The following is a 54,563-nucleotide window of genomic DNA, read 5'->3' as shown; positions in this document are numbered from 1 at the left end:
AGAGCACGTGCATAGAGGGGTGGGATGGACGGGGGGGAGCGGGGGGGTCGCGTTGGATTTGCAAGTCACAACTGGCGTTTACTGGCCTTTTTATCTTTCCACTGTGTCATGTAAGTAGCTGCTTTCCTGTCCTGCCTGTCCCTCAGGCTTCCCCGAGTTCATTCTGAAGAGAAGTTAGCAAAATCCTCACGCTTTAGTCGGTGCCGACATCGACGTGAAGGCAAATGTCAGATGTTTGTTTGAGCGCTGTTAGAGGTTGCAATTGGAGAGAACAGTTCCCAGGCTGTAGGAGTTAACTGAAGCTATTGACACAATTAAAACAAAATCGGTAAAGGAATGTATATAATACTGCTCTGTGTTTTACAGTAAGATTTGTTGCTCTCAGACTGTGTAAAACAAAATTTATTCATGTTTTCTGCATATTAAAAAAATCTTATTGTACCAATTGGTAAACTATTAAATGCATATAAAACTAGATGTGGTTTTGTTTCCTTGGATGCAAGAATTAAAACTATTTTGAAAAAAGCTATTGGTGTTTCACCCTCAGATTTTGCTCCCACCTGCTTTGCCCTTGCTCTGAATTTAATTTGTGCTCACCTGAGGCTGCAGGAAGTGGTTTTGAGCTGGTTCATGGCAGCTGGACTAGTGAGAGGTTTTGTTGGTTGATCCTTGGTGCAAGGAGGTGCTGCAGGAGTGCTCTGGTGGGCTGAGCTGGACTCACAGGTGCACAGGAGGGCCTTGTCCCTGCACTTGGCACAGGTTGGGTTGGGTTTGGTTGGATTTTCCTCTTATGTTGACCCTGTGTCTGTACTGCAGCCCTGACAGGAGCTGCCTTTGGCTGCCCCTCACTCAGGGTTGGGGCTGCTGGGGGCGGTGGCTGAGCGTGGCCGTGGATCCTCGGAGTAATTGCTGGGCTTTGAGGCCGCACAGGGAGTGGGTACCTGAAAGCTGAAGGCACTGGGTGGTTCTGGCTATTAGGGTCTTGTGCCTTGTGCTTTGGTTTAATTTTTCCCCGTGATTTGGCCCTAATTGCCTCAAGTCCTGTTTAGAGATGGGTCAGTGGCCGGACCTAGAATGGGCACATCTTCATAATGGAAGAGTGCAGATGTGCTCGTGAGCTTGATGGGAGAGAATGAAAGGGCACTCCCACCAGCTGAGGGCTGTGGAAGCAGCTGGCAGGGTGGTACTTTGCAGTGGGAACAGATACGGGATGGACATTTGGAGGGGACTCACTTGCATTTGGGAAAAAAAATAGTCTGGGCTCTGTCAGAGCCAATGTGTGCATAGGCTATCCCAGATGGGGTGACAGGGTGGCACAGAGGTGGTTTTTGGGGTGAGGGGTGAAAGGAAAGCCTCACATGTCCACAAGTAGTGAGTTTCTCACAGGGAGCACAAGGCAGGTTCAGGTGTGAGTTGCCAAGAACAGTATGGGCAGTTACATTTAATTTTCCCCCTGAGCTTGATGAGTTGTTGCTCGTGCAGCAAGTGCTGCACTGACAGCAGCTCCGTAGGTGTGAGATTGGTTTGGACCAGCTGTTTCCAGTCCCAATTCAGCACTGATGGGGACTGAAACATTTTTCAGTGGATGGGTTGAGTACCTGCCTGCATCCAGCTGGGTCCAGGGCCTGTTTGAATCAGCTTTTATACTTGTGTTCAAGGACTTGTGCACAGAGTAATAAGAACCCCCAGAACCCAAAAGAGGTAGTGAGGTACAGACAGATGTTGGTAAATGCAGTTATTCATCAGCCTGAATTGCCCTTGGAGCTCTCTAGCTGTGGAGCTTCAGTAGCCAGGACAGGGTACAAAATCCCCAAAGCCGTGTCCCTGCTCCCACATCTCTGCAGGAATTAGAAGATAAAGTAACTCCTCTCCCTGAGCACAAATGGCTTCTGACAGCAGAGGCTGTGGGTCTTGCTCCCTCCGGGCTGGGGTTGTGACTCTGGTAGTGATTTACAGGTTTTAAAGCCTCCAGGTCCTGTTTTCTCCCCCCAGCCCCAGTCCTGCTCAAAGAACAGGAGTGGTGGCTCCAGTGCTGGTACCAACACTCTGCCTCATACAGTAAAGAAACCAAAAAAATACCTGGAAGAGTTTAAAAAGCTTTTAATGGACTGTAAGACACTAGTAAAAGAAAAATCTTGTAGGAAAGATGCACTGTAGTCATTTATTGATTGCTTTCCAGGAAATTCAGAATTTTTCTAATAGGAGCAAGTTCATTTGCAGTGAAGACTGCTTTGTTGCCTCCAACACCTCAGAGGCTACTCCCTCCTTCCCCCCCGGCCCAGCCCCGAGTTACAAATACCTGTAGGGTCAGACAGGAAACGGAGGGTACAGAGCACAGGGACAGCACTTGGCTCCAGGGGTCAGTAAAGGAAGCAGCGTGGGTTAGCAGGGGGGGCACGATCCAGGACAGACACTGCGAGGGACAGAGGGGCTGGGCGCAGGGCTGCGGCCAGCCCGCCGCTCTTCTACTGCTTGATCTGCTTGGAAAACGGGACATTCAACTCTGTCGGCAGCCCAGGGCCTGCAGCAGCCACAGCTTACCTGCTTGAGGACACTGACAACCCCCCAGGATGTGCGTTGGCAGGGAGGGGAGAGGAGGATTTCTTTAGTTGCCATTCAGTACCGTCCATTGCCAGCAATGGCAGCTCCCAGCGCCAGTCCCAAAACCAGTGTGCAAAAACACCAGAGACAAAGGTTTTTGCCAGAGGTTTCAGTGCTGGGGGAACTTCAGTTTTTATTTAAACCCCTTCCACAAAACCTGGTACTTTCTTGTTGTGATTCCATCAGGTTCAGGGCCCTCAGCTCTATGTCAACAGCCACAGTTGCAAATGACACCAGGTCTCTTTCTGAATTTTCATCCCCTCTCCCCCACCCTTAAATAGGGCTGTGATTCCCTCCTCTCTCCCCTTAGCTCAGCCCTCATTTGCTGCATTCCCACCTCTCCGAGGCACTGGGGTTTCCACTGCAATGGAAGTTTGTGCGCTTTTTTAAAGATCAAGCCCTCACTCTTTGGATACAGTATCCCAAGTCACTCAGCTGCAAGCAGAGCAGAGGTGGAACGGTGAATATCATATATATATATATCTATATATATATCTATATATATATATCTATATCTTTACTTTGAAAATTAGAATGTGAATGTTACAAAACCCCACTGAATTGCCAAACTGCCAACCAAACATAGAAAAAAATGGTTAAAGGAATCCCATGGCTATATCCTGATGTAGAAAATGCTGTACATCCCCCACTTACACATGTCACAAGCTTCAGTCATCTCAGCGACACAAATATGGCTGTTTTAGCACAATCTTGGAATAGTGACTGGGGGGAAAATCAATCTTTTGGCTTGGAATCCACGTTTTACAAGAACGCGGAGCAGTGATGGGGCTGGTTCTTGACTGGTTTAGCAAAGCAGTGTCCTTAGTCAACATAAAAATGACCTGAGAAATGTTACATTCCTCCAGACAGTTCATTTGGAATTCATATGTACAAAGTAGAAATAACTGCTGCGCACACACACAACACGGACACACACACGGCAGGAGGGCCCCGCGCGCCAGGACGGGTCTGTGCTGCCTCCGGCCACTTCCCCTCGCGTGGCAGACACAAGCTTGGGCAGACAGATTACATTGCTCAGATTAGTTCTTTGCATTGTGTATTAATTGTACCAGTGCAATAACATTGTCAAAAAGGAGGAGCTGCTCCGAGGGCAGCTAAGGCCCTGGGCCAGATTCAGAAAAGGGTGGTTTTAAACTTTTTTTTTTCTTTTTTTTTTTTTTAAGCGAGGTACACGTTAAGCAGAGCTCTGTGTTAAGGGGATGGCAGTGGAAGGCATGCTCGGCTCAGCCTCTTTCTCCTCCACAGCTTTGTCCTCTGCTTCCAGCTGTTCCCCACTTTTCATGCTTTCCTGGAGCTGCTGGCGTCGCTGCACCTCGGCTTTAAGGTTCTCCAAGTCTTTTTGGCTGAAGGGGAAAGCAGCAAGGGGAGCAGACATTAGACTGGCTGTGGGAATGGTGAAGCACCAGGACAAGGCCATGTTCAACAGGGCAAACACTCCTTGCACCTCCCTCCCCCCCAGCTCAGCCATGCCTGAGCACAGCCAGGGCTGTTAGGTGGCTGAGTTTGAACAGAGGCACCAGGATCTGCTCCCTCAGTGGGGCTGGGGCAGAGCAGGGGGATCCATCTCACTCATGGCCAGGCAGCCTCCAGCTGCTGATGCTGCATTTTTACCACCAATCATTATTTACAGCCTTAGAACAACAGTCTTGGCTCAGGTAATCTATTTCCACCATCATCCCAATCAAATTTTCAACTAGAAGTATAAAAGACAACTCATAATAATAATAAAAAAGTAATCTAAAACAAATAAATCCTGGGGAGCTGGTTTCTGCTCTCTTGTGAGCTAAGACAATACAGACTTGATTTCTAAAGGCATAAACCAGAAGAATCACTGTACCTTAGTGGAATGAAGAGAATTCCATTGATAATGTTCAGCTGCTCCAGGACACTGGCCATACTGGGAGCTGTGAACTACATCACAAGGGAAAAGAAGTTTTAGGAGTCAAAACCTAGAGAGGACTCTGAACTGCTAAGCACATCCCTTTACCAAAGGTTGGGTCCTGGCAACATTTGTAAAATTGATATACAGAGATAAGTAGTAAAATAGCATCATTTACATTATCTACATCTGTATATCCATAAGCTGGAAAGCACCATCTAGAGCTTCCCACCAGTCCCTGCAGGGATCTCCTGCTGAACCCTGCAGGACTTCAGTTAAATACATTGTGGTGTATTTAAATATTTTAACAAGGCTAAACCCTTTAGTGCTGTTTTTATGGGTTTGAGCCACTTCATTGGCCACAATTCCCTGGACTTTTATTTAATTCAAGGTCCTTGTACACCCTTCATTGCCATGAACTCCTCAGGTCTGTTACCAGTTCTCCACAGGGAGAACACCCCCACACAGAGCCCTGTCCCACTCTGTCCTCCCTGCAGCTGGAACCCTCTTTCCCAATCTGCTGGGGCAGAGCCTGGCAGGGAGAGCAGCCATGGCTCAGGCCGGGTACTCTGCCAGGTGTGGAGGCAGGCAGGAGCAGCTGGGTTTGGCCCAGGAGGGCCAGTCACTGCTGCTCCATGTAAGGTAAGACAGCCCATCTGTGCTCCCTGCCCAGCCTCCCCAACCACAACATCCCTGGAAGGAGAACAAAGCCTCTGGTAAAAGATGAGAGCATTTCTGAGGATGAGGAAACCGAAGTAGTTCTGGGTTGAGCAACCTGCTGCCTGGCAGTGAGTCAGCAGCAAGGCAGGGTTGTGTGCAGGTGTGCCAGGCTCTCACCCCAGGAGCTGTCCCTGCACCCTGCAACGCTGTGCCCCATCCACACAGACAACATCAGCTGTGTCTGAGCCACTGCCCCAGCAAGGGCTTCTACCTGGAAAGGGACAACTGCTACCCCTCCTGACAGTCCCTGTGTCCCTCAGCAGCAGCTGGACACGACCTGCTGGTGGCACAGCAGTCCCCAGTGCCCGGGTTACCTTCAGTGGCATGATGTTGGCGTTGGAGCCGTTCTTGTAGATCTCGTTCATTGTGCGCTGCAGAGCCACCGCCTGCTGTGTCAGGTATTTCAAGTACTCGGAGCTCTCTTTGGTCTTTTCATGGTGTTCACCGAGCTGAGGGAAAATGGGAAATAAAGGTTCAATATCATAAGTGAGAGCAGGACCCAACCTAGGGGACACACCTGGGCGCTGCCAGCTCAGCATCCCTACAGCAACTCAGTGAAATGGATTTTACCTGCCTTGGCAATCAAAAACCAGTAAAACAGTTCCTCTGGAAGCCTTCTTATCAACATTTCACATTTTCATCAAGTGGGATCATATTTTCTGGGTGAGCAACATTTCCTGCACTGGGCTCTTCTTCCAGGAGCAGCATCCTAGCATGCCCCCCACCTGGACCAGTATTCCAGCATTCCCCGCACTGGGCTGTGCCCTCAGCCAGCTCAGCTGAGTCACCGCGTGCAGACGTGCTCAGACAGCCCCGGGCTGGGGCAGGAGTTTCACTGAGCAGCAGCTGGGCTGAGAGCTCACTACCAAACCAGTTTGGAGCTGGTATTTAAAGACTAGTGGCATAAACCATGGGAAGAAGAGACCAGTTTTTTCCAAGCCCTGCCAGAACATGGGACCGTGCCATGACAGAAGTGCATGTCCAGCTCTGGGTAGAGCACAGACACATTTGCAGGAGGCTGAGCAAAGACTCCTGGCATAGCAGTGGGCAGTTACTGCACAGGGCAGCCATTCTGCCCTGGCCCTACAAGAACTCCCTGGCATCTGCTCAGAGCTGTTTGTAGGAAAGGCCTCCCCAAGGGCCAGGCTGGGCACTGGTTTGCAGTGGAACTGCTCAGTTCTGGCCCTGCAATGAGAGCTCACAAGGGCACAGTGGGGCCACTCATCACCTGATTCTTGTAGATGGTGTAGCCTTCCTTCTCATGCTGCAGAGCCGACCGGAACTCTGCCTTGCTCTCGTACACTCGGGCAACCAAGTGGTGGCTGAGGGAAGGAAAAGGGTAGAGTTCAGTCGAGTCACTTCTCTGAAGAATGAACATTTCTGTGCTGCAGCAAGTGTGACTGTGCCATCACAGGGGCTGGGCTGAAAGTCTTAACACGAGTGTGAAAGAAGACTGAATGGAGCACTCTGGGAGTTACTTCTTCCCAGCCTGGCTGAGGATTCAAATACTGCACTCACTAGGCTGGATTTTAGTTGGGTTTTAGGCTAGATTTTAGCTGAGAAGTGACCTACAGAGATGAAGACTAAGCTGGGCATCTTTTGTCCTGCATCCAGGAAAGCTGAAGGCCACAGCAGTGAACCAAAGGGAGAGGCACATCCATGGGAATACCTTGGGGCTGGATTTATTAACTGGAGAGGAAAGCTGCAGCCCCAAGCCCTCAGGCAGAGCCAGGCCTGAGTCCCCATGGCTCTCACCAGCTGGGAGAGCTGACTTGCCTTGGGTTGTTGGCCTTGGTGCTTCTGGAATGAGAAAGAAATTGCTCAGTGTGGCAGTGTTTCTCTCTGGGAGGGGATGGGGCTCTCCAAGCATCCCAGTGCCACTGAGGGACAGCCAAAGACTCTCTGGAGCCTGCACATTCATCAGCCACTGGAAAACAAGGCAGGCTCTTGGAGGTGTTTAATCAGGTTGATTTGCAGCCTGATGGAGAACAGATGGCTGTGATGTGGCAGCAAGAACTGGGAGTGGGCCTTGCCTGGCTGACAGAGCCAGTTCTGCACGGAAGGACAGAGGGCACCCAGCACTGCAGCAGTTGGGCACTGGGAGCAGACCCTACAGGTGGCACCAGTCCCAAGCTCCCTTGGGAACACACAGAAGCCACTCAGGGTTTTTATTCAAATTCAGGGCTTTATGGCAAAGGACAACAGCACATTAAATGATTCTCAAAGATCCCTCCCTGAGGGCTGGAACAATTAAACATGAGCAGTTAACACACTGTCCCTGTCTCCCAGTGTAATTCTCTTACAGGATCTCCCCCCTTTGCTCCCCACATACGTTTTTCTATTGAGAGTCCACAGGGATCAGGGTGATCTTGACAGATTTTTTGAGCAAGCAGCATCACGGCAGATCCCACAATTAACCTTAAGAACAATGGATCTCCATCTTTTGAAATAAACTCAGATACTCCACCAGGACCTTGGCTCTGGGACAAGACTGAGTATCGAGTTCTCAAGCCCAGGCCCTCCCACTGCTGTGAGAGCAGTGACCCAGCCCAGCACCCCACCCTGCTCACCTCAGTGCAACCTTCAAAGACTTGGAGCCGTGGTACTTGGAGCTGATGGCCAACGCGTTCTCCAGGAACCGGAGGGACAGGTCGTACTCCATGACCCCATGGAGCACCAGGCCAATGTTGTTCTGTACAGAGAAGCCAAGCAGGCATTGGGGAAGACACATTGACACTAGAGTTCCTGTTCTGTGGACAGCAGGACCATGCAGGTGTGTCACTGCCAGAAGGGCTGCAGGCCCTGGCCATGTCCCTGCAGCAGTTACACATGACAGGGACCACTGTCCCCAGTGGGAGCTTGGCCCAAACAATCCAGGCACAAGGGAGGTAACAAGCTCTCCAATTTATGCCAGTGCAACAAGAATGTAATAAAGGCGTTTTCCTAAGGATTATAGGTGCTCAAACCCCACCTGCAGTATCCCAGTGCAGAGCTCAGCACAGAGGCTGACCCTCCTTTTTTCCTTCATCTGATGGCACCAACCAGTAACAACCCAGGGAGGAAAAGCACTGCCTAAAGGTTTGTTTTTAAAGCCATCATGTGGGCATCTTAAAAGGCCAAGAGGTTTCTCAGATTAGGAACTTGAAGACTCTTAAATTACTTACATCTAAGAGTGCCATTTCTGGGTGATCCTCCCCAAATACCAAGAGCATGAGGTAGCGTGCACGGTACAGCAGGTTCAGTGCTGTGGAGAGTTGGCTGTTTGCAAAGCAGTAGAGAGCCAGGTGCATCTAGGACAAGAGAAGGGGCCCAGCATTAATGTAAAGGAAAACTAATCTCTCCTTTTCACTCTTTTCCTCAGCTGCACATGAATAAAAAGTCTTCCTCACTGGTTAAAGAAGGACTTCAGCCACTTCAAAAAGTCCAGTCTGCTGGCTGATGCACAGCCCCACTGAGGTGTCCCTGAGGACACAGCACTGAGGAAGCTGTGTGTTTTACTTCAGTTTCTCTTAACACCCCTTGTGGAGTATTTCCAACTTGACTTTTCTAAGTATGTCATATTCTGACAGTGTTTTGAGGGGGATTCTTTCCTCTTTTTGGTTTTGACATAAGCCCAGGGCCAAAGCCAGGAGAATTAATATATCTAAATAAAGATGCAGCAGACGAACACGAGAAACCTAGGTTAAGCAGGACAAATAATGAATGTGCAGGACACACTCAGCTTTTCACTTTGCGCAATCATAAGATGATGGAGAATTCTGGAAAGAAAGCTGCAGAAGAGAGGAAAAGACAACTGTTTTCCAGCTGCAGACATGAACTGAGGCTCCCATACTGCAGACTGCTCCCCCAGCTCCCCATACTCACATATTCTTGGATGGTGTTGGGATGTTCGATGCCCAGGACCCTCTCGCTCATTAGCACCGCTTTCTGCTGATTGCTTAAGGCCTGAGGAGAACAGAACAGAACTCAGGGCAAGTCACACCACGCTGTGAGCTTGAGCAAGCATGGGGAAGGAATGAGAGCACTGAGGAGATGCCCTCGGAGCCCCTGCTTACCTCTGAGTAATCTCCCATGATATAGTTGAGCCGAGCTAGCAGCCTCAGGCAGGCACAGATTTCTACATGCATAGCACCATACACATTGTTGAACAGGTTTAAGGCTTCATTGATGAGCTCACAGCCCTCCTTCAAGAAACCTGAAAAGAACATGAATCCATATATAGATATATGAAATAACCCCTAACACTGCTGGAGACGGGAAATGAGAGCAGCAGTGGGATACACAGCCCTGGGGGAAGGATATCACTGCTCTGACCCATCCTTGCTCACTGCTGGTGGCTTTACAGCAGAAGTGTTCCAGATGGTCTTGGAGACCAGGATTCTCTGCTGGGGTTGGCAGGGGTGGCCATGCCCCACACACCCTGCTCCTCTATTACCAGTGAACATCCTCAGAGACAGAGGAGTGGGGTCTGTACCTTGCTGAACTTTTGCTTGCCCGCTCTGGAAGAAGTGGAAAGCATCGGAGGCTTTGGGGTTCACATGCTTCACTACAGGGAAGATGTTAAGAATATCCTCTTCTGTGAAAGTGGGCTTGTGCCTGTTGTCAAAGTTGTACTCCTTCAGCAGGATCTGGAGGGACCAAAAAGAGTGGAGGGCACAGTTACCACTTCCATAGGCATTTGGCAAGAAAAGGGGCAGAATTCTAAATGGGGATTCACAGTCAAAATATCTCCTGTACCATGACCTGGGCCAGAACTCTCCAAGGTGGTCAAATGTAGGTGTGCACCACCACCTGTACATGGCAAAATGGCACCCTGGTGACAACACTGAACCCGTGACAGAAGAGCTCATCAGTTGTTGTCCCACAGCCCACAGAGGAGCAAGAAGGCAGTGCAACTGTACTGAGGCTAGCTGTTCTTCCAAGGGACATGCCAGCAAATTTACCCTAGGAGGGAACTGGATTAGAAATCTCTTTCTCAGAGCTGGGACCTGTATTCCAACATGAACACCACAAAGACCTTTTGGGGCTCATGCTGTGCCTGCAAAACACATCACACTTACTCTTCATGTTCCTCAGTACAGAACATGATGGCAAGGGAGGGAGGATGTGGATCTTACCTGGACTCCAGTTTTGAGGGAGATTTCACGGAGCAGGGTGATTTTCTGTAGGTTATAGACTTCAGCTGCCTGGTCAGCATTCTCACTGCAAAAAGCACACACAAGCTTTCCATTAAAGATCTTTGTAAGTCCCTCAAGGGTACAAATTTTATTCAAACAAAAAACAAATCAAAAAGGGAGGTCCTGTTAAAGAACGAGAGCTACAGAAGTTTGGTGAATGCAGGGACAAGCCAGGGTCATCTGCTCCACTTACCATTCAAGACTGAAATCAAAATAGTTCTTTGCTTCTGAACAAATATTCTTCCATAGCTCCTGAGGGGTCATGCTGGCCCATGCAGTGTTATCAGCATTTCCAAGGTTCCTGTTTTTCCTTTTCTTATTCTTCTTCTTGGAGACCAGCTCATCAGCTGGAAGATGGGCAATGGGATTTGGGAAGGAGCTCAGAAAACAATTGAGGAAGTGGCTGATGGCAGCGGATAAACCTGACAGCTCCACACCCTACAGTGAGACGCCAGAGTCAGTCAGGAGAGACACCTGCCATCCCCCAGCACTGCTCCCACCCCGAGCCTCACACACATCCAGTCCTGCAGAAACAGGGGGCTCCTCCACGAGAGGGACAGGAAGGCAGTGTTTACAAGTGGCACTCACTAGCACAGACAGAGTTATGTTGATACAGGATTAAGTAAACCCCTACACACAGAAATGTGTAGTTACATTTCGGGCTGCTACCTGGGACAGAAAGCAGAGAGTGCAAAGAAGACTTTGGCATTGGAACCAAGCCAAGTGTATTGCTAGGCAGTGTGTGAACAGATACAAGGATATGCAGTGTTAAACCAATTAAAAAGGCTCCTTAGAGGGGCAAAAACAACACTGTTTAAGAGGAAAAGGTTTTACAAGGAAAACAAGCTGTGATTTCACTTTTAAAAGCCTCCCACATAATGAGTGAGGATCTGGGGAGGAAAAGCATGAATGATTGCTCTCTGAGAAAGCTTTCTTCAAGTGGGAACTTGTTTTCCCTTACATACAGGCCTGTACCTATTTCAGTGCTAATGAGCCTGTACTTCTCATTGCTGCACAACCCCCAGGAACTGCCTAATGAGAGGAGAACCCCAAACTGCTCTGTTTGTGGAAAAAAGTCATTAGAGGGAGGACACAGGAGGCAGGAGGTCAGATTGCAGGTCATACCTGGAGGTACGTCTTGAAGATGTGTTTGGCTGATCGAGTGATCAATTCGCTGATTCCAATTTTCTGCCCAAAGGAATAAAGAACAGACTGAGTCCATTGGCAAGAAAACGGAAAAACACACTGGGCTTTTGAAATGGTCTTTTAGCAAGATCTGCAAAAGATACACTATTCTCCCTGCAGCACAGAACTGCTGCAAAAGCATTTGACAGCTCTCCTGGAGCCAGCGAGGAGCTGCTGGCATCTCTGTGCCTGGTGCCCACAAGCCACGGGTGCGGCTCCAGCAGCGCTTCAGGGGCTGCCACAGCCCAGCCCCTGCCTGCTCCTGGGCAGCCACACTCACAACACTTCAGAGTTTGATACAAAGCCCAGATGTGTCTTAGAGGCTTAAAAAAATGCATGGCTGAAAATCCAACTGTGTTAGTCACTGTTACATTTGGGAATCCCTGAAGCAATTCTCTACCCCAAGGATACTCACAGTTCCTAACATTAAGGATTTGGAAAAAATACTCCCTGGCCAACACTTACAGGTCCTCCTCCCCTGCTTTTACACAGGGAGAACAAGTGGCCAAGTGGGAGTCTCCTCAGGACAAACAATGCCAGCATGGTTTGAAGTGTGTGATGTTAAGCCTGATGCTTACATAGATGTGATCCAGCTGTGCCCGGCCCGGGGTCTTGGTGATGAAGTTGATCACTTTGCCCAGGTAACGCATGTTGATGCCCCTCTGGTGCATGGCCTCAGCCAAGGTGGCCCCGTCCATCGGCAGCACCGTGTGATCCAGGCAGTCCTTGACCTGCAGGGAATGTACAGACTTTGGCTACTGAGGACAAACATGGAGGAAAGAACTTCCATTAAAAAAAACAACAACCAACCCACACCGGGAGGCAGGACAGGCATTCCCTGATGCCACTGCAGACACCTCGATACCTGGGCTGAGGGTCACCCTGAAAGCAGGCACTGACCCCAAACAAGACTCTTGGTGGGGAACACCTGCTGTAACACCAGGGACCACCCTGGTAACACAGGCAGGGGGACACCTGCAGTAGCCAGCCCAGTCTGGGCCAGGTCCTTGCCACTGGGGCCAGTTTCACTCCTCTTTCTCAGCAGGAAAGGAGCTCTCTCTACACTATCTCTGAGGCAAAACAACTCCTACTTGTGCAAGTAGCAGGCTGACCCTTTTTTAAGGGCCTCACAGTCACTAACTAATTGCCATTTCCAATTAAAAGAGTACGTGCAGCTGGGCACACATAGGTGATAAGGACAAATGGCACTTGCATGTTAAAGTTGTGTTGCAGTGCTGATAAACAGTTGTTTAATTCATGTCATGGACTAACACCAGCTCCTCTCTGATATGCACAGGACTACCTGCTACAGCAGCTGGTCTGCAATCTGCTCTCACACGGGCCTGTGCAGTGTTTTGGGTTTATACACTGGAGTATGAACTACCTTGTAATCAACAATCACTGAACCCTTTTCTGACTCACTCACCTCCTTTTTTATTTGAAGACTGAACAGCTGCTTCTGAAGGTTGTGCTGCCTACAGAATTAGTGGATTTAGAGTTCAGAAGACACTTTCCAACAAGGAAAACCGTCTCCTACACATGACCAACAACTTCTAGACCTCTTGGAGTAGAGCTCATGAGTTCTCTCCTGCCAGTTCCAGTGCCTGCTCTGACAGCTGCATTTGCCATCAATGCACAAGTGTCCCAGGAAGGGAGAAACTGGGACTTCTTACCTGGCCAGGTGCATGGGTAACATCCAAAATGCTTAAGGACTTACAGAAGGAGTTTTTAATGACTGCTATTAGTAAAAATAATTTCCCAGTTTATTTCAAATTATTAGTCACCGACTGAGTCACAGCCAGGGTCAGCTAAAACAATAAGCTGTGAAGTATGCCCAGGGCTAGGGAGGATGACTTATGTGGTCTTTATTGTCCCAAACTCCTAGCAATAGCTTTAATTACCAGTGCCAATTTTTTTTTTTTTTGTTGGATTGAGGTGAGAAAATTGTTCCATGATGTAAGATGGGAAATGGAAAACCCCTCGTGCCTTGCACGCAATGCTCATGCTGTTCCCTGTGGTCCCCCACCAGTGCCAGAGCCTGTGGCTGCTCAGGTGTCCCAGAGGTCACCTGTGCTGGCTCAGAGCAGCCAGGCTGTGAGGGCAGCATCACAGCTGGCTCTGGGTTCCTTACCAAGCCTGGGATCTGGCACGACAGCAGGAATGCAGCAGCATCCTTCAGCAGCTGCTTCTGATCCTGCACCTCCTCTTTGCTTGACTCAGGGAAGCGAACACCTGGGAGAGGAAAAAAACCCATCAACCATAGCAACTCACAGAAACAAGTCCTCTACACAAAGTACATAGTAACAACAGGTTAAACGTTAAGACTAATTGTCTTCCTGGAATTAAGATGCTTCAAATCTTATCTCAGGCTATACATGTTTTGATGGGAAGAGCATTGGCTGCTGTGTTCAGGCAGTGGCTGGGCTGTTCGACCTCAATGGTTTGGCCATTCCCCTGTAATATGCCTGCACACTGTCCCAGTATTCACCCCAGAAACACTCTGGTAGCTTCTTCTCAAGTTCCCAATAAAAAATACTGCTCTAAGTAATGGAAATTCATGTGTGATGCCTTTGCCTGACGTGTGCATGTGAAAGGGCACTGTGACTGCTCACTGAAGTGTTACTAAAACAAACCCAGCCCTTCACTGCGCTCCCAACACCAGTCGTTCAACTACAAGTGTTATTTTTTGTGTAAACTACTACACGAGGATCAAATTTTACTTTTTTCCTCCCTCTGCTTCTTTTCACGTGGTCTCACAGCTGGGATGCTGGAGATCACAGGAGGATTCTTGGCACAGCCCTGAGCCCGTGGCAGGAGACGCTCCCGCCTGCACTTGGCAGCTCCAGCACTGCAACCCATTGCTGCTTCCTCCCTTCTGCCTCCCTGTGCTTCACACAGCCCTGCTCCATGCCCAGCCAAACAACAGCCTGCAACACTCTTGGCTACAGAGCAGTTTTTGTCTGCAGCTGGCTGGTCCCAGCTCTGGGCACACGTACCTGGTGAGAAAATATCTGGGTTAAACCGAATATCAAATGATGTGTCACTAATGGAGCCCACAGCCTTGCAAGCATTCCGAATCACTTCTCTGCTTTTGGGATCCACTGGAGCAGGAAGAAAAACAGAATAAAAATGAATGTGGAGTTCAACAAATTACAAACCTAGCTATTAAATAAAGTTTTCTTATTAAAAACAGCAATGATGGCACATTCAGAAGAAATCCATTATAAAAGCAATCAATTGTAAAGGAGAATGGCTTTGAAGTCTGAATAAGAGCACATAAGAGATGACCCAAAAACCCCATGGACATCCCCACCTCCAAGCACAGGCACTCAGAAATCCAAGCCTGGTGTTCCCAAAGGTGCCCATGCTGGCCTCCTGCCTGGCCCCAGCGCTCCCCTGCAGTCCACAGGCCAGCCAGGCTGGGCTCTCGCTCCCAGGGAAGAGCTGAGGGGCTGGTGGCCTTGCTGGGTTCAGACACCTCACCCACCCTGCCCCCAGGGGCGTCATTCATCAGGGTGTGAGCAGCTCTAACAAAGAGGCCGGGCAGCACTGACAGGCAGCCGGTGCTTGTCCTGCTTAACCACCATCAATCAGCCCAGCCACCCCCAGCCTGGCGCTGCTCCCACCAGTGCCAGCCCCCCAGGCCTGCACGGACAGGGCTGAGGGTGCAATACCTGTTCCGTCGTCAGACGCGATGGTCTCGGCCAGCTCCTTCACCTGATCAAGCCCAGTCACGCCATCCTCTATTTTGCCATCCTCTGACTCAGGCCTCTCACTCTCTGCGGTGCCGTTCTCTGCAGAGGCACCATTTTCCAGCGTAGCTGAGTTCTCCTGCTTGTTGGCTTTCTGCTGCATCAGCTGCAGCGCAGCCAGCTTCATGAATAAGAGATACCTGCAGCACAGGGAAAGGGCAGCTCAGCACAGCAGAATCCCAGAGCACCACACGCCTGGAATGTGTCCCACTCCCTGAGCTCTCCTGCCTTGCCAGTGCCAAGTGACCCAAACATCCCACCACAAACACGCCTACAGCAGGATTTTTTCCAGCCTCTAGAAACAAAAGTAACATTCAGGACATTGGGAAATCCTTAAAAAGAAGCATAAATCCTTCCCATTCCCTAGCCATCAAGTGAAAAGGATACCTGCAGGGAAAGAACTTCTAAATGTTTGGTTAGGAATCAACAATAACAGATCTGGACATTAAAACACAAACCATCTCTTTCCCTGGCTCCCTGTCCAAATCCCTACTGTTCTCACCTCCTGTTAATTAAGTTCCTATAACTGCATTTACACAGCCAGGCAATGGGGCAATTAGCTGCTCACTTGTGGGAGCTCTGCTGGCATGTTCCCAGGACAGTGCAGCAAGGTCCTGACTTGAACCATGACCAGCTGCAGGTGGAGGAAGGGGGGAACCTCTGCTCACCTGTGTTCTACAAAGGCATCAACAAGCTCTTGCCGGAGACAGCAAAGCTTGTGTCTGTGCTGCTTGGGGAACCCCATTTTCTTACACTCCTCTGGCATCTCCTCCCCTTCAACAGGCAGGAAGTTTAGATCTGGAGGGAAAGTGCGTAGCAGGTCCAGGATGTAGTGACGCCCATCGTTGCCAATAATGCCTTTGCACTCTACTGAGGAGCACAGCTCCACCTCCTCGTTCTTGTCGTTGAGAACTTTGTGCTTCTGGATCTTCAGCGGCCTGCTGGTCTTCTCCAGCAGCTCCAGGTACTTGGGATGTGACACAACTGTCTTGCCAAAGTCTATTGACCCATAGATGACACTCTGCTCCTGCTCCCGCTCCAAGATGCCAGGAATAATAGACTGAGCTGTCACCCTGTAACCTCTGTAATCCACCACGACAGTCCCCAGCGTGTACAGCCCCTCCACATCCACAGCATTGTAGGTCCGTACACCATTGAGATCATTGGTAGGAGCTACATAAGCAGCAACGTCTCCCCCAAAGTCCTTGTAGTGGTCACGGACATCAAAGCCCAGGCTGAAGAAAATGTTGTTCCAGATGAACATCTGCATCTTGGTCTCCTCGCTGGGGTTGATGGCCATGACGTTGCCATCGATGACAGCCATAGCACCTCGTGTTGCTGCTGCAGTGAAGTCACTGTGGACCTGGAGGCACATGGAGAGAAAGGGTCAGGCTGGGCCCCCACACTCTCAGCACCCTGCTCTCTCAAAGCTCCCTGCAGATTTTTCCTTTGCTCCTCTCCTCCCAACAGCCTTCCAGCAGGCAGGCAGGTCCACTGGCTTTTACTGCTGTGAGCCTGGCTAGTGGCTTCAATACAAGCCCCAGGAGCCAGAGCACAGGCAGCAGAGAAGGGGCAATGTGAGGAGTTGCCTGCATATCCCAAAGTTACCTTGAAAATGGCTCGTTCTCTCAGCAGCCTCTCCGGCAGGTTCTTGCGTGGCAGCTCCCGTGTGGTCTGCAGCTCCTCGTTCCAGTCTCTGGTCTGAAAGAAGGAAGGAAAGGCTTGTGGGATGCATTGTGTGGGAAGGGGCTGGCGAGGCAGGTCCTGCTTCACAAGGCATTTTGGGAGAGAAGGGAGAGGAAGGGGCCAGAATTCAGGCTGCTGTGGAGCTCAGAGGAAGTGACTTAGCAGCAGGAACAAACACACCTCGAGCAGTGGACTTTATTCAACAGCAGTTTGGGACAGATCTTGCATCAGCCCAGCCAGTGCAGGGCAGTGTCACTGAAGGGGCAGCACGGTGTCATTAGCCCGTGCTGTGGTCACACTGCAGGCACGTGCTGCCCACAGCTGGCCAGTGCTGCCCTGCACCACTCTGTGCTAGGAAACTGCAGCTGAAGCATTTGGAGCAGTCTGCTCAGAGACACAAGAGCCATTCCAGGCCTGACTGGCATGAGAGAGTGGCTTGCCTCCTGTGCAGTGGCACTCTTCAGAGAAGGGACATGGAATTTATAAACATCTGAGCAGAAGCTGCTCCTCCCAGTCACTTCTCTGCTCATGGAGGTGCAGCCTGAGCAGCACAGCCCCTGTAGCAAAGGGCCCTGTGAAGAACAAGGACTACGAGTTCTCCCTTGATCACCAAAACCCTCCCACCAATAACAGACGTTACTTTTTGGAAGTTAACTTGTTCTTGGCACAGCTGGCAGCAAAATTGTTGCCAGCATCACCAGGCAAAGCAAGAGCAGTACCTGTCCAGGTATGTGCTCCTCATAGCCCAGTCTAGAGGTGTAGGCGTCCTCTGCCCGGACACAGTCCATGGCGTGCTCTGCTTGTGGAGCTGTCCAGCTGTACACTTGGAAAGGAGTGGCTATCCTCTCAAAGGGGTGTCTCTGAACCCTAGTTTGGGAGAAACAACCATTATATATTTATAAAGGAAGAATCTTTTCTATTCCAGGAGAATTTTTCCTGTGCTTTCACAGTGGTCCTTACAGGTCACAATGTAGCAGCAGCCCACAATGGAAACCCAAGCACTGCTGAAGGTCTCTCATGTAATCTGTCAGCTCTCAGCAGGGGCTGGGAGCTCATCTGTAGCTACTTCTAGCCCAAGAAGCAATAAAGTACAGTAATTTTTAAATGGCCAAATAGTCACAGTGGTGGCTGGAGGGTACTGCTAATTTCAGCCCTTTTCTAGTGTCACTTTCATCTCTTTAATGAAGCAGGAGCAGAGCTCCCAAAAGCCACACAATGTGCCTGTCAATCCACACCCTGCTGAGCCGAGGCAGTTCATTAAGTGACTCTGAAGAATGACAGGCTTTTGCACAGGACCCACTGTCCTGAAGCAGAACAAATGGTCCCTGCAGCAAGGACGGGAGAATCAAACAATGCCTTATTGTTGTGTTGTTATTATAGGATCTAGAGGAAATTACAGAATATTAACATGCACAGACATGTTTAAAATAACCAACCTCTCTCCACCATAAGCCTACACAAAGCCCTCTAATGTTACTTCCACTGATATTTATGCTTCAGACTCTTTTGTGGATCGGGGAGAGCCTCAGGGTGCTGCCCTGTTGTTCAGTCAGGTGCTCTGTGGTCCCTGAGCTTCCACTCACGTGTCCCCAACACCCATAACTACAGGAGCTCCGAGAAGCAGGCACTGCAATCCCTGCTGCACAGTGGCATCCAGCTCCCCAGAGCCACCTGAGCCTCCCCAGCTTCACACTGGACTGCTCAAGGAGCTAGAGAGGAAGAAGCACTGCTACCGTTTCTTCTGCAGAGCAGAGAAGTTTTTTTTGAAGGTAGGGCTGATCTGGTTAAGTAGTTCCACCAAGGAATGACTGAGAAAACTGGGGTTTGCAGGTTTGGGATTGAAGTTGTATGCAGTAGACCTGCAAGAGGAAAAAAAGAAACAGTCACAAAGTGTTGTCAAACTTGAGATGTTTCACCCCCTGGGAACATAAAACACAACTGAGAGCTCTTCATTCATGCACAGTATCAAAGCTGAACTATGTGCCCTGGCCTGTAAAATGGGAGACTATAGGGCAAAGAGGAGACTTACCCAGTCTCCCCACATGGAACAGCCAGTAACCCTGTACCTGGCCCTGATGGTTTTCAAATTTAGACCTTCTTCAGCCATCCCCAGGATCAGGAGAGGCTTCTGTTTTTATAGCTGAGAAGGACTGATTTCACAGAACTTCCCAAACACACCAAAGGTGCCTTTGCTTAACAGAAACCCCCCCCCCACAGCACAGCTGCTTCAACAGGCACAGCCACAACAGCCTCTCACAGTTATCATTAAAAAAACAAAAAAAGAAACTATTTGTAGTCAAATCTGCACCCAGCTCAGGGAGTTCTGACAGGCTGTGCTTTTGCTTTAGGGCAAAATGAGATAGTTGCAATAGTCGGGAAGGAATTTCCTCCCAACTCAAAATGCACTAAATAGCTGATGACATTATGGGATGTTTAAACTTTCCCTAAAGCACCAGGCATTTAGCCACTGTGGAGAAGTGGTACCAGGCATAACTGAACTGCCCAATCCCGTATAGCAACTCCCACAAACCCGTGTGAGCAGCAAATTAAAATAGGCTGCTTCTGCCAAAGGGAAAAAAAAAAAAAAAAAAAAAAAAAAAAAAAAAAAAAAAAAAAAAAAGAGCTGCAACTGTTTGTTTGTGATTTGTTTTCCAGTTGGCTGCTGCAGGGCAGGACGGGGAGAATCTCAGTTACTCACTGATTCAAGTAAAATCCCCGGGTGGAGGCAGTGATACTGACGTGCCGGTCCTCCACGGTGATGACGTACAGGTACATCAGGTCCCCGTGCATCTTGCGGTTACCGGGCGGGGGGTTCCAGCCACTCATCGTCAACACCTTTAGGCACTGCAAAGGCTACAGCAGAACACAACAGAAGCAACTCCTGTCAGCTGGAATTAATGTCTTTGAGTTAGAGTCTCTCAATGTACACACCAGATCCCCTTTACCTGCTGCCCTTGCTCGGTTCAAGAAACAGAGCGTACAAACGCACCTGGCCTCCCTAAGCCCAGCTCCCTAAGCCCTCTCCAGTCCACTAGCTTGCCCTTCACACCATGAGACATGGGCAAAAACAGACACCCTGGGCCTCTGGGCTGCACAGCCTATGGATTTCTTGCTGTACTTGTTTTCAAATGGCAGCTTCTAAACCAGAATCTGAGTGGGAGGGCATGGGAAAGCTAAGGGCAATCTGTAGTGACCTGCAGATCCTGTCTCCAGGACTTTGCAGAGGAATGCTGCTTTCCCTTCTCTGTCACCCATCCCAGCAGGCCTGGCCCTTCCACACTCTACAGCTGTCCAGACTTCATGTCCAGTGTTTTGCACACCAGCTCCTGGACTTTATTCTTTTGGCTAAGCAGTGCTATCCCAGAGCTCGTTAAGCACCAAGCAGAACAAATCCCAAAGTCCACTTCAGCTCATCTTTCAATCCCAGACTACCAGTTTGCTGTGAGGAATGTGCCAACAGCTGTTTCAATGACACAGGAGAACTCTACCTTCCAGTCTCTGTTCTGGGGCTGAAGGGCACACAAGGGCCTCTCTTTGCTACCTGGCAGGATATGTTCAGGAGGGGTGCAGTCAATTTGTTCCATTTCGGTACCTTTCTTCTTCCGTTTTCCACTGTCTAAAACAGACAGAGACAAGAAGTCAGTTATGAGAGGTGCAGCATTCCCTCCTCCAGTCATCATTCAAGGAGGGATGCAGAACTGCTGCAAATATTCTCTGCACTCCTAAATGACACAGGACAGCTGACTGTTACTGTGTGTTTAACTAAGCAAGGAGTCAGGGAATGAAACCACTGACCACAGCAGAGAAGCATTTTTGACCCGTACCTCCCAGGTCTCCTTCAGTGAACACACTCAGGAAGGACAATGAGTTACAGTCCACACCATTGAAAGCATCTGATGGGTCAAGACTCTTCAGAAGGTCCCGAATGTGGCGCACGTGTATCCTGGCTTCTCGCACTGTGTATGGCTCTGATGAGCAAAAAGTGAGGAAAGAAACTGGAATTACACAGTTGCTTACTCCTTTAGCACACAGGTCTCAAAATGGAACCACAGGAAAGAGCTGACAGCTGGCCAAAATCATTCCCTAAGAAAACCCCCACTCATTCCCTCCAGAGTCTGAAGGAACTTGCCTTCCACCACTTTCAGCAGTGACCCCTCCTGCAGTCCTTCAATTGTCTTCAGCTCAGCAAAGTTGTCCAGGACGTTGCCGTCCAGCTGCAGGGAGAAGCAGGTCCGATGGCAGGTGTCCTCGCGGTCCATCAAAACTTGATGGATTTCTTGCACCATCTCTTGAGGAGAAACCTTAAGAAGGTAAGAACCCAGACAATTATTGTTTACCCTCCCACATGCTTTGCCCCTCAGCTGCAATATCAAAAACCTCTCAGACCTCTCTCTCCAGGCTGGGAAAGGCAGACTCTACCCCCCTTCCCAGGAAGATCCCTTCTGCTCCTGCTGGGAGGGCACTGTCACCTCTGGCAGGGTCAGCCACCTGAGCTACACCCCACAGGGCTTGGCACCCAGAGATGTCACAGCCAGGCACTGCACCAAGCACTTGGCATGGGACAGAGGTGACAGAGGGCAGTGAATGAATAGAAGGTGCTGGGGGAAACAGGGGGTACTTCCCTTATCCATTCACACCACATTAGTGGTGAGCATGGAAAACAGCTCAGTTCTCCCTCCTGATGTGTGGTGTGTGTGTCTGTGCCAGTGCCACACCTGCACAGGGCTCAGGCCAGGCCAGACCCACCCTGAGCACAGGGGCTGCTCCTCCACCTCCCTGCTCTGCCCCAGCCCCACTGACACTGCTGGAAAACCCAGAGGACTTGGGGTAGTTTACATAAGCTGCTGTAAACAACACAGCCTGCTATTATTAGCCTATTAAAACTAACAGCCAGGGGGATTTAAAGGAGACAAAAAGCCAGTCTGAGACGCAGCTATTTCCACAGGGATGGGATTTTACTGCACTCTCTGCCAGTCTTTAGGAGGTAAGAACTTCCCACTGTGTTTAGATTCCAGATGCTTCTCCCAAAATTAGAGATACTTCATTCAACTGGTTTTTGGTGAAGTATCAAGCTAAATGGGACTATGAAGCAGGCCTGTCAGAGCCCATCCTGACCTGGCAGCATGGCACTGTCCACATGAGACGAGGCAGAGATCTCCATGCAGAGGGAAGTGGAGACTGCATCGTTCCCTTGGTCTTCAGGCTGGTGTTTGAGCTCCCTGAGCTGTGTTAGCACCTGTCACTGCACCAAACCCAGACTGGCCTGAAGCAGCATCATGTCATAACTGCTGAGCAAGCAAGGGATTTTCCCTTCCTCACTCAGGCCCAGAAATCATGTTTTCACAACACTTCTTTAGAACAGCCTAGAAGTGGGAAGGGCATTTTCCCTGTGCTCAGCTCCATACCCAAGCCCCTCTGTGATGGACAAAGGGCTACACCTCAGTGAGCTCTCCTTCCCCTTGCTCCACACCTGGGATCCAGAAGGAAACACCCTCCCTGTCCTTGCAATGCCCAGGCTGGGCTAGGCAGCCTCTTGCTCACGTCTCTTCTTCCTTCGTTTCTCTCAAGGCACTGGCCAGGCTGTCTCCTGCACCCTCCATCCTTTGCTGCCTCCTTCCCCACTTAGTCCTGGTCAGAAGACAGACAGGTCAGGGAGCTGCGAGCAGCCTGAAGGTACTGTCCAGACTGTGGGGGCTTAGCAGGGGCCTTCCCAGGCACTGCCTCCTTCCCTGCCTGCCTGGCTGAAAGGATCTGGCTCACATATTCCCCAACCACCTCTGTCCCCTTCCCCAGCTGGCGAGGGGAGGTACCTGCAGGGAAAAGGGCTCTATCCCTGGAGCACAGATCTTGACAGTAAACCCCGTGTCCTGTATGACGATGACTTCCTGGTCGTTCCCATCTTCTCCCGGGTCAGCCTCCTCGTGGCCATTCTGCTTGGCTTCCTTCTCGCTCTTGAGGCTGTCATGGGGGCCGCTGCCATTCATCAGTGCCACGCCAGGCTGGTGCTCTGGGCAAGAACAGAGGGGTTTAGACAAGGTCCTCTCCAATGGGCTGCACAGACTGCCCTGGACACTGGAAAGGCCCAGCCAATCAGGGGCTAAAAGGCAGGAAGGGTTTTATTCTGCACTTGCTGTTTACTAGACAGAGGTGTGCCAGGCCCTTCCCTCCCTCTCCTCAGAGCATAATTAAGGTGCTCTCGCTCGCCTGCGGCGTTTGCATCTTCCACAAACCATGTGCAGAGAGGGGAGGGAAGGAGAGCAGGAAGGATGGGTCAGTGTACACCACACTGAGCTGTCTTAAGAAGCCTCTTAATTAAAAAAAACAGGGTGTGTGGTGGTTTGCGGCCTGCAGGCAGCTGTAACCTCTGCACCAACACGTTAAGGAGCAGAGGGAGAGGGAGGCGAGCGGCACCGCTGCCGTCACGTGGGAGCCTGGTTACTCCACAGGCACACAAACAGCTCCCACGGCCCTCCGCATTTCCAAAATACTCTGCAGAGATCCCATGGTGCCAGGGCGAGGCTTTGCCTGAGCAATTGTATTCAGGAAAACGGTGACGACATTTTAAATGCTCGTTTAGACAGATGCGTCACAGGGCCGGGGAGCTCCCTGCACCCACCTCACCACTCTGCAGTGGTTTGTTTTCTTTTCCAGTGAGGTGCATACTCTCAGAGGGCTGGCAAGATCTAGGAAGCTGCCAATCTCCTGAAGGAGCCTACATGCTCTGAACCAGGCTGGGGACCACACTAGAGAGGACTAAGGGGCTGCCAGGAGAAGGTGGAAGAGTGGAAAGAGCTGCTGATGGCAACTCTGAGAGACAGCAGAGTAACCCTTGCCTGCAGCCTGCCAGGCCACTGCCCCAAGGGCAGCACAGCACCCCACACACCCGGGGCAGGCACACGTCGTGTCCCTCAGGCTGTGCTCCCAGCAGGGCTGGCCCAGCACACTCAGCTGGACCCCCAAGGTCACACACAGCAGTTCCAGCTTGGTGCTCTCAGGCACCCACAGATGGAGCAGGTGGGGCTCTTTCCCAGGCAGCAGAAACAGCCTTTCTGAAAGGCTGCACAGGGTCAGGACAGCTCCAAGCCAGGAAAATGCCTGGAGGCTGCAGCCCTGCAGTCGGCTCCATCTGGCAGGTGTCTCTCCTCGTCCTCACCTCCCAGCACGGCACCAGTCCCCACTCCAGGGGAAATGGCAGCTCAGCCTCCCCACCTCACAGACTGGTGCTGTGGCTTGAGGAGCTACAGCTGTCACAGCCAGTTCTTCCCCATCAGCCCCAACTGCTCCTGCAGCCCAGCAGTCACCCAGCCTTCACCATAACCCAGAAAAGGGGTGGCAACACCACATTTCCCTGCACATCTCTGGAGCACAACATGAGGCTGCAGCAACGAGCCCTGCAAGAGCATCCCTGGAGGGTCGTGTCCCTTCCCCAGATGACAACTGCCAACAGCAAACCCCCAGAGATGATTGTCAGTCATCAGGACATGGTGAAAGGGCAAAAAATGCAATGAGAGCACACCCATTCCAAAAGGCAGCAGGTAGCAGAGCTACCTCACACAGCCTCGGCTGCCTTCAGCAGTTGAGCAGCTGCTGCTCATGTTCCCTGTCACTGTGCATATGTCCCCAGCACTCGCTGCTCATTTCTTTGACAGATGAAGCCATGGGCAAGGCAGACGAGAGGCCTGGCTCTGGCTCCAGCGAGCTGCCGTCATGCTAGAAAGGAGGAGGAAAAGCTCCATGCAAGAGTGCCTCAAGAGATGTGGTTTCACAAAAACCACACCATGCCTGAAGGGCTGGGGAGAGCCCCTCGTCACACCCCACAGCCAGCACAGCCATCCTCCTGGGCTGCCTGAACACGTGGGGATGTGGAGGGAGTGCAGACAAGCCACCACGGAAATGCTACACCTGGGGCTACTGGTACTGCAGACAGGATGACCTGCCAGGTGCCCCAGCCAGGCTTGGCCCAGCCCCTGCCCACCCAAGCAGGGCAGGATCACTGAACTTCTGTTCCTGCTGGGGCAGCCAGAAAGGAGGCAGAATTTGGCTGAAAGGAAGGCTGGAACTGCAACCCATGCACATGCCAGTCTGGAGCACAGCAAACACCTTCAGCAGCAAAGTGAGACAGGAAAACCTGAACTCAGCAAGGGAAAATCACCAGTGAGGACCACACTTCTGCTTTTCACTACACACTGATGTAAGATCCCCAAACTACCCAGTGTTTCAGTAATCAGAATACTGCTCCTCATCTGTAGAAATACAACATGTTCACACCTTCCATCCCTCTTTTCCTTACTTGAGTGAAGGCAGGGCCAGCACAGCTGTGCACTTTCCAACAAGAGACATGTAGTGGCAACACCTTCACGTCTCCTTATGCTGCAGGATCCAGCTCCAGCCAGCACAATCTCAATTTTAGAAACAAAAGTCTGGGCTGAGAAAGATCTGCCGTGCAGCAGGATAACCCTCGGATGTGAGCCAGGCAAGGCTTTCCAGAGGGGTTCTGTACAGAATGGGAATGTTTCAAGGCAGCGTGGAGGCCGTGCTGCCTGCTGCCTGCTGACTCACCTCATGTGCTCCCCGAGGGAAGCAGAGCTGCACCCACCTGCCTTAAAGTGGGTCACCAGTTCCTCCCACCCGCTGCAGCCCGACTGTGCCGCGGCCTCAGCAGTGCCAGCGCAGAGGAAGGCACATCATGGGGCACCCATGGACTTCACAGGATTTCAGCCGACTTGTGACAGTAGGAGGAGGCGCAGAACACCTTAAAGACACCTTAAAGAGACCTCTCTCCTGTTCCTTGCTGTCACTTCAAGCCACAAACAGGCTGGCAGCTGTGTCTGGCTGCCAGCTCTCGCTGCCATGCGCTGCACCCCCGATGGCTCACGGGAGGTGTCTGAGTCACAGGGAAGCGGTTCCACCCGCTCCAGGGGCAAGCCTGGCCACCTCTCCTGCTCACCGCCCTGCTGGAGATCCCCTGCCTCACGTCAGCCTCGAGATTTGTGGTCCTGACTGAAGGGATGTGCCTGTGTCCCAGCCAGGACCCTCCTCCCGCACTCGACCTGCAGCTCGTCCCCGCAGGTGTGGCAGAGGCTGCCGAGCTCTGGCCTGTGCTGGCTGGGGGCTGAGCTGTAACACGATGTTCTCAGTGCTGCCCTGAGCACGGCAGAGCACACGCAGAGCACACACAGAGCACACACAGAGCACACACAGAGCACACACAGAGCACACACAGAGCGTGGCCAGGCGCCGCGGCACCGGGGCAGCGACCCGCACTCCCGGTCTGCGGTCACACCTGGCACAAAGGATCAGACGGAGGATTAGGTTTCATCTCTGCGCCTGGACAAGGAGTTCACACGCCAAGGTGACAGGCCCTGCTTTAATCAGGCTTCCTATTTACAGCCAGGCTGCAGAGACCAGCAGAGTCTGGTGGCAGGCACCTGGTGAACCACGAGGGAGGGCACACACCTGAACCCAGAACCTGCTGGCTGCATGCAGAGATAGCCAGCAGAGATCCTGGGGAGAGTTAGTTAATAACTGATTTATGTTCAAACAAATCTTCTAAACCAAAGGCAGCCACAAATCCTTTCCGAAGATTATCAGATCCAAAAGTCAGTGACATTATGTTGCTGGGAGTTAGCCTGGTCTGCAGGGACTGCTCTGTCTGTGAGGAGTTTCCTCCCCTACATTTAGTAACTGGAGAAACTGCTAGAGGGACAAAACTAAAAACTAAACCCCCTACCTTTTCCAGCACCCACTTTTGGAATTCATTTCCTATTATCAGCTCCAGTGCCATTGAGAGGGGCCAGCTGTCCCCAGTGCACTGCAATAAGGCACTGGGTGAAGGAAGAGAAGAACCATCCCATCCTCAGCACAGCTGATGGAGCTGCTCCACCCCTGCAGCTCAGGCCTGTCCTCGACCTGCACGCAGCTGAAGGAAGCCAAAGGCTCCCTGTGCTGGTCCCTCACAGCTGCACACTCCCACCCAAGCTGCTGCAGGCTGGGCTGGGCAGATCTGCTCCCATCCTTTACAGGGACCATGTTTGCAGTCACAAACAAAAGAGGGATTTGCCTTATGAACTGAGAAAGACAAGCAGAACACCCTTAAGTTTGCTTTGCTGACATGGACAAGGCACAGACAGGTCCCTCTGTGGTGCACACCCAGGTGGGATACCTCGCCACCTTCCTCCTTCACCTGTGAAGGTAAAGATCACCTCTGCTCCCCTCCCCTCCCCTCTGTGCTGCCCCATCCCACAGGCACACACAGCCCCCCACCCCAATGAGGGGCACACGTGTGGTGGCTCCATGCAGCAGGAAAGAGCCCCTGGGACTCAGCACCTGGGAGAAGGAGTTTCTTTTTCTTCTTTTTCTTCTTCTGCTGCTGCTGCTTTGAGGGCAGAAGCTGTGCCTGGGAATCAGGATCACAGCTTGACCTTCTGCTGGGGCAGGCAGTATGTTCTGTCACAAAACCAGCACTTGTGTCCTGAGCCTTCGGTGACACCTCACCAGGGGAAACAGGCAGCACAAGCGCCCTTTGAGCTGGCAGGGTTTTCCCCACACTTGATGGCAGAGCAGAGGACGGTGTCCCAGGGCTCCCTGGGGAGGGAGCAGGACCTCTGCACTCCAGCAGGGTGTCCGGAGCCCCTCTGGCCGTGTCCGAGTGTCCGGCCGCTCGCCCCTGGCCGGCAGAACATGCCCCAGGGCCCTCAGTGCCGTCAGCTGCTGCCACGTGCTCCTCCCGGCGGCAGGATCTGTGGGTTAGGCCGCTGTCCTCAAGTTTCACACAGCTCTGGCAGGCCTCAAGTGACTGAGCATGATCAACCAGCCCTGCCGGCCGGTCCCCAAGGTCGGCTGGAAGGACAGTCACTGCACGGGATGCCTCTGTCTGCTGGAGCAGGCCAACCTTGCCAATGCCAGGTATCAAACCGCTCTTATCACAAACTGTCCCCATTCCTTCTCTGTCCTTGGTCTCGGATAGGTCTTGGATGTATTCAGTGCCCTTCTGAAGGCTTCCAGTCACCGCCTCGCTGGGGATGATGTCTGGATACAGCCCAGCACACGGGGCAGCTTCTGGCATCTCCGGGAAGACAGCGGAGCTTGTGGGGGACTTTGGCAAGAGGGGTGACCTCTCGTCAGGTGAGCCAGAGCTGCGTGGCTGGAAGAGGAGATCCGTGACTTGCCTGCAGCAGTTTGAAAAAAGGCCGTTTCCCATGCCTGGCTCATGCAGCACCGGATCAGAGCAATCAGCTGTGTTTCACACATACACTGGAGTCCCCACAAGGCACACTCCCACGGGCAGCCCGTGCCCTCCGCTGCCTGCTGGCAGTCAGAGGTGAGATTTCTCCAAAGGCAATGCCCCCTTGGCCCCAGCGGGGCAGGACACAGAGGGACCAGCAGCTGACTCCGCGCAGGATCCCACGTCCCGTGTGCTCACCAGGATTGGATGCTGGGCTCGCAGCAGTTTCCCCAAAGTGCTGCCTGGAGACTTTCATCCACCTTCACCCACCTTCATCCCCGGGACCCGCCGGGCGAGGAGCAGCTCTGGCAGCTCTGCCCCGCTCTGCTGTCCCGCTCAGCACAGCCCGGAGCTCACAGGGCACCCCGGGCACAGGGGGATGCTGGCCCCGGCAGGGACAGTTATAAATAGCCCCATCTCGAGTGCCACACCAGTGCAGCCTGGGACGGCCGCCGTGCCAAACCCGAGCAGTGAGCTGCATTGAATTACAAGGCGAGGGCAGTTACTATGGCACGCCCGGGCCCGGCACAGCCATCCATACTAAACAGGCCAGCACAAAGCGTTCAGGCACTGCACCAGTAAATAGATTCTAGACGAATTTTCTCTCCTCTCACACTGCTCTGCCACATAAAACACAAACAAACCACAAAACCACACATGCAATCCCCTAACACCTCTCCTCTCTCCATGCTACTTAAAGAAAATCACAGCGACTGGAGCGAGGATTATGAAAGCTGGAGTTTTCTCCAAGCGCCAGGTGGTCTGAGGTCTGGTCTCCAGGCTGTGGCCAAGCAGGTCACTGCTTGCCTCCAGTGGGGCTGTGCCACAGCCACAGGCTCCTCACCCTCCATCACCAGACATCCCTCCTTTGGCACAGGACAGGCCCAGGAGCTCTGGAGCCTCACAGCTGGGTACCCCTCAGTCCCAAGAGCCAGCACCAACTTTCACATCACAGGAGCATCGTGTTTTTCTTGTGATCTGTGATTTTTTAAGGACTTAGATGTACTGATAGCTTCAACTCCTCCTCCTTACCAAGAGGCCTCTGGGAAGAGGAGGAATGTCTTAGAAACACCTGGTCAGGTCTCATTTCTCCAACTCCAGCCAAAGCAAGCTCACAGCAGCCTGTATGTGTTAGCTGTAACCTGTGAATGCTGCTGTCAGTACAGCAAATGCAAATTAAATTTTAGTTGAATAATAAATGAAACTACATAAATAGCTTAATTAATCCAAATAAATTGACTAAATGAACAGGCATTAGCTCCAGAGATGGCCCTACTGAAAACATTTCTGCAGGACATCCCGCCAGGGGAGAGAGAGATGTGGAGGTGCCTCCCTGTGCCTCCCCTGCGGAAACCACAGCTTCCCAGGAACTTCCCATTTAGGTACAACAAGGACTTCTTTTAATAAGAGCCCACAGTGAAACATTAGAGCTGCTCTGCTGCCATCATTAAACTCAAATTGGTTTTAAGACATCTGTGGGCAGAGCTAGAAGCTCTGCATTTATTTCTCAGCAGCTTCACGCCACTGGGACTGGCTCAGAGAGAGAGAGCAGAGCGTGGTGAGGCTGCAGCCTGCAGTGCTCTCGGCAGGGCCAAGCCCCAGGACATCCACAGGGTCCCACAGCTGCTGGCTCAGGCACTTACAGGTGCTGAAATGTCTTGTGCTTTGTGTCTGGCACCCTGAGTTACCCACCCTGCACTCCACACCTGGGAACTACATTCAAACCCATTTGTAAACTTTCTGTCTGGCCAAAACTTCTCAGGAATCTAGCCTTGAAACTGGCTGTGTGGGTGACCCTGCTACAATAACATGCAAACATCACAGAAATCAGGCACAAAGAGTAGGACTAATGCAAAGTGCAAAGATCAGCACCAACAAAAACATTAACGGTGTCAGGAAGAGCATGCTTCTCAAATTTCAAGAGAGCCGAAGGAAGGAGTTGTATTTCAGACAGAAACCACGAACCAGATAATTCTCCAAGTCTCTGTGCCTTACTCTTGCACATACCTCAGTTTCAGAAAGCTGCTGGGACAGCAAGAGCAGGGAACCAACCTGTGGTTTTCTGGGCAGGGTTTGCAGGGGAGATCTGACAGCTGCCATGTCCTCAGCAGCTCCAGCTGCCCTGCCCTGTGTCCATCACCCACTGCCCCGAGCTGCTCAGGCACACACAGCTCTGGGGACAGGACAGGACAGGACAGGGCAGCTCTGCCTGCAGCAGCCCAGGAAACCTGCCTGTCCCACAGGAACCCCTCTGCCAGGGACATGAGTGATCCCACCCTGCCTCACACAGTGCCCTGACCCGAGCTGGCACCACAGCCCACCTCAGCCTGCCCCTGAGCCTCCAGGCTGTGGGGAATTTGTGGGCTCAGAGACACCGACAGCAGAGACAGGGCACACAAGGTACTCGGCATGGCACAGCTTGCCAACAGCCAGCATTCCCACTCTCATCCAGTCCCAAGGGCAGGAGGTGGCCAGTGGGGACTCTGGGAAGCAGGGCTGGCCTCAGGCTAATCTGACCCACTGCAGCTGTGGGCAAGATTCACGATCCTGCAGTTTGATGTCATGGCACATAACCACATACAACCTCTCTGAGCCTGCAGCCTCTTCAACAGCTTGGACTAGAGACTTTCTCCTTAAAGTGAAAGACGAACTAAGGAAAGGCTTTTTTGGAAAAACACGCCAATCAAAAGCTAATCCCAACACAGCCTTGCTACTATGGCAAAAACCTGACCTACTGCCAGAAGTGTCAGCCACTGCCACCTCAGGAGGAACCACGCGCTGGTTTTCATCTTTGGGACACTGTCCAAGCACTGCCCCAAGGACTGGCATTGCTTCTCAAATGCAAATTAAAAAAATGCACGAACTTCAGACCTGCAAAGCTTCTAGAAATAACAACTTTCCAGCACAACCAGTGGAGCACAACACAGGAGAGTAAAGCAAGTGCTGGGAAGCTGCACCGGGAGAGGGGTGTGCTGCCAAGTTTAGTCATGTACAGACAATGAAGGTAAACACAGGACTCTGCAACATGGTGCTGGCTTTACTGTGCACAAGGCAGTTCTGAGTCTGCAGGTGGATTTATCTCAGTGCGTGTTCCTGACCTACTTACTTCCACTTTTCAGCTGGGAAACCCAGGAGCAAGGCTGCTCAGGCAGAGCAGAGAGCTTCCACTGGGAGCTCAGCTCTCATCCCACTGACAGAACCGCCCTGAACACGATCCCCTCGAGCTCCCATCCCTCATCCTGCCCTACGCATGCCGTGTTATCACACCCCTTTCCTCTTCTTAACCTTGTAGCAGTGATCAGATTTCTCTTGCACAACTTTCCTCTGACTGTCCCCTCCAAGCCTGTTGGAGCTGCATATTAAAAACCCTGACTTGCCAGCAATTCAGTCCTTTCCAAAACACCAGTGAACCTCCAAGGTTGGGCAACAGACAGCGATAGCAGATCCCCAGATTAAGAACTGGCCTTCTGACCTTGTTGCTAATGCACAGCCACACTTGCCTCCACAGCAGTTTTCCATTAACACCTGCATTCTCTGCTGCTCTAACAGGAGATGTCTGAGCAGGGGTGGCTGGGCAGCTTGGGATTGGAGGGATTGAACTAGGAGAAAACAGATCTGGGCAAGGCAAGGTTGAAAGGCATTTTATGGTAGCTAGAAGTATTGCTAAACTTGTGAGAAGCTGGTTCTAAGGCAGTAAAGACTGTAGGAATAAAACAATCCAAGAAACACTGCACACAATGGCTGCCTCTGATCTCACACCAGCTGATAGGAAAGGTAACCTAACCCCAAACTGTGCCCATCAGAAATCACTGCAGGAACACCAACTGTCCATTCTTTTGCCCTCAGAAGGACAGAGTAAGTCTCAACAGTTTCCAGGCTGGGGGAAGAGAGCAGCAGCCATCACCCTCTCAGCTGGCACAGAGCCCAGCACCTGAGCCTGGCACAGCCCCAGGGGGGTTTCTGCAGCAAGGAGCCCACCCCCAGCCCACCCACAGCTCCAGGGACTGAGAGCTGCCCTCAGACACAGCCAGGCCTGCCCGCACAGGTGCTCTCAGGCCACACACAGCAGTGGGGACACCAGAGCCTGGACCCAGAGCTGTGAGGCCGATGCCAAGGTGGCCAGGCTGACCCTGCTGTCCCTGAGGAGACCTTCCCCTGCTCCTCCCCAGATCCCAGGTGAGCAATCCTGCAGTGCTGAAACACACACAGGATTTTCCCACCTTCCATCCTCCCCCAGCCATCAGCTGTGGCTGGAGAGGCAGGGATTACACTACAGGACTCTCTAACCCCGGGCTGGCACCGCAGGTGGGATCCTTGCTCCAAACCCAGCACGTGGGTGGGAGGGGGAGGCACCAGCCCTGAGCTTCCCACTCCTGAACCGCATCCAACCTGCTCCACCACCAAACGCCAGTGAACTTTGCTTTGGGTGACAAACTTCAAAAATCCACCATAAACTCAGCGGGGGCTGGAGGCACCGTGTGTGTCAGGCCGGGGACTCAGTGCCCCAGGAACAAGGGCAGCCACAGCCACTTCTGTGCCTCCTGCTTGTGCCTTAGAGAGCACAGAAAAGAGCTGGGGCTGAGATGGGTGCTGGGCTTACAAGGTTTGAAGATAAAGCACCAAAGTGAGCAAAGCCAGGGCAGGTGGGGGATCTCAGGGCCGGTGCCAGGCTGGAGGGAGGTGGCACTGGGAGCAGTGGGGACACGGAGCTGCTCACTGTGCCCGGCCTGAGACACCCGGGCTCCAGCACAGAGCGAGAACAGCCAGCGAACAACGAGTTAAACCCGCAATTTCGAGCCTCTGCCCTTTCCAGGAAAACTCTCTCGCTTCTGACTATTTTCTGACATGTCAGCGGCGGCCGCGGCGGGAACTTCCCGGGGGGCTCGGCCCTGTGCGACCCCCGGCCCGTGTCCGTGTGTCCGGCCGTGTCCGTGTGTCCGGCCGTGTCCGTGTGTCCGTGTCCAGCCCCAGGCGGTGCCGGGCCAGCCCCGCTCCGGGAACAGCCCGGGAACAGCCCCGGAGCAGCCCCGCTCCCCGGGCCCGGCACGGCCCCGCTCCCGGCCGGGCCCCCCCGCGGCCGCGTGGTGGAGCGGCCCATGAAGGTGACCTTCACCGGGCCCGGGGCTCCCGCCCGGCCGTGCCGGGCCCGCCCAGCCCCGGGGGCCGCCTGCCCCCGCCTTCCCCCGGCCCGGCCCGGCCCGGCCCCGCTCCGGCACGGGAGGAACCCGAACGGCGGGGCCCGGCCCGCTGCGGCCTCCGGCACCCGGCACAGCCCCGGGCTGTGAGCGCCTGCCCGAGGCGCGGCGGGGCGCGGGGCCCGGCACGGCTCCTCTGTGGGGACAGAACCCCCCGGGCCGGGGCAGCGGGAGCAGCACGGCCCCGCGGAGAGGCGCCCCCGGGCCGCCCCACCGGGCTGTCCCCGGCCGGGACGAGCCGCCCGAGTTACCAGAACCGCCCCGGATCCCCACCCCGGCCCCGCAGAACCCCCGCGCCCTCCCCGGCGGGCCCGAGAGCCGCGGCACCGGAGAGGGAGAGCGGTGGGCTCGCACAGCGGGACGGGCACCCTCGGGACGGGCACCCCCGGCGCGGCAGGCCGCGGGCCGGCTCCTTACCGGGGCGCTGCTGTGTGTCCGCGGGCCGGCTGCCGCGGGGCGCCGGGGGCTGCTGCTCCCCGCCCTGCGCGGCCGGCACGGCGGCCGGCGGCATCTCGCCCGCTCGGATGACCATGGGCCCGCCGAAGGACAGCGCCGTCCGCCCGCCCGCCGCCCCACGTGGTGCGGCCCCGCCGCCGCTACGGCGCCCGGCACGGCCCAACCCCCGCCACAGCGCTGCGCCTTAAAGGGGCCGCGCCCCCGGCAGCGCGCACCGCCCGCACCGCCCCGGGTACCCCCAGGGAGACCCCCCAGCCCCGGGAAGGGTCACCGGCCCCCTGCCCGGAGGCACCGGGGTGGGCACACACAGCTCAGAGCCCCGGGCTGCCCTCGATGCCCATCCCTCATCCTGCCATACACAGCCGTGTTATCACACCCCTTTCCTCTCCCTAACCTTGTAGCAGTGATCGGATCTTGTAGCAGTGATCGGATTTCTCCTGCACAACTTTCCTCTGACCGCCCCTCCAAGCCTGTTGGAGCTGCCTGTTAAAAACCCTGACTGCCAGCAATTCAGTCCTTCCCAAAACACCAGTGAACCTCCAAGGCTGGGCACAGACAGCGAGATGAGCCCTGGTGTTGGTGCAGCAGATTTTGGGTGGGTTTGGGTGGGAAGGGACCCCCCCCCAGTCCCGTTCCCTGCCTGTTCCACCGGCACCTGCCCCAAACCCCGCGGGGACCCGGCAGGTGGAATTTCTGCAAACCGGAGTCTGTCCCTGCAGCCGTGCAGGAAAATGTGTTGGGAAAATCTTTAATTGTAACAAATAATGGTTAGTGATAGGTTAAAAAAAACCCAGAACAGCACTCAACAACAACAACAAAACCCAAAAAACCCCTCAAAAAAACCCAAAACAAAACAAAACAGAAAACAAAAAAAATTCAAAAATCCCCAAAAAACCAAAAAAAACCCCCAAAACCCCCCAAAACCCCACAAAAATCCCCACAAAAAAACCCAAAAAACCCACAAAAAACCCACAAAAAACCCCCAAAAAACCCCTAAACAAAACAAAACAAAAAAACCCAACAAAAAAAGAAACAAACAAACAAACAAAAAACCACCCAAAAAACCAAACCAAAACAAAAAACCAACCAAACAAAAACAACCAAACCCAACCAAAACAACAAAAATTCAATCCGAACTTTCTTAATAAAGGATGTTCTCTAATGTTTGATCTTCGTAACTTTCAAGTCTAATTAACAAGAAGAGATATTTAATTAATGAAACAGCAGCTAACGAGCAAGCTGTAAGTGATGTCCATGTGGTAGAAAAGCAAAGTTCAGGGCTTGACGTGATTCAGCCATCTCAGGCCTGGGGGAGGAGGTTAACACGGCTGGGGAGGAGGGATGTTGTCACTAATAATGGACACAAAGAGTGCAGAATTTATGGGCCACAAGGACATCTAGCAGGACTCCCAAGATAAGGAATAACTAATAAAACTAACTCGGTGTTTTGTTGAGCTGAAATCAGCTCCAAATAGGTAAAAGGTAATTCTGGCCATCAACCCACAGAGCACTGATGCTGGAAATCCACCCAAAAGAAGAGAAAGGCTAATCAGCATGGGAAGTGGAGAATCATTAACCAACAGAGAATACTAATTAATGAGAGAACTTTGTAACTTGTAGCCAATGGACACTAATTCCTCTGTTTGCTAAAATGTATGAATTGTTAAAAGTTTTGATAATTGCCATACATTGCTGGGTGGAACAATGTACCCCCATGTACCCAGGGCTGGATAATGCCAACTCTCATTTCCCCTTTTTCTGTGTCACTGCCCAATCTGGCCTTGAACACTTCCAGGAATGGGGCAGCCACAGCTTCTCTGGGCAGCCTGTTCCAGGCCCTCCCCACCCTCCCAGGGAAGAATCTTCCCAATATCCCATCTAACCCTGTCCTCTGGCAGCAGGAAGCCATTCCCCCTTGTCCTGGCATTCCAGATCCCCATAAATGACGCCCCCATCTACCTGCAGCCCCCTGTAAGAACTGAGGTGTCACTCTGAGGACTCCTCAGAGCTGTGGAAGAGCCCTGGGGGAGTGAGGTAGGAGCCAGTCCTGGGATGGAGACAGAAATGCTTCTGGTTTGTGGCTGGAGGTCTCACATTCTGGGGCAGGACAGCACCACCCTCTGCAGATTTCAGTCTCTTTATTAAGAAAAAGGCATATTACAACAACTCCTAAAGTACATCTCCATACTCTAGTCTCGGGGTGTTAACACGTTTTGAAAAGCACTTGGTTAAAAAGCAAAGTCAACATGAATATTGTCCTGGCAAATAATGGTGACATGTAGCAGAACGAACATTCAAATAAAGCAGAGCAGTGTCAAACCTTTGGCATCTGTCCCTCTGCAGCGGCGCTCCCCAGCACGAGGCACAGGCGTTTATTGTTCTCACTGAGCTCCACTAACTCAGCCAAGGACAATATTTTTGCTCCAACGAGACCACAGCTGCTCTGGGACCAGGGGAAGCTGAGACCAGAAGTGCTGCCCTCCTCATCCCTGTGCCAGAGCCCTCTCAGGGGTGCCAGCACACCTCTGGCCGGGCAGAGGGGATGTCCCCACCCCACTGGGGTGACAGTGACCTTGAAACACACAGACAGTGCTGTCTCTGCAGGGCTGGGGGGGCTGCAGGGCTGAACCCACAGCCCCTGGGCAGAAGGGCCTGTTGCTTCAGACATGCAAAGATTTGGGGCATTCCCAGGGCCTGATAGTCTAATTCCTGCAATAATTGCAACAGCAGGAAAGGGGAGCTTTCTTGGAAGCTGCAAGATGACTGGAATCTATCGGGAAGAGCCAGGAGGCATAACCGCACCCCGGCCAGGGAGGACCAGGCACCCTTTGGGTGTGGGTTGGGTGCACGTCTCACACACCAGCAGCTTTGCTCCCCTGCTCCTGCCCAAAGGTGAAATGAGAGGGTGGGATGGAGGGATTGGATGTGGTGGCACCACCAGTGTCACCCTCTGTGTCCTGCCCAGAGGCACCATCCCTTCATGGGGCTGGGACAGGGCCAGAGCCAGCGAGGAGGACACAGCAGCAGAAATGGGGCCCTGGGGAGAGCAAAGGGCAGCTCTGACCATGAGGGGACACGGTGCTTTGATCCTTGTGCTTTAACAGGCCCGGTGGCTCCTCCTCAGCCGCTGTCTCATCGATCCTGAGCTCCTCCTGCTCACCCACAGCACTGCTGATCTTATCCACTGATCTCAGACGCCTGCATGAGGCAACCCAGAGGCATAAGGGAGTTCTCTCCCGTCCTGTTGCATTCCCTGCAGGACTTGGCAGCCTGGCCCAGACAGAGCAAGAGGGTGACAAGAACAGGCGTGCACTGAGGAGTCACCACAGCTGGGCTGGCTCATCGGGGCTGCTGGGACTGGGGGCTGCTGCTCTAGGAAAAAGGCAGGATGGTGTGGCTTCACTGGGGCAGCAGGAGCCACTTCACAAGGCTGGACACCAGGACTCTGAAAGGTTCACCTAACCCCCAAAAATGAAAGTCCTTTGTGCTGCTGATTTACCTTCCTAGTGTGGAGAGCCTGGGGAGAGCTTGGGAAAAGCAGAGCAATCCCTTCACACTGCTGGCTCCAGCCACTTCAGGAAGGATGTTTCTTGCTGTGTCAGTGCCACCTCTCCTGGGCACCTGGGAAAGAGCCTCCTCAGTCCCTCAGAGCACCCATCAGCTGGGCCAGACCTGGCTTTGCTTGTGATTCACAGAAAGCTTTCCCCTGGGACGCCAGCAGGGCCTGGCCCCAGTTCAGACTGTCTGCACAGAGCCATGCAGCAGTGGGGAGCCCAGTGGGGATGGGGAGGACACGGCTGGGAGCTCTTAGATTAGCCCCAGCAAACACATTCAGAAAATATGGCTTTTTAGTTAACAGGGTCGAGAAGGAGAACTCCCTGACTAATCTGCCCAGGGTTAAAGTAAGTCCAGGGGAGTGTGCACCCCACTGCCAGCACTGGCCCTGCCATGGCAGGTACAGCGGGTGCATCTTCCCCCATCCACTGCTCACCTCACACCTGCTGCAAGGTGCATTTGAGACATCACTTTCTCAGATAGCATTAGGAAAAATAACAACAATAATAATAATAACAGTAACATAATAATAATAATAATAATAATAACAAGGAAAAGAGATATTACCAAACGAAACACATCAATTCCACAAGCCTCTGCAGAGCTACAGAGCGAGAGGGGGTGCAGAGGAGAGGAGCTGTTGGTCTGCAGACAGCTCCCAGCACGTGGTGGTTTTACACACACACAAGACGTTGTTTAACAACCGAGCGTTATTGCTTTGCTTCCATGGCCAGTCTAATCATTAAGCTTTACAAGTCAACATCAAACCCTGCCCGTTCCATCCTGAGCACGTTGGTGGTGGTGGCTGCACTCCTCAGTCTGTGCTGGCGGGCTCAGGTCGGAGCTGTGTGTGCCCTTTGGACTCCTGAGAGTGCAGAGCACGGGCTGAATGCACCTACAGATCCCTGGTATATCTTACAGGCTAAGGGCTAGCTTAGTGCAACGGGGGGAGTCTGTGAGAGCCCCCCACTCCAGGAGGGGAGGGCAGGCCCTGCCTGGGCCCCAGTGGCTCCTCAGGCTCCCGGTGGCTCCAGCAAGCCTTATCAGTAAAAAATAGGAATACTGTCTTTTTGATTTTTTTTTTATAATTTTGATCGCTTTGATCATTTTATATAAATACAAAGATTAAAATAATTTATCTCAACATTATTTCTATTACAATCATACAGTGTTTTCCCTTCAAAACAAGTGCATGTACGTGTGTGTATATATATATATATATATAAGTGTATATATAGTATCTCTAGAGCTTCCCTCCCCCCCAAGAAAAGCAGCAGTGACTGAAGCAGGTACAGCACGCAGGAGCTGATCCTTCCTGCTCCAAGGCAAATGTGCCTAAGGAAAAGTGCAGGGCTCAGCCTGACAACTCATTTCCAAGCACATTACATTGGCATGAAGGGGGGAACTGGGGCGCTTGCTCTCCATCCCTTTGGGAACCCCCCTTGCTGCAGGCAGCTCTGCCTGCCCAGCCAGGGGCTCCAGACCTGCCCAGCCAGGGGCTCCAGACCTGCCCAGCTGCCTGCCCTGCACCAGGAGCCCCTGGGGAGGGACAGGCACGGGGGACTGGGAATGGCATCAACTCCTTGAGCAAGCTGCTAATTACCGGTGGAGAGGAAAGGGCCCTGCAGCTCAGACAGGGTTGCTTCATTTACATACTAGGCACTACGGATGATGATTGCTAGGAAGGTATTTACACAGGAGAAGGATCATACTTCTCCGTCCACTTTTCAAAGCTTGGGTCAGTCATAAACGCCACAATCTCATGAGGGAGTTTGTAATAAAAATGCAACCTACTGTGTCTGTCAGGATTGTCTAGGAAGGACAGGGAACAGCTGCAGCAACAGCCAAGCACACAGGGACAGGCATTGCCTCTTTCACCCTAACAGGGCAGAGACAAATCCACAGCAGAACCTCTCAGAACCTGAGAGAAACAGCAATTTCCAGAGGCCAATAGCACCTCACGGGCACGACACTCCCAGAACTGATGCTGGAGCCCTGGGGCTGCTCGTGCAACACCAGACAAACCTCCCCTCACTGCCCCGTGCGTGGGTGACAGCAGGGCCCTCACCCCCAGCTCAGCCCCTGGCAGAGCCTGCCTGGATCGCTGTGCAGAGGGAAAGGGGCAGGAAGCATTCTGCAGCCTTGCCAGGGAGCTCAGGGCTTTTCTCCCTCATGCAGCTGCTCCTGGTGCTCACTGAGAGCCCAGAGGGGCATTGCCAGAGCCCCCCGTGCTCTCTGCACCTGCCGAGCCTGCACAGCCAACCCGGGCATGTGGAGCTCTGCAGGCACAGCCTGTGAACACCCTGCAGGGCTCCCTGCAGCCTCCCACAGCTCTGACAGCCTGGGAGGACAGCTGGGGGCTCCTGGGGGCTCTGCTCTCCCGAGGCAGCAGCTCCAGGTACCTCAGGGGCTGCAAAAAATTCCCACTAGGGCTTTCCTGCCCCAGGAGCTGCACACCTCAGCCCAGCTTCAATCCAGGCTGAGCACTGTGAGGGGCCCTGCCCAGAGCTTTGCTGGGCTCTTTCCCAAACCCAGGGGTGTGTCGGGGGCCATCGAGCAGCTGTGGAGCCCCAGCCCTCAGGAGAGGGGTCTTGCCTTGCCCTCCAAAGCCTGACTGGTCACACAACAGCCAAAGAAAAGGTGCAGGAGTGGATAATTTCTGCCCTGCTCGTGCAGCTTTGGGGTTCGCTTTTACCAAAGAGCTGGCTGGGTGACTGCTGCTGGGAATCTCATAAAGCATTTTAATAGAGTTTATAAATATTGAACTACAAAAATAGACAGCTCTGACTGCACGGGCACACCGAGGGTGAGCGCGGGCAGGCCAGGCCTCGCCAGTCTATGGGGGTGATGCCTTTCAAGAGGTTTCAAACTGAACTGGAAGGAAATGGGGTCTGATGTCACCCTGCAGCTCCCCCTGCCCACACCAGCCCTGGCTCCAGGCAGGGCCGAGTCCCCAGGCCGGGGGAAACCTGCCCTGACAGCACAGGTCCGGCAGCACCGGGGCAGAGAGACCTTTGCCCCCCCTCCTAACGGTGTTTCACAACACCAGGAGCGGGTTGTAAAGCTGAGGGTTTGGCTGGAAATGGGGCCAGGCTGCCCCGGCAGGGCCAAGGCAGGTCTGTGTGGCTGCGGGGCTGGGAGGGACTGGAGGCCACGGGGGAGGACCGGGGGGCTCAGCCTCAGCAGCAAACCCAGAGCTGTGGATGTGGATGTGACTGAGGACAGAAATGCTGGTGCCGAGGGGAGAGCACAGGGGGCACAGGGGGCACAGGGGGCACAGGGGGCACGGGGGCACAGGGGCACAGGGGGCACGGGGGCAGCCCTGCCCCAGCAGCACACGGAGCCCGCTGAGTGACCAGGGAGCCGCGGGGTGTCCGGCAGGAATGGACACTGCCCGTCCCGGCCCTTGTCCAGCTGCCTTGGCTGAGTCTGTGTGTGAAGGTGGTGAGGGGGAGATCCGGGCTGGAAACAGCCAGACCCTGCTCAGGGGAGCTCGGGACAGGCCGGGCCAGCAGAGCATCACTGTCCCTGGGGAAGGGGATCCCTCCGTCACCCACATCAACCTCCTTCAGCCGCCTGCCTGCTGGAGAGCCTTCCTGGGGATGTCTGGGCCCTTTCCCGTGCCCGGAGCCGGGGCTGAGCCCACCCAGCCGTGCCCAGCCCTGTGCTGCCCCGCCCCGGGCCAGGGAAAGGGGCCCGGTGCCCCCTCTGAGGGCAGCAGCAGCAGGAAGATCTCATCCCAAAAATGCTTCCTCTTCTTTCTTTTCTCTCTTTCTCTCCTGGCAAGCTCCGGACAGGCGTGTCCCCATCACAGCCCCGGTGCTGGGCGCTCCCCCGTCCCGCAGCATCACCGGTCACATCCCCGGGTTGGATCTTTCGGGGGCGGCTCCTCCCCGGCTGTCCCTGGCCCGGACCTTTGGGCTCCTCCCCGGCTGTCCCTGGCCCGGACCTTTGGGGTCTCCCCCGTCTGCCGGGGGCGGGGGGCGCGTTCAGGGCTCCGCTTTCGGCCGCCCCTTCCCCTGCACCAGGGGACGGGGGAAAGAACCTGGGCCGGCCCTGCCCCGGCCGCTATTCCTGAGCGCGGGGGGCTCCGTGGGGGGCTCCGGGCCCCTGCCCCCTGCCGGGCTCGCCCCTGCCCGGCCTGGCCCGGCCCGCGGGGTCCTGCGGGGGCTGCCGGGGGCTGCGGGGGGCGGCGGGGGAGGCTCGGGCGGGCCCGGGGGGCTCCGGGCGCTGCTGCTGCCGCGGCGCGTAGAGGAACAGGGCCGGGTCGGGCATGGCATCGGGCTCCTCCCGCGGGGGGTCCCGGGGCCGGCCGGGCGCTCTGTGGCCGCGGCGGCGGGGCCGGGGCTGGGCCGGGGGATGCTCGGGGAGGCGCTGGGCCGTGGCGTGGAGCTGCAGGGACAGGTAGGCGGCCGCCTCCGTCTGTTTGTGCAGCTCGGTGTCCAGCACGGTGACGCGGTGGCTCCGGCGCTTCAGCTCCTCCAGGAAGCGGCGCTCTTTGCTGCGGAGGCTGGAGCGCAGCGCGGCCACCAGCGTCTCCTTGTGCCGCAGCTCCTTGCGCAGCTCCGCGTTGTCCTTCTCCTTCTCCCGCAGCTGCGCCTCCATGGCCCGGCACTTCTCCTCCAGCTCGCGGTCCAGGACCTCTGCGGGCGGGCACAGGGGGTCAGGGGGCTCTGCCCTGCCGGGCCCCCAAACCTCCCGCACTGACCCTCCTGTCCCGGCACTGACCCTCCCGGGGCCGTTTATGGGGACCCAGAGCCCCCTGTGAGCCCCCTGTGAGCCCCCAGCGGGCACAGGGACACTGTGTGACCCCCCAGGTGGGATCCAGAGCCCCCAGAGCCCCCTGTGAGCCCCCAGCAGGCACAGGGACACTGTGTGACCCCCCAGGTGGGATCCAGAGCCCCCTGTGAGCCCCCAGCGGGCACAGGGCCGTGTGTGACCCCCCAGGTGGGATCCAGAGCCCCCAGAGCCCCCTGTGAGCCCCCAGCGGGCACAGGGCCGTGTGTGACACCCCAGGGCGGGGGAAAGCCAAAGGCAGGTTTTCACTGGAGCGTGTTGTTGCCATGGAACCTGCTGCCTCTACCTTCGCTGCAGTGTTAAAATTCCCCATGGCAGGTAGTTTTTCACCCTAAAAGTGACTTCGAGTGTCTTCAGGAGGAGCGGGGGAGCACAAGGGCCGGGAGAGAAAAGGAAATGGTGCCACAAAACCATCGGCACAACTTTGGAGGGACCTCTGGCCTCGAGCCCCGGGACTCCAGAGCCTGGTTAGTCAGGATGGAGATGCCAATCCAGGATTGCAGAGGCTGCGCTCGGCAGGGGAGGAGCCTCCATCCTGCGAGGGGGATGGGGGTTTGGGGAATGCTGTCCTGGGGCAGGATGGCCAGGCAGGTGGGGAATCCTCACCTTGGGGTTCTGGGGCCGGGCTGGACTGGACTCCTGACCCCAGCCCCGACTGGACTCCTGACCCCAGCCCCGGCCGCTGCTCCAGCCCCCAGCCCTTGGCAGCTGCAGGCTGGCACCTGCCCCTGCTCCCTGGCCTGCCCAGGCCTGCTCCCTTCCTCTGCAATAATCTGCTTTTTATGGTGTGATTGGCAGCCGCTTACAGCCTCAGCTCCTCGGTGTTTCTGCAGTTTATAATGAGGTCTCAGGGAAGCGGTTGCAGGCGGTAATTATTGCATGAATGGCATTAGGAGAACAATCATTTGATGGCACCGTAAATGAGGTGCTGCCCCATAAACGTGGCAAAGGGATTGTGCAGCCCTGAAAGGCTGAAGGCTGGGCAGGCACCGTGGATGAGGTTTGCTGTGTTGTGGTTGGTGACACCCCGGTGGCACCTGGTGGCCTGGGCTGCAGCCCCTCTGCCAGCAGAGCCCGCGGGGGCAGAGAAGGGACCCCCGGCTCCATGGGAGGGGCTGGAGTTTGGGATTCCCATGGAGGCAGCCATGGACTGTGTGAGGGTGCCAAGGGTGAGGACCCTGCAGTGAGAGCAGCCCGCACCCACCCGGGACCGGCTGTCCTGGGGACAGGGCACAGCCTGGGGCCCACCCGGACCGGCTGTCCTGGGGACAGGGCACAGCCTGGGGCCCACCCGGGACCGGCTGTCCTGGGGACAGGGCACAGCCTGGGGCCCACCCGGACCGGCTGTCCTGGGGACAGGGCACAGCCTGGGGCCCACCCGGACCGGCTGTCCTGGGGACAGGGCACAGCCTGGGGCCGGTGCAGGGGCCGTGCCCGGGCAGCGCCGGGGAGGAGTTTCAGTTTCTCTCTGGGACAGAGGAGGGAGAGCAGCCAGGCCGCTCCCAGAGCAGCCCCTGCCGGGGCTCCCGGGCAGCACCAGCACTGTTGGGCTGCCAGCAGGCTGTGCTCGCTCCTTCCCAGCCCTGCCCGGCCCCACCGCCCTCGGGCAAGGTCCTGCCCCTCCCTGCAGCCCTGAGGGCCCCCTCTGCCCCTCTCTGCACCCACACCTCCTCCCTTTATCCTGTGCGCTCACCTTGCTGGCGCGCCTCCAGCTCCTTCATTTCCAGGTCATGGCTGAGCTCTGGAAGAGAAATGCAACAGGACTGAGGAGGAGCATCCCACCCGTTCCGTGCTCCCCGTGTCCCCCTCTGCATCCTCTGAGGCACAGGACATCACTGGCTGCAGGGCTGGCTCTGCCCAGCCCACAGGGGAGTCTTGGAGCACCAGCCACGGGCTGAGCTAAAAATGGGCAATTCTGGCAATTGATGTGTTGTTAAGCAGCCTCATGGCCAAGACACTGTCTGCTCCTCTGACAATGCCTTTCCTTTTGCTAAGAGGGTTGCTGAAGCATTTTCAGTGAATTAAACCAGGACAAAGAGCAGAGCAATGGATTGAAAACAGACCAAAGTGTAATCTGCCCCCCGAAGCATTTCATCATTTACTGCTCCAGGCTGATCTCTGCCCCTGCACATGACGCAGGCGAGGATGGCCCTGTCCCAGCCCCGTGTGCCTGCAGAAGGATCCTGCCCTGCTCCAGGTAACAGGGACTCCCAAATCCCTTCCAAATCTCAGGAGCTGCAGCCCCCACCTCTCTGCCCAGCCCCAACGTGCTGCCTCCTCCCTGCTGCTCTCTGCCTGCTCCCTGTCCAGCCCCAGGTACAGCAGCAGGGCACAAAGGGCAGCTCAGGGACCTTCTGCAGTTCACTTTACTCTGCACTCTTCCAGACAGTGCCTTTTGAATTAATTATCACAGCCCACCCAACCTCTAACAGCCCTGAGCAGAGGAAGAGAGTGGCAGCAGCATTCAGTTATTTGGGGGGTATTTTTTTCCCCTGAAAATGAGTTCAAATGGTTAATCTTTGCCCTACATTTTTCTTTTAATCTGCTTTTGTGTTGACTGTAATCCTCATCACTGCCATCCTTCTGAAACTGAACGCTTGGCTCAGGCTGCTCTGCCTTGTCTGTCTTGGAAAACAAATCTGTGTTGGGAAGGCAGAAGTACCTGAGAACGTAATGCAGTTTCTGGAAAGCATTCAGCACTCTCGTCTGCCCTGGTGGGAATCAATGGCCATTGTGCTATTTTTCTGAGGCTAAAATAATAGGTTTGGAGTCTCAGATGTATTTCAAATGAAAACCAAAGCAGCTGCCTATTTCCAAAGACATCATCCTGCAGAGCAAGTGCAGCAATGATGCACAGCCTGGGGTCCCAGTTTCTGTGCTGGGGACAGGGGGCTGGTGCTGATCTGCTTCAGTGCCATCCTCATGACCTCTGAGGGGCAGCTGAGAGCCACCTCAGTGGGGGGGAGAGCCTTTTCCACGGGGATACCTCGGAGAGACCAAGGGGATAGTGAAAAAGTGAAAACCAACAGTGCCAGGGCAGCAGGCAAGGCTCCACAGGGCCACAGTGGGGAAAAACTGACTTAGAGACTCTACTCTCCTCCTGCAAACAGCCCCCCAGATAAGGACACTCAAATGTCAGCAAAGTCTCATTAAAACTACCCAGGGGTTGCCCCCATCCCTCTGGCAGAGCCACACACCTCACCCAGGAGGACAGGACCCCTCTGGTCAGATATGGCTGTCCTTGGTCACACTGGGAAGGGGAGACCACTCGTGCAGTGGGCTCATTTCAGCCCGTGGGGACAGACCCCCCAAGTTTGATTCAGGCAGGAGAACCCCCCTGTCTTGCCTGCCTGAAGAGGCCGTAGGTGAAATCATTAAAACAGTGAAACAGAACAGCAAAAGCTCAGAAAGGATGGGGGGGAAAATTGCCAATTTTAGCAGTGCAGACATTTCTTTGTTTCCCAGGAACCTGGGAAAATGAGAGGCTGGAAGACAAGGAGTAATTAGCTGTGGCTGAATTATTGATGAGAGCAGCAGCACAAGTTGGAATGAGTTTCAGTGGTGGCAGAAGGCTGAGCAACCATCACTCCTGCAGGGGCTGCAGTGGGGCTGGGCTGGGGGCAGCTGTGCTCCCCTCACAGCCAGGCAGGGCCCTGAGCCTCGTGCTGCGGCCTCTGCATCCTGCTGAGCCCCATGTGAGCACCCCAGGGTGCTGCAGGGGCTTTCCTGCCCAAGGTGCTCCCCGAGCCGTCGGCTCCCGCCCCGGCGCTCACCTGAGCAGTGCTTCTGCAGGCGGAGGATCTCCAGGTGCAGGTCGTGGAGCAGCTCCATCTGCTCCTTCTTCAGGAAGGCGATGTGCCGCTGCACGCTCTGGATCTGGTGCTCCAGGGACACGGTCTCCATCGCAACCAAATTCACAGTCCAGGCCTGCAGGGAGGGGAGATGGCTGGTGATGAAAAGTGCAGCGGGGCCTTGGAAGCCCCAGCCCCGGAGCCCCTGTGAGGGCAGAGCTCCTGGTGCAGGGTGGTGCCTTCTCTCCTCGACCCTCTAAAAGGGAACTGTGGCTGTGGGCAAAGCAGCCCATCCCCAGGGAATGGCCCCAGCCCTCTCACCTTCCAGCTCCTCTGGGGCCGGCTCCTGTCCTGCCTGCTCTGAGACTGCACAGGCAGAAAATCCTGCTGCACAAACTCTGGCATCATAGCATGCATGTCTGTGCTGAACTTGGCCCTAGGAAATACTTTATCACCGAGTAGGATGCATCTGGGACAGGATTGCTCCCCGCCGTGTCCAGGTGGGAGTTGCACCAGAGATGCTTTTGGCTCTCACTTGACAAGCCCCACATTTCACAGCAGCAACTGCAGCGAGCGATCCAGCACATGAAAAATACAACATGCTCTGTCTAACCCGATCAGCACTGCACGGCTGGGAGAGTCATGTTGTCTTCCAGGAGAAGGAACATCTTCCCTGGTAATTTGCCTGGCAGACAAGGGCTGCTGGCAGCCGAGCTGGGCTGGGGGTCCATCCCCACGTCATCAGTGGCCTTGGCAAAGCAGCTGCAAAAGCCGCCCACCTGTGCTGCTGCACAGAGAGATAAAAATAACCCCTGAAAGAGCCCTTTATCCCAAGAAAATAACATTTTGTGGTGCGTGGAATCTGTCCTTGCTCCCTCCACACAGCCCAGAAGGAGGGAAGCTGCAGCAAATCAAGATAACCTGGCAGTGCTGGGTGAGTGGCCGGACTCAATGACCTGAGGGGTTTTTCCATCCTGAATGATTCTATGGGGAGATGCTGTGCCACAAGCCTGAGGGATGGGGTGCATCATCCTGTCCCTGGGCAGCTGCTTTGCACACCTGACTCCCGTTTTTGTCTCTACAGAAACTGCAGAACCAAACAACACTGTGGCTCACTGTTCCAGCACCCCTGGCATGGTCACGTAGGGCATTTTGCAATTCCTGCAACCAGAATGCATTTAAGATCAATCCCACAGCCAGTGGTCTTGGCAGTTCCCCAAGGTCAAAGCTTTGTTCCTGCCAAAGGCTCTGCAGATCTGTGACAGCTCCACAGCCAGGTCTCCACGTTCCTGTATTTGATGAGGTGGGGTTGCAGGCTGGCTGGGCACCCAACCTGCTGGTAGAGAAATGATCCAAAGTGCATTGTCCTGTAGCTGTCCCTACAGAAGTGACAAACCCAGCAGTACCAGGGGGCTGGGGCTGGCCGGGCTATCCTCCTTGGAGATCCATATGTCCTGGTGCCAGTTCAAGAGTTATGGGAGTTCCCTGGAATCTGCCAGAGACCAGGAATGCAAACCACACCAGGGGTACATCCCCCTGCCAGCCTGGCCCTGGTGGGCTGAGCTTCTTGATGGGAGTTGTGGTACCTCATCTCAGGAAACATCAGAAAGTAGGTTGGCCGAAGCCCGGGGGACATGTACTGCTATTTTCAAGCACTTTGTTCTGTCTAGCTGAAATGTCTTTAGTAGAAATGGCTGCATTGAAATTTCCCTTTTCCCCTTAAGTAGGAAATTGCTCCTTTTTTTTTTTTTTTTTTTAACCAGTGAAAATGTTTTCCTTTAAAAATAGTTGATGATTTCAAGCTGCAAAGAAAGTAAAAAAAAAAAAAAAAAAAAAATCTGTAATTGAGATGTTTGTTGTCTCTCATTTGGAAGCAAAGAGCCTTTATAATTTACCTGTGTACGCAGGAAAAAAAACCAAACCTGTCTCCAGAGTTGCAGTGGGAAATCCTTAGTGGGTTTGAAGCAGCTTTGCCTGTCCAACATGACTTCCACATTTCCCTTGAGAAACAGCTCTCAGCTTGTGGCAGGAACATCTGAAGTCCCACATGAGGAGTGAGCACCTTGTTCTGTTTAGCCATGAACCTCCCACCAGTGCTAAGGGCATGGAGGGAGGCAGGGGGGGACACAGAGGCAGCAGGGCAGGAGCTGCCTTCACTGGACATGAGGACAATGCTGGAAACAGTCGTGCTGTTGGCCAGGAGCAGTGATGGGAAGAGCTCTCCAGGGATTCTGGGGACCCGAGGCTGCAGCTGTTCACCATTTGCAGCCCCATGGGGGGACTGTGTTGTCCTCTGCGGGTCACACAGCTCTGCCTCCCAGGTGATGATGCAAGAGCCAGAGCTGTGAAGGAAGATGCAATCTCATCCTGAGGCTTAAGTGGCATCAGTGTTGGTAACTTTACCAGAGGGCAGTAGGTGAGTGTTTGTGTCACCGAGGCAGTGTCCACCTGGTTCTGGTACCCCAGAAGCAAACTCTCAGCATCTGGTATTGTCTTTCCATTGCTTCTGGAGGCAAGAGGGATGGCAGCAGCACCCTGGGCCTTTGGTTTGATGCGTGCCTTCTGTCGTTTCACACAGTTCGATCCTTGGGCGGTGTTGGGAGTTAATAAGGATTAGCTGCTGCTGCTGCTGGCTGGTTTAACATGTGCAGGGTCACTGCAGCTCCCAGCTGGAAACACCAAAACTCCCTGTGCCCAGGGCTTCACAACACCCACAGTGGTGATGACCAAGTCTGTGCAGTGAGCCATGGCAGGAACTTTCACCCTGTTCCACAGACAGGAGAGCCAAAGCACGGTGACAGGGGCTGCCCTTCCCTCCTGCTCCTCCTGCCCCAGCTGGGTGAGTCTGGCTCCCAAAGGGGGGCTGTACTGCATCAAAGAGGGACCCCATTGGGTGCCCCCACTCTGATCCCTCCCTTGCTGCTGTAGCTGTTACTTCTCCTTTCCAGACCAGATCCAAGATGTCAAGGTAACTGGTGGTGGGAACTCTCACAGTGACCGTGTACTCTGTGACTTTGATGAGTTATGTATGAGGTTACAACCCCAGAAAATAATGTCATTCATAACAAAAGCCAGGAGTAAGTGATGGCAGTCCTCTTTAGCTTGAGGGATCCTCTGTGCCGTGGAGCTTCTGAGAGCTGTACATGTGCCCAGACAGCAGCAGAGGAGGCAGCAGTCAGTGAGCACTGTGCTTTGCCCCTTCTCAAAGGTGACACCTGCAGCCTGGGCTGGCCCTGCTCCCTGCAGAGCTCTGCCTCAACACTCCTCTCCAGTTTTGGAGACTGGACATCCACGGGGCTTTGCTCCACCACAAGAGCTTTCCAGGAACAAGGTTCCCTTGATCCTCCAGGGTTTTGAGCACAGAACTGATGAGGCAGCGCTGGGCTCAGCCCCCTGCAGTTCCCCACATGGAGTGACCGTGGGCATGTCCTGACTGCTCAGCCTTGCTGTGCACCTGCCTCTAAACTATATTTTTTTATTCTGCAGCCCTTGTCCTTTCACTGTGCAGCCATGACCTTTAGCACAAGCACATTGGGAATCCTGATCTCAGCTGCTTCTTTCAAAGTGCTGGTGGGAAACCCCAGTGAGATTTACAATTTCATCCCAATTTATCAAACTCTCATTTCACAAACCGAGTGAAGCAGCCTCTTGGAGCAGCTCCAATGACCAGTTCAGTTGCAAGTCTACCAAGAGCTGATTTCCTTTGCACAGACAGGTTGATGGAGAATTTGCTTCCAGGGCAAAACTCTGCTTAAGTCTGCTGTTCACTGGAAATCAGAATCCTGAAACTCTGACCCAAGAAAAGCCCTCCATCCCAATGATGGGAGATGCAGCATTGCATATCCACACACCATCACACAATGGTCAGGCTCTTATCTCTGGGATTATTATTCCTGCTGAATGGCAAATTATCTGGAAGTCAGAGGGCCTGAGGTTTGCAGGAACAGGTCGATAATTTGTCCTGCTGTGGCTGCCAGCAACCCCTTTTCCATCACATGAAAACAAACACAGGAATAAACACTCACAGACACCAGAAATCCATAGTGCTGGGTATTTACGACTCAAATAATATAAACTGCAGCACTTTATATAAATGATAAAAATAATATAAATAATATAAATAATATAAATATATATTATTTATAAATTTATAAATAATATAAATATATTTTATAGATATAAATATATAATAAATAAATATATATTATGTATATAATATATATAATATAAATATTATTTATATTATAAATATTATAGATAATATAAATAATATAAATAATATAAATAATATAAATAATATAAATAATATAAACTGGCAGCCACTCAGCTGGTGTATCCTTAAATGCAGGGAAAGAAATCAGGCAAGCAGGGAGCCCAGAAACTTGCAGAAGGTCACAGAGGCAGCGGCAATGCCAGGAATAGAAACCAGAGGTGAAATCCCGGCCTTGAAAAAGTCAGTGGGAAACCTTCCCTGATCTCAGCAGAGGCAGAATTACCCCCGGAGTGCCGCTCGCTATTCATTATCTGCCGGTATCTATTTACAGATAAAATCAATACGGATGGCGATTATAAATTATTGTGTTTCTCGCAATTCTCTGGGCAGAGCGGCCCGAGGAGCGGCCCCGGCGGGGTCTGTCGGGAGCTGCGGCTGCTGAGGCCCGGCCGTGCCTTCTCCTGCTTTCCTCCTACCCCGGCTCTGCCCGGGAGCGGCACCGGGCCCGGCACGGCTGATCCTCCCACCCTGCGGGGCCGGGGACAGCCCGGGGGGCTCGGGGGACCTTGGGGACAGTCCGGGGGGGTCGGGGACAGCCCGGGGGGCTCGGGGACAGCCCGGGGGACTCGGGGGCCTTGGGGACAGCCTTGGGGACCGCGGGGACAGCAGGGACAGCCCGGGGGGGGGGGTCGGGGACAGCCCGGGGGACCTTGGGGACAGCCCGGGGGCAGCCCGGGGGTCTCGGGGACAGCCCGGGGGGCTCGCGGGGGAGAAGGGACGGCCCGGGGGCGGGGGAGGCACGGAACCGGCGGGGTCACGGACCGGGAGACGCAACTTCCAGAAGCGGCACCGGGGGGGCCGCGGGGAACTTCAGCGGGGCCGCCCCCGCCGCCCCCCTCGCCCCCGCCCCGCGGCCCGGCCCGAGCCCCCCGCCCCGCCCCCCGCCCCGCGGCCCGGCCTTACCTGGGGGGAGCTCCGGGGGGGGCCCGCGGGCCGCCCGCTGGGGGTCATGGGCCGGGGCCGGGCCGGGGCCGCTCCTGCTGCCCGCGCTGCCTGCGGCCGCCCCGCCTCGCCCGGCCCGGCCCCGCCGCCCGTAAACAGCGGCAACGTGACCGGAACTGGGGAGCTCCGCCGGGCCGGGCGGGGATGGGCGCGGGGAGAGACCCCGGGCCGGGGGAGCCGCTCCGGGGCCGGGCCGTTCCCGGGGAGCCGCAGCGGGGCCGGGCCGCCCATCCCCGGGACCACCGGCGGGGCGGGGCGGGGCTCCCCTGACCCCCCCCTCCCCTCCCCTGGGCCCTCGGGGCTCTCGGGGTCCCTCTCGCTCCCCAGGACCCTCGGTGGGGCGGGGGTTCCGCTCCCCGGGACCCTCAGGGCGCCCCCGTTCTCCTCCCGGGGTTCGCGGCCGCCGCTGTCCGCGGTGCTGAAACCCCAGCCCGGAGGGTCCCGGCCCCGCCCGCTCAGCCCCGGCTCGGGGACCCCCCGGGCGGCCCCAGGAGGTCTGGGCGGGGGGCTCTGTGTGTGTGGGGTGTCCCCGGGGGCCGCAGTGTCACCGCCGCTCGGGGGTCCCGGTGAAACGCGGGCCGCACCGGGAAACTGCCGGGCAAAGCGGCAAAGCTGCGGCCAGAGAGAGGATGAGAGAGAAAACTTGTTTACTCAAGTGGGTACTGATTTTTTCATGCCTTTTGTTTGCGGTGCCCGGACCAGCTGGGGTTTGGCGTTCAGGGATGACTCAATGCTGTGCGCCTGTTGGGCGGGGAGGGGAGGCCGGGAGCGCTCCTCGCCGCGCGGCGCTGACGGCACAGGGAGGTGGCCCCGTCCTCCCGTCAGCTGACAGGCTGCTGGTCCCCTTCCCGCACCCCCCAACGAGCCTGGAGAGCGCGGTGCTGCTGCTCTGTGCTGAACTGTGCTCCCTCTCCCCGTTAAAGCTGCTGCAATCCTGCATATCCAGTGTCCAGCCAGGGATATGTAGGGGAGCTCACAGAGTGTGGTCTGGGCTATCACTGCCATCCCACACCCTTCCCTCCCTCCCCGTGAGTGCTCCCAGGCTCTGGGTGAGTGTTGGTGCCCCACAGACCCGGCCAGGCTGTGCTGTGGCCAATAGGATGCTGTGCCTGCAGCAAGGCACAGGCTGCAGGTGTGAGACAGATGTTTGGGACATCTCTGTGCAGTAACAGCCAAGGGCTGAACCCTCACCTGGTGCACAGTGCTGTGGCCCAGCCTGGCCTGTTGTTTCTGGCAGGAGAGAAAGGCTGGGCTTTGTGTTAGGGCTCATCTGTGGAGATTAAGTTTAGCTCACACAAAGAAAGAAATCATTAAATCAGGAGAAAAGATGAGCAGTGTGGCCTGAAGGTCTGCACATGCACACACAAGAAGCTCATTTGCAGTCAGTTATTCAGACAGATCTGCTTGCAGCCCCAGACAGCACAACAGAGGCCTCCCAATGCTCCCAACTCCTATGTGGGCCTCCTCTCAACTCGTGTTCTCTGAACAGTGAGTTCTTCCTGAAACCAGAAGTTGTTAAGAGGCCACAGACTCCTGCAGGAAGGGGGAGAGTGCACCTTTTCTTTTCCAGAGCAGCCCTGTCTCACATGGAGCCCCTCTCACCCATGTGTGACCCGCAGGTCAGTGCTGGCCCAGGTCACTTGTCCCTCTCAGGGCAGTGTGCCATGTTTGGGCTGTGAGGATGTTTTCACTGTCTCCTTGTGTCTCCCCCTAACTCGAGCAGCAGTGAGCTACAGACGGGGATGGGGGCAGGAGGGAGGGGGAATGTTTGAGTGCATCATGTTTCACAAGGTTTGTACAATTTCCATTGATTTTCCACTGGATAAAAGACAAGCCTGCAGCCAAGGTCAGGCACTCAGGGACAGAGAGCTGCTCTGTAAATGAGGTCATCGCTTGGGATGCAGCTGCGGGGCGGGACAGCAGCAGGGAGCAGCCCGTCCTCTGTGCCCAGCACGGCACAGGAAACGTCATCTGCCTCCACAGTGAGCACCCGGCACCTCGGGCTCACCCTGTGCGCACGGGCTGCTCGTGTATCCCACCACCAGTTCCACCATTAACTGGTTCCACTGGCAGTTTTCTTGAGCAGGACATGAGGTGGCAGTTCCCTTTGCCACCCTGATGTCCTGCACTGCAGTTGTGCTGCAACTCCTCCCCACTCCCTGCTCGCTCCAAGAGACAGGAGCTCCTTCTCAAACGAGCCTGAGGGTACAACACAGTGAGGCAAAACCGGCAGGAATACCAACTGGGGAGGAATTGGAGGGTCCCTGCTGCCATTTCAGATGGGTGACTGAGCTCCAGAGGCTGTTGGGCAGAGCCAGTCAGCTCCTTGCCAGCTGGGAGACACCTCACAGCCCTGTGCCAGCGCTGGCAGCCCCTGCTCACGGTGACCCAGGGGACAGCAGGCCTGGGGACACCCAGCGGGTGCCTCAGCTCCGGTTCTGCTGCGGCAACGCGGCTTTTCCCCCGGTTCGGGGCTGGTGGAGACCGGGGGGATGCAGGATGGGAATGCGGGGATGGGGAATGTGGGGATGGGGAATGTGGGGATGCAGGATGGGGAATGCGGGGATGTGAGGATGGGAATGTGGGGATGCAGGATGGGGAATGCGGGGATGGATGCAGGATGGGGAATGTGGGGATGCAGGATGGGAATGCAGGGATGCAGGATGGGGAATGTGGGGATGCAGGATGGGAATGCGGGGATGTGAGGATGCAGGGATGTGGGGATGTGAGGATGCAGGGATGAGGTGTGCGGGATGCGGGCACTGCGGATGGTTCTGCGGGCGGCAGCTCTTCCCAGCGGGGCTGGGCCACGTCGCTGCCGCTGCTCCGGGCCGGCACTGACCTCTAGTGGCACCGGCGGCGGCACCGGGCCCGGCCCCGGCGGGGACAGCGGTGAGGATTAGCGGCACCAGCACCCGCGGCCGGGTGTGTTTGGGGCGGTGTCTGTGTGTTTGTGTCCGTGTGTGTGAGTGTGTGCAGGCCATGCTCCCGCCGTGCCCGCCCCGGACACCCCGCGGCCGGTGCCGGGCGGGCGGGGGGCGGCTGGAAAGGGCTGGGGAAGGGCTGGGCAGGGCCGGGGCTGGGCAGGGCAGGGCTGGGCAGGGCCGGGCAGGGCTGGGCAGGGCCGGGGCTGGGCAGGGCAGGGCTGGGCAGGGCCGGGCAGGGCTGGGCAGGGCCGGGGCTGGGCAGGGCCGGGCAGGGCTGGGCAGGGCCGGGGCTGGGCAGGGCTGGGCAGGGCTGGGCAGGGCTGGGCAGGGCCGGGGCCGGGGCTGGGCAGGGCTGGGCAGGGCTGGGCAGGGCCGGGCAGGG

At 54.7% G+C, this 54,563-nt stretch overlaps 2 protein-coding genes across 3 annotated transcripts; both read right to left on the bottom strand.

The window, feature by feature from the left end:
- Positions 1-2,083: 2,083 nt before the first annotated feature.
- CLUH (clustered mitochondria homolog) lies at positions 2,084-33,972 on the bottom strand (the record flags this gene model as incomplete). 2 transcript variants are annotated; one of them, XM_083875244.1, is made up of 26 exons in its annotated part: positions 2,084-3,965; positions 4,460-4,533; positions 5,536-5,670; positions 6,450-6,543; positions 7,792-7,913; positions 8,386-8,511; positions 9,086-9,166; positions 9,277-9,416; positions 9,696-9,849; positions 10,339-10,423; positions 10,592-10,836; positions 11,524-11,586; positions 12,162-12,314; positions 13,715-13,815; positions 14,580-14,684; positions 15,258-15,475; positions 16,004-16,698; positions 16,944-17,036; positions 17,741-17,888; positions 18,755-18,880; positions 19,720-19,874; positions 20,510-20,637; positions 20,846-20,989; positions 21,151-21,322; positions 22,832-23,028; positions 33,858-33,972. In XM_083875244.1, the coding sequence occupies 26 exons, from the start codon at positions 33,970-33,972 to the stop codon at positions 3,797-3,799; spliced, it is 4,038 nt and encodes a 1,345-aa protein (XP_083731370.1). In that variant the 3' UTR covers positions 2,084-3,796. The 2 variants fall into 2 exon arrangements, with proteins under 2 accessions (XP_083731370.1, XP_083731369.1); XM_083875243.1 differs by lacking the exon at positions 33,858-33,972 and adding an exon at positions 27,348-28,236.
- Positions 33,973-41,519: 7,547 nt separating this feature from the next.
- On the bottom strand, positions 41,520-46,166 carry CCDC92B (coiled-coil domain containing 92B; the record flags this gene model as incomplete). The annotated part of the gene is made up of 3 exons (XM_083875089.1): positions 46,022-46,166; positions 43,942-43,989; positions 41,520-42,094 (listed from the first exon to the last, which is right to left on the bottom strand). The coding sequence occupies exons 1-3, from the start codon at positions 46,149-46,151 to the stop codon at positions 41,520-41,522; spliced, it is 753 nt and encodes a 250-aa protein (XP_083731215.1). The 5' UTR covers positions 46,152-46,166.
- Between the last annotated feature and the right edge of the window lie 8,397 nt (positions 46,167-54,563).

The sequence above is a fragment of the Zosterops lateralis genome, assembly GCF_965231275.1.
Source record: "Zosterops lateralis genome assembly, chromosome: 19".
Classification (NCBI taxonomy): domain Eukaryota; kingdom Metazoa; phylum Chordata; class Aves; order Passeriformes; family Zosteropidae; genus Zosterops; species Zosterops lateralis.
This window is presented reverse-complemented; position numbering and strand designations above follow the sequence as displayed.